General features: G+C 58.5%; 2 protein-coding genes across 4 annotated transcripts in view; one reads left to right on the plus strand and one right to left on the minus strand.

Annotated features, from left to right (window-relative positions):
* Positions 1 to 7,861: 7,861 nt before the first annotated feature.
* Positions 7,862 to 32,274, plus strand: MAP3K8 (mitogen-activated protein kinase kinase kinase 8). Its single transcript, XM_060192522.1, has 8 exons — positions 7,862 to 7,981; positions 11,459 to 11,812; positions 21,828 to 21,995; positions 23,677 to 23,938; positions 24,479 to 24,585; positions 28,882 to 29,034; positions 30,388 to 30,634; positions 31,225 to 32,274. Exons 2-8 carry the CDS (start codon positions 11,477 to 11,479, stop codon positions 31,353 to 31,355), a joined length of 1,404 nt encoding a protein of 467 aa, XP_060048505.1. The 5' UTR covers positions 7,862 to 7,981; positions 11,459 to 11,476; the 3' UTR covers positions 31,356 to 32,274.
* A 31,185-nt stretch (positions 32,275 to 63,459) lies between these two features.
* LOC103125832 (lysozyme-like protein 1) overlaps positions 63,460 to 68,446 on the minus strand; it is a 6,311-nt gene continuing 1,324 nt past the window's right edge. The window contains exons 3-7 of one of the 3 annotated variants that reach the window (XM_060192523.1): positions 68,134 to 68,375; positions 67,433 to 67,590; positions 65,963 to 66,121; positions 63,905 to 63,983; positions 63,460 to 63,650 (exon numbers count right to left, since the gene is read on the minus strand). In XM_060192523.1, the coding sequence (XP_060048506.1) occupies positions 63,581 to 63,650; positions 63,905 to 63,983; positions 65,963 to 66,121; positions 67,433 to 67,590; positions 68,134 to 68,252 (585 nt within the window). In that variant the 5' untranslated portion in view covers positions 68,253 to 68,375 and the 3' untranslated portion in view covers positions 63,460 to 63,580. Of the gene's footprint in view, positions 63,651 to 63,904; positions 63,984 to 65,962; positions 66,122 to 67,432; positions 67,591 to 68,133; positions 68,435 to 68,446 lie in introns of those variants that run through there. The other 2 variants (XM_060192524.1, XM_007536671.2) reach the window with 2 other exon arrangements.

A 68,446-nucleotide genomic window follows, 5' to 3' on the forward strand; every position in this document is an offset into this window, starting at 1 on the left:
TAAAATAAAGATAGTAAAAAAACTTTTTAGAAACTATTAAAATTTCTTTAGAAGAAAGAGGGAAAGGGATCATCCTAGAAATTTAAAAAATAATAACAATCCTTCCCCCCCCCCCTTTCCCCTGGATTTCTCAGGTCTACAACGGCCATGCAAGCAGCCGCTCTAGGTTCCTCCGCCGGGACAGCGATTGTTGGAGGTCTGATCACAGGCTTAATTCTCAAGATGCCTATTTGGGGACAACCACCAGATGAGCAGTGCTATGATGACTCTGTCTACTGGGAGGTCCCTAGATGGAGAGAACATGACAGACATTTCCATGAACCTATTATCCATAAACAACGGGAACCTGAACTCTAAATACCATTCCTGGGCCTTGGCTTCATATCTCATTATCTACAGTCTTCTTCTAGCGTTTGCCCTTCTTCCGTAGCCAGTCAACAGCGTCAGGTTGAGCCTGATGTAAAGTTTCGAGACCTCCTTTGAATCTGGAGAGGTGGCAGTCGTTGACTATGTGGGTCATAGTCTGTCTGTATCTACAGTCTAATTGATGTAAATAAACAGGGAGCCTTCAAAGCAAATAAGGGCCACATTATGTAGATTCTCAGTATACAGATCCCCTGAAAAACGTCTTATCCCAGTGCTGCTTCTTGATATTCAATGATTTCATTGACAAAATGTGACTCACAAAATATAATTAGATGGATTCTACTTGGCACAGTTGATGGGTACAGGGTGGGCACTTTATGTTTATTTCTGTATGTTTTCTGCTTAGAGGTAGTTTATAAGGAAGTCAATAAATTTTAATTCATATCAGTTTCTAAAATGTTGACACTGTATCATAAGTCCAAAATAATTATAAAATGAAAGCTAATTAGCTTACAGTCTATGCAAGGAATCTGTATAAATAAAATGAAAGAAATGTATGTATATAAAATAGCAATATTGTTTTAGTAGTCTACTTTCAAAAGGAGAGACTGTTATAATGTTATACCTTTACTTGAATAATCTTTTATTTCTTTTGCGTGTTTACTACTTTCAGCAAGAGCTCAATCCTATCTGACCAATGTTTGTTTTGTATAAAATGTCAATGAATTAAATATTACTGTAAAATAAAACATTGTTCTTTGAATAAAAAAAAGAGGGAAAGGAAGGGGAAGGAGGGAGGGAGGGAGGGAGAGACTTTCTGAAGAGGCAGGGATGTGAGTCAGCGCCTCTGAATCTCTTCCCTCAGTGCCTCTTCCGTTTTATTTATTCATCTATTGGATAGAGACAGAGTGAAACCGAGGTGGAAGAGATAGATAGGAAAAGAGAGAGAGACCTGAAGTGACCCCCCTGCAGGTGAGGACAGAGGGCTTGAACCCAGGTCCTTATGCACTGTGACACACAAGTTCAGCCGAGTGCCACCACGTAGCCCCTGCCGTCCTGCTTGACCTTCTGTCACCAGGCTCCTTGTCACTCCTTGGACAAGGCGCCAACACCAAGCTGCAGTGGGACTTGTGAGCTGGCCTGCCAGGGGGAGCAGGCACAGGGTGCCAGGGGTGCAGGGTGCCAGGGGAGCAGGCACAGGGTGGGGGCACAGGGTGCAGGTGCCAGGGGTGCAGGGTGCCAGGGGAGTAGGCACAGGATGCAGGTGCCAGGGGAGCAGGCACAGGGTGGGGGCACAGGGTGCAGGTGCCAGGGGAGCAGGCACAGGGTGGGGGCACAGGGTGCAGGTGCCAGGGGAGCAGGCACAGGGTGGCGGCACAGGGTGCAGGTGCCAGGGGAGCAGGCACAGGGTGGGGACACAGGGTGCAGGGGTGCAGGCACAGGGTGGCGGCACAGGGTACAGAGTGCCAGGGGATCAGGCACAGGGTGGGGGCACAGGGGAGCAGGGTGCCAGGGGAGCAGACACAGGGTGGGGGCACAGGGTGCAGGGGTGCAGGCACAGGGTGGGGGCACTGGTGCAGGGCACAGCAGTCCAGTCCTGAGGAGAAGGGGAGGCTGCAGGTGGGGAGCCTCCCCCCCCCCCCCCCCCGCACCCTGGCTCTGTGGCTTCCCTTTGCAAGTGCCCAAGCCTCCCGGCCTTCTGTCGAGCCTCTCGCTGCCCAGACTTTGCATTTACTGCACCACAAGCTGTGTGGTCACTGCCTCATTCGTACCACGTGGACTGGATTATCCCATGGCAAATCTCCCTCAGGCTTCTTGGACAAAAATAATCTTGAAATTGATAAGAAGCAGGTCAATTTTAGAGGAAATCCCCAACTGAGAAGTTACAGTTGATAGAGTTTTGGGGGGAGATTTTCAGATCTCTTTAGAAGAGGCTGGGCGGGGCAGGTAGCTTAGAGGTTAGACAAGAAGATTTGGGGGGGGGGAGATAGCATAATGGTTATGCAAAGAGACTCTCGTGCTTGAGCTCCAATGTCCCAGGTTCAATCCCCCGCACCACCATTAACTACAGCTGAGCAGTACTCAGGCTAAAAGAATTATTTAAAAATTAAAAAGAAAAACCCAGCAATGTCAAGGGACATTTTCTCTAGGGGCATAGAAGAAAAAAGCACTTGCATGGAGATGCCTCTTCGGGGCCATTCCAGGGCCCTCAGGAAACCTGTCCCAAGGGCTCTCACTGGCTCTCTGATTTCACTTCCACACGGATCCTACTTCAGAACCCAACAAAGAAAGAATCTGGAAACCACACACCTGTCACGCGCGTTCTCTTGAAATTCCTTCAAGCGAGACTCACGTCAGACCCTGAGCAGGGAATTCACTCCCCTTCCACCCCTTGCCAGAAGGGACGGTTTGAAGCCTGATTTCTGCTCCAGGAAATGTGTGGAACGGAGATCTCTCAGCATGTGGAAACACTCCCCGTGAGAGCCTCTGAGCCTTCAAGATGGAGCCCCCACCCCACCCAGCCCAAAGGAGCAGCTGGGTCCTGAGAGGGACGGTGGGCTTAGCCCAGACCCTCGTCCCACCAAAGAGAAAGAGACCCTCAACCCTCTTCACCTCTTCACCACAGCTTCCCCCCTGCAGGTGGGAGCCAGGGGCTTGAACCCAGGTCCTCACTGATGGTAATGTGTGTGCTCAGGCAAGTGGCAGCTCCTGCCCCGCCCCGCCCCCATCTGTCTGTCTGTCTGTCTGTCTGTCCGTCTGTCTTTGGCCACCCAGGCCACCCTCTGCTCACCCTTCAGGCCTACACCGGCCCCTGGGATGACTGAGGGACGGGAGGGGCAGGAAGTGAGGGTGGCAGGTGCCCTTCCTGGTGACGGCTGAGCGGCTTCTCTGAGGTGGACACGTGGGCAGCCCAGGCCACAGGTCCCTGGGCGTCCAAGATGCGGGGCCTATCTGGCTGCAGCAGGGGCTGAGCCGGGCGTCTGCTTCCAGCGGGCACAGTGCCGGCCAGAGGGCCCCCAGCAGCTGCCCCTCCCCAGTCCCCTTGCCCTCCGGGAGGAAGTGGGGGCCCGCGGGGAGGGGCTGCAGGCAGGGCATGGCGCCTTGCACACTGGAGCGGAGCGTCCAGAGGCTGGGGCGAGGCCCGACTCCACCTTCCGGGCAAGACCGGGTCCCCCGGGCCTGACAGAGCCCCCATGTGCCCCAGAATGGGGTGGTCCAAAATCAGCCAGCGGCTGGGGTGGGGGCTGGAGCCGGGGAGCAGAGGGGCACGGGGCCGGGAAGGGGGGCCTGGCCGAGGATGGGGGCCAGGGTCTGCACCAGCCCTGAGTGACGCCTCGAGCTGACTGCCCTGAGCGCCCACAGGCCCGAGATCCTCCTCCCGGTGAAAGAGGAACGAAGGGTTACTGCTGTGAACTCAGTCTGGCATGGAGGGGTCTCCGGCAGGTGGGTGCCCCGTACGGGAGGGCCTGCTTCAAACGCTTCACCACACAGGACCCCTCTCTGTCTCTGAGTGAGTGAAACCTTGCACCGGGGAGGGACCCCCGGAACCCCCCCCCCCAGATGCAGGAACCAAAGAGAATCCACTCACAGTAGCGTGAGACTTAATGGATGAAAGGGGAAGAATGACTGGGATCTGTTATTATTTCTGAAAAGGTGAATTAATTTATTGCGTGACATAGAGACCACAGTGCTTTTCCAGCACGTGGGGTTCAGGGGGTCGAACCCTGAGTCTCGTGGAAGTCCTGTGCTCTGCCAGCGTCTTGTTGGTTGCGAGAGATGGAGGTGAGGCCAGAGGCAGCTTGATCCGGGAACGGGGCTCAGGACCTCACACGCGAAAGCCCTGTCTGGGACACACACCCTGCCCAGACCTCCCATGGAAAGGCTTTTTATTTTATTTTATTTTATTTATGAGAGAGAAAGTGAGAGAGAGAGAGAGAGAGAGAAACAGACAGACACCTGCACAGTTCTGCCTGATGGTGGTTCTGGGATGTGAACCTGGGACCTCAGAGCCGCAGGCAGGAGAGTCTTTTGCAGAACCATGATGCTATTTCCTCAGCCCTATTATTATTATTATTATTATTGCTATTTTTATTATCTCCCCAGAGTCCTGCTGAGCTCTGGCTGATGGTGGTGCTGGGGATTGAATCTGGGACCTCAGAGCCTCAGGCAGGAGAGTCTGTTTGCAGAACCACTGTGCTGTGTCCCCAGGCTGCCACAGCAAGACTTTTAACCTAAAACCTGAACTGTTTTAAAAAATAAACACTTGGTTTGTTTGCTGCCAACCACATGGCCTGTCTAGGGAATGTAGGAGAGACTAAGCCTGGGCTCTGCTCTGTGGTGCGAGGTCAGCCCCTGGGCCTCAGCCCCTGAAACCTGAACTCGGGGGACACACTGACACTCGGGGAAACACTTCTTCTAGCATTTGCCCTTCTTCCGTCGCCAGTCAACAGTGTCAGGTTGAGTCTGATGTAAAGTTTCGAGACCTCCTTTGAATCTGGAGAGGTGGCAGTCGTTGACTATGTGGGTCATAGTCTGTCTGTAGCCGCAGGGGCAGTTCGGGTCGTCTCTGGCTCCCCAGCGATGGAACATAGCGGCGCACCGGCCATGGCCTGTTTGATAGCGATTGAGGAGGGCCCAATCATAACGTGCTAGGTCAAAGCCGGGTTGACGCTGTGATGAGGTGTTTGTTCTTTACCTCAGCTGACTGCCAACTCTTTTTCCAAGAGACTGGAACAGAGAAGTTCAGTGTAGGCATAGGGGACCAGATTGGGTGACGAGACGTCAAGTGTTGGACAGGGTGGGCGAAGATATCCGCGTATATTGGCAGGTCCGGTCGAGCGTAGATGTGGGAAATGAACTTAGATGATGCTGCATCCCGACGAATATCTGGCGGGGTGATGTTGCTAAGAACTGGCAGCCATGGAACTGGGGTGGAACGGATGGTTCCAGAAATTATCCTCATGGAGGAATATAATTTGGAATTGACCAAGTGGACATGGGGGCTACGGAACCATACTGGGGCACAGTATTCTGCAGTGGAATAGCATAATGCCAGAGATGATGATCGTAGTGTGGAAGCGCTCGCACCCCAGGAGGAGCTGGCCAGTCTTGCAATGATGTTATTCCTCGCGCCCACCTTTGCTGCAGTTTTTATGAGATGTTCGTGAAATGACAGAGTGCGATCGAGAGTAATGCCAAGATAGACTGGCTGGGCTTTGTGCCGGATTCTCGTATCACCAAGCTGCACATTAAGCTCACGCAAGGCCGAGGCATGGTGTAGATGGAAAACAGATGATACCGTTTTTGCAGTGCTAGGGATTAGTCGCCATTTTTTACAGTAATCAGATATCAGAGACATGTCTTCCGTGAGTGTTTCCTCGAGGATGTCGAACTTGGATGCCTGAGTTGCACAGCAGATGTCATCGGCGTAGATGAACTTCCTTGAAGAAGTTTCTGAGAGGTCATTGATGTAAATATTAAATAGCGTAGGAGCCAGAACAGAGCCCTGGGGGAGGCCACTTGAGACAGGTCTCCATCTGCTAGACTTGTCACCCAGATGCACCCGGAATCTTCTGTTTTGGAGAAGAAACGATATAGTGTTGGCCACCCATGGAGGTAGGCATCTTGAGATGTTGACTAGGAGACCACGGTGCCAGACCGTGTCATAGGCTGCTGTGAGATCAACAAAGACAGCACCCGTCTTTAAATTCTTCTGGAATCCATTTTCAATGTAAGTTGAGAGGACCAGGACTTGTTCGCAGGTAGATCTTCCTGGGCGGAAACCAGCTTGGGCGGGTGATAGGAATTTCTCTGTAAGAGGAGAAATACGTGACAGAAGCAGCCTCTCAAGGAGTTTGTAACACACAGAGAGGAGAGAAATTGGTCTATAGCTGGCGGCCAGTGTTGGGTCTTTCACTGTAACTCGGGGACACACTGACACCCACAAGTCCGTACCGTTCCTCAGCTGAGGGCCATGTTTGAAGATCGCCGGGTGACTGCACAGGTGCAAGGCTGCCTCACGGACCCACAGAGGTGGGTCTGGGACTGTCACCCTCTCGACCGTGAAACGGCGCCTGTGCAGCTAGGGTGCCGGCTTGGGGGGAGGCACAGGGGGGCACGAGGGCAAAGGTGCAGCCATCCCGGAGTTGCTCTGTGGAGTTCCAGGCTGGCCCTTTGCCGGCGTGGTCCCAGAGGCTGACTGCTGGCCTGCCGGAAACTCCCTTCCCTTGGGGCGGCTCTCAGGATTCTGGGGGCAGAGAGAGGTGCGATTAGATGCCCCCAACCACCTGCACACACAGGCACAGGGAGTCTCCCCACAGGTCAGGAGCCCCTTCCCCGTGAGCCTGCCCTGCACACACAGACACAGAGACGTCTGAGACCCCCAGGTCAGGAGCCCCCTGCCCCATGAGCCTGCCCTGCACAGGCAGACACAGAGACATCTGAGACCCCCAGGTCAGGAGCCCCCTGCACCATGAGCCTGCCCCGCACAGGCAGACACAGAGACGTCTGAGATCTCCAGGTCAGGGCCCTCTAGGAAGTGGCCGCTGTGACTTCCCAGAAGCGGGCGTGACTTCAGTGAGGTCATGGGGGGGGGGGGGAATGGCTCCCGGCTTCTATTTTTAACCACTTATAAAGCTCTGCCTTGTGGTTCAGAGACAGCGGCGGGGAGAGACGTCTCTCCCAGGCGGTGTGGCCGCAGCTCCAGGATGGAGGGAGGTTTCAGGCGCTGGGGCGGCTAATCTTTGAGGGGGGCTGGCTCAAGGCAGGGCCTCAGGGTTCCCAGCCCTGCCCTCCCCCCAGACCAGAGCCATGCCCCCAGCTGGGGCCCCTGGGCGGGGCTGTACAGCCGGGTGCTTTTTGCCACCTGCTCTGTCCACGAGAAATGGGGGCCGTCTGCAGTGTCACGTGCTGCTCCCATGGGGGCCGCCAGTCTGGACATCACTGTGGCCCTCCAGACAGAGGTCCCCTCTGAGGACTGGCCTGTGGGGGCTGCAGGCAGGTCTCGACTGCGGGGACCCCCGTCCCTGGCTCTCCCAGTGGGTGCTGGCTCCTGGGGGTGTCCCTGCAGAGACTGTTTCTCTGGAACTTTCTTCCTGCTTCACCTGGACCCTCCCCCACAGTCTGTGTGTGACTCCCCAAACACACACACAGGCGGGGGAGACACTTCGCCCACATGCAGCTCCGGTCCCAAGCCTCCACCCTTCCGAGAACCCCCACCCGGCCCGAGGGGCCCGAGCTGCGGGCAGGTGCCAGGAGGCCAAAGCGCTGGTCCCGCAAGCGCCGCAGGCCCCGCCCCTGCCCGCATAGCCACGCCCACAACGCCTCTCCCCGGCAGGCCCCGCCCATTACCTTCCCGTCCGCGGCCCCGCCCCCTCCCACAGGCCCCGCCCAATCCCGGCCTCTGTCCCCGTCAGGCCCCGCCCCACCTGTCAGGCCCCGCGCCGGCCCCGCCCCAGGGGAGGAATTTCCCAGGCCCGTGCCTCCGCCCCGCGCACCGAGAAAGGGGAAATGGCCTGGGGGGGCGCTGAGTCAGGGTGCTGGGGCTCAGTCAGCCGCGCGGGCGGGCCGCGGGGACGCCAGGGGACAGCCGCTGTGCTCCCAGGGGCGCCTGCTGGTAAGCCGTGCTGGGGCTTGGGGGTGCTGATCGCAGTCCCCCCGGGCTGGGGGGGGTCCTGGAGAATCTGCCTGGCGGTGGAGGGGTTCCTGTGCTCAGTACTCCTGGCTGTAGTGGAGGGGTTCCTGTGCTCAGTACTCCTGGCCGTGGCGGAGGGGTTCCTGTGCTCAGTACTCCTGGCCGTGGCGGAGGGGTTCCTGTGCTCAGTACTCCTGGCCGTGGCGGAGGGGTTCCTGTGCTCAGTACTCCTGGCCGTGGCGGAGGGGTTCCTGTGCTCAGTACTCCTGGCCGTGGCGGAGGGGTTCCTGTGCTCAGTACTCCTGGCCGTGGCGGAGGGGTTCCTGTGCTCAGTACTCCTGGCCGTGGCGGAGGGGTTCCTGTGCTCAGTACTCCTGGCCGTGGCGGAGGGGTTCCTGTGCTCAGTACTCCTGGCCGTGGCGGAGGGGTTCCTGTGCTCAGTACTCCTGGCCGTGGCGGAGGGGTTCCTGTGCTCAGTACTCCCGGCTGTGAGGGAGGGGTTCCTGTGCTCAGTACTCCTGGCTGTGGTGGAGGGGTACCTGGGCTCAGTACTCCCGGCTGTGAGGGAGGGGTTCCTGTGCTCAGTACTCCCGGCTATGGTGGAGGGGTTCCTGTGCTCAGTACTCCTGGCTGTGGTGGAGGGGTCCCTGTGCTCAGTACTCCTGGCTGTGGTGGAGGGGTCCCTGTGCTCAGTACTCCTGGTTGTGGTGGAGGAGTTCCTGGGCTCAGTACTCCCAGCTGTGAGGGAGGGGTACCTGGGCTCAGTACTCCTGGCTGTGGTGGAGGGGTACCTGGGCTCAGTACTCTGGGCAGGGGGGTGCTGGTGGTTCCTGGGCTCAGTATCCCTGTCCTGTGGAGGGTACTGTGCTCAGTACTCCCGGCTGTGGGGTGGCCTCAGTACCTGGGCTGGGCTGGGGGTCCCTGGGCACCGGCACTGGCGGAGGCTTCTGGAAAGCACCTTTCCCAGCCCCTCCCCTCCTCCCGCTGGCGGAGCGGGTGCCCACCCCACCCCGGGGACCCCCCGGCCTCTCCGTGGGGCAGGAGGCGGGGCACACAGGGACAAGGCTGTCCACAGGTGTACCTGGGGGTGCTGTACTCAGTACTCTGCAGGCATTCCCAGGGGTGCTGGACTCAGTACTCTGCAGGCATCTCGGCTGGGGGTTGTCAGAGGGCTGGGGAGGGCAGCACAGAGAGGCCTCAACTGGTGGCCACACCTGGGCCACATCTGGAAGGGCTCCCGTAGGAGGCCCTGCTCTGGCACCCACGGTGGCCCTGCTCTGTGACTCCCACGGTGGCCCTGCTCTGACACCCACGGTGGCCCTGCTCTGTGACTCCCACGGTGGCCCTGCTCTGTGTGACTTCCACGGTGGCCCTGCTCTGTGACACCCACGGTGGCCCTGCTCTGAGTGACACCCACGGTGGCCCTGCTCTGTGACACCCACGGTGGCCCTGAGGCTCCGCAGGAGTGGCTGAGGTGCTGAGGGACATGTGGGCTGGGTGTGGGGGCAGGTCTGTGTCTGCGCTGCAGGCAGCGAGTGACTGCGGGCACTTGCCGGACCGGGCGGCGGCTGTTCACCTGCTGCTCACGTGCCGCCCGGCTCCTGGTGGCTCCTGGTGGCCGCCGTCCGCACTCGCCCGGCCCTCTCGTCACGGCTGTGCCCGGTGAGGAGCTTCCGGGTACGGACCGGGCGGAGGGGCAGCCTGGGGCGGGGGTTTCTGCGGGGCTTTCTGAGGGACCCAGGCGCGCACGGCACAGGCACCCGCCTCTCCCGGCTGAGTCCCCGCGGGACGGGCTGCGCGTCCGGCTCCCTCGCTCAGCACTGTGGTTGCTTCCTGCTCGTTCTCCTCTTTCTCTTTCGGGAGCTTCATCTTCGGTCCAGCCCACCACGTGACCCCTCGGGGCCTGGAAGCTTCTGGCAGCGGGTTGTGCGTTAGGCCCTCTGTCCCAGCCTTGTGCTGTCCGGCGCTAGTGCAGCCAGGTGGCCGGCGAGAGCCCAGTGTCCAGCCGCGGACCTCAGAGGTTCCTCCCAGGCGGCGTCTGAGGGCCCGAATCACGTCTCCTCAGAGCCTGGGGCTTCAGAGAGGGAGCTTCCTTCCTCTGCCTGTGGGCACTGCGGTGTGAGGCTTCCGGGCCACTCACTCATCTCTGCCGTAGATGCCATCTGGCAGACACCGCTGTGAAGAGCCGGAGCTCCAGAGAGAGAGAGAGAGAGAGCGCCACAGACCAGTGCAGATAAGAGGCCGCCTCTCAGCCCGCACAGAGAGAGAGAGAGCCACAGACCAGTGCAGATAAGAGGCCGCCTCTCAGCCCGCACAGAGAGAGAGAGAGAGAGAGCCACAGACCAGTGCAGATAAGAGGTTGCCTCTCAGCCCGCACACACACACACAGAGAGAGAGAGAGAGAGAGAGCGCGAGCCACGGACCAGTGCAGATAAGAGGCCGCCTCTCAGCCCGCATGGGCCCTGAGGTGGGGCTGCGGGGTGAGAGGCTTCAGGGGTGAGAGGCTGAATCGTTGGCTCCCATGGGAGGGAGGAGGCCCCCCGAGTGGCCACAGCTCAGCCAGACCCTCAGGCTGCAGGGAGCTCAGCTGCCCGATGGTCGTGTTTCGCGCCTCTGAAACAGGAACCGGCCTCAGCTCCGCTTGGCTCTCTGGGGGCCTGGGTGAGGCTGTGGCTCTCACACCTGGCTGATGCTTCTGAGGGCCTGAGGCGTCTCTCACAGTGTGCAGGCTACCCCACTGTGCACACCTTCAGTTCCATCCCTCTGTGCCCACACCCCGGGGTGGCGGTGGTGGTGGTGGAGGTGGAGGTGGTGGTGGTGGTGGGGGTCTTTCCCAGTAGCTCACCCAGAGTCCAGGGGCAGCTCACCCAGGGTCCAGGGGCAGCTCACCCAGAGTCCAGGGGCAGCTCACCCAGAGTCCAGGGGCAGCTCACCCAGAGTCCAGGGGCAGCTCACCCAGAGTCCAGGGGCAGCTCACCCAGGGTACAGGGGCAGCTCACCCAGAGTCCAGGGGCAGCTCACCCAGGGTCCAGGGGCAGCTCACCCAGAGTCCAGGGGCAGCTCACCCAGGGTCCAGGGGCAGCTCACCCAGGTCCAGGGGCAGCTCACCCAGATCCAGGGGCAGCTCACCCAGATCCAGGGGCAGCTCACCCAGAGTCCAGGGGCAGCTCACCCAGGGTCCAGGGGCTACCCCCGCCCTGGGAAGTGCTGTGTGCCCACATGGCTGCTGGCTCCCGTCTGCCCGAGTCAGGGCACATGAGCCCCTCTGAGGTGCCGGCTTCGTCCTTTAGCAGGAGGGAGACTCTGGCCTCCTCCGCTGTCTCCCTGGAGAGTCCCCGGCGCGCGCACACACACACACACACACACACACACCTGTCCCCATGGTCAGCGCCCTGTCCCCGGGCCCCAGTGTCCGTGCCCCTCGTTCACTGTGCGAGCTGAAGGCCGCCTTCTCCCCAGGCTGCCGGCGGCCCCAGGATGGAGCGTGCGGGCACGTGCGGTGACCCCAGGGAGGAGCTGGACCTGCTGCTGACACACGTGCACGTGTCCGACGTGCTGGACATCATGGAGAGCCTGTACTGCGGCGAGGAGACGGCGGCGCCGGAGCCCGGCTCCAGGACCTCGCGCCAGGACAGTCACCAGGACCAGGGGCACTCGGACCCCGTCCTGCTCAGCGCTCCGGAGCGGCCCGGGCCGGCCTCGGTCAGGTACGGCACCGTGGACGACCTGCTGGCCTTCGCCAACCACATCTCCAACGCTGCCCAGCGGCTGTATGGGCACCGATGCCAGGAATCTGGGATCCTGCTGAACATGGTACGTTCCCACCTTCCGGGTGAGCTTCCCCTGGGGCTGCGGCTTCAGGGTCTGCACAGTGGTACCTGGGCTTGGTTTAGACCAGCTGCCAGACCTGACTTTTCAGAAAGCTGAGGTCCCTCCCTCCCTCCCTCCTTCCTTCCTCCCTCTCTCCTTCCTCCTTCCTTCCTCCTTCTTTCCTCCTTCCTTCCTCCCTCCCTCCCTCCCTTCCTTCCTCCCTCCTTCCTCTCTCCTTCCTCTCTCCTTCCCTCCTTCCTCCTTCCCTCTTTTCCTTCCTTCCTTTCTTTCTCTTTTCCTTCCTTCCTTTCTTTTCCTGCCTCCAGATTTATTGCTGTGGTTTGGTGCCAGCACTATGAATTCACTGTTCCTGGTGGCCATTTTTTCCATTTTTATTGGGTTGGACAGAGAAATTGAGAGGGAAGGGATGATGGAGAGGGGAGAGACAGAGAGAGAGAGAGAGAGAGAGAGAGAGACACCTGCAGACCTGCTTCACTGCCCATGAAGCAGACCTGCCGCAGGTGGGGAACGGGAGCTTGAACCCAGGTGCTTGTCCTTAGCACTGTGTATGCTTAACCAGGTGCAGCACTGCCTGGCCCTCGGAGGCCAGGTCTCTAAGAATGGCTTTCATGTTAGAGATGCAGAGAGAGGCATTCACGGAAGGCTCCAGTTCAGTGGACGTGGCTCCGTCGTTACTCCACAGACAGGCAGGCGAGGAGGAGTGTGTTGTGACTCGGTGACTCACTGAAAAGCCCCATCACACGAGAGGCTCCGGAGAACCCACCGCGGGCAGCACCTCCTGCCTTCCCCGACGGCCACGTCCGGGCACGGCACAGCGGACCGGCTGCATCCTGGTTCGCAGGGGTGTAGTTTGCGGACTCACTCTTGAGCTGGCAGGGTCTGAGTGACAAGCGAGAGGTTCTTAGTCACCCCAAGTATGCGACCGGCCTCTGCAAAGCATCTGACACTGTTGTCACAGCGGGGGCCGGTGGCACACCTAGGCGTGCCTCTCTGGGCCGAAGGTGAGCGTGGGCGCTGGCTGGAGATGACCCTGTTTTTAAAAAGAGCGAGCAGGCGGTGAGCTGCAGAGCCTGTTTACGGAGGAGCACCACGGGCTCTGATTTGGTGGATCCGACGGGGGCCGCAGGGAGGTGAGCGCTGGGTGAGGAAGGTTTGCACCAGCCTGGGCTGAGGGCGGCGTTTTCTCAGCGGCCGCATTCCTGCAGCTGAAGGCGTCACGGTGATGCGGGTCAGCTGTGCCTGAATGGCCGGTGTGTCCAGCCGTTGTCTGATGCTCGGAGCAGGATCCACTCCATGTAGTCGCGCCACTAGCCGCCCTCCGCTGTTTGCCGCTTAAGGGCCTTGCTTTACTTTGGGGACAATTCTTCTGCATGGGAGAATCAGGAGACTCTGATTTTCTTTCTTAATTTTCTTTTCAACTTTTTTTTTTTCCCTCCAGGGTTATTGCTGGGCTGGGTGCCTGCACCATGAATCCACCGCTCCTGGAGGCCATTGTTTTCCCCCTTTTGTTGCCCTTGTTGTAGCCTCGTTGTGGCTATTATTATTGCCATTGTTGATGTCATTGTTGTTGGCTAGGACAGAGAGAAATGGAGAGAGGAGGGGAAGACAGAGAGGGGGAGAGAAAGACAGACACCTGCAGACCTGCTTCACCACCTGTGAAGCGACTCCCCTGCAGTTGGGGAGCTGGGGGCTCGAACCGGGATCCTTACGCTGGTCCTTGCACTTTGCGCCACCTGCGCTTAACCCGCTGCGCTACCACCCGACTCCCTCTTTTCAACTTTTTAAAAACTTTATTTATTATTGGATAGAGACAGAGAGAAATTGAGAGGGGTGGGTGGAGATGGAGAGACAGAGACACACCTACAGCCCTGCTTCCCCCCTGCGGGTGGGGGTTGGGGGCTTGAACCTGGGTCCTTGTGCGCTGTGACATGTGCGCTCAGTCAGGTGCGCCACCATCTGGCCCCCGGAGATAATCTGACCTTCCTCCAGAGACTCAAAGTAGAGGAATGTGGCTCCAAGTAGCACACATGCCTGTCACCAGAAACTCCTACTTGGGTGTTTTTACTCTCTAATCAATTCTTGTGTTTCCTTAATTGGGCATTTCATTTGTTCATTGATTTATTTTTGCCTGCAGTCACTGGGCCTCAGTACCAGCACTATGGATCTACCGCACCCCCACTTCCATTTTATTGGACAAGACAGAGAGAAATTGAGAGAGGAGGGGGAGGTAGAGAAGGAGAGAGACAGAGAGACACCTGCAGCCCTGTTTCCCCACTCGTGCAGCTTTCCCCCTGTAGGTGGGGACCGGGAGCTTGAACCCAAGTCCTTGTGCTTAGTACTACGAGTGCTTAACTGGGTGCCCCATTGCCCAGACCCTTAATTGGGTATTTTGAAGAAAAACAGGAAGAGTCAGCAAGCACCATGCAGCTGCGTTGGAGTTCCCGCCCTGTGCGACGGGCCGGGGAGCTGAGAGAATTCCCTGGGGCTGCACAGGAGGGTTGGGAACCTTAGGGAATGCAAGGAGATGACTTCCCAGATGTTTTCTGGGAAAGAAAAAACCTGATGAGAATAACGCAGAGAAACTAAGATTAAAAGGAAGTGAAAGTGATGAGGTTGACATGGGATCTGCCCGGAGCCTGAGACCGTGCTGTGCACAGAGCATCTGGGAGTCACACACTTTAACAGGGCGCTGCTCTTTATTCCTTTCTGGCTTATTTATCGAATAGAGAGCCAGACACCGAGAGAAAGGGGGAGACAGAAAGGGAAAGAGAAACAGAGAGACACCTGCAGCCCTGCCTCACCACTCGTGAAGCTTTCCCCCTGCAGGTGGAGACCCGGGCCTCGAACCTGGGTCCTTGGGCATGGTGATCTGTGGACTCAACCAAGCATGCCCCCACCCAGTCCTGACAACTGTGCTCTGTCTCCATTTTCCTTTTTTTTTTTTTGCCTCCAGGTTGTCACTGGGGCTCAGTGTTGGTACTAGGCATCCAGCACTCCCAGCAGCCACTTTTCTTTTTTTGGACAGAGAGAAGTTGAGAGGGGAGGGGGAGATAGAGAAGGGGAGAGACAGAGAGACACCTGCAGCCCTGCTTCACCCCTCGCAAAGGTTGCCTTGAACCCGGGTCCATTTGCACTGTAACAGGGTGCTCAGCCAGGTGCGCCCCCACCTGGTCCCCACTTGTTGGTTTTTAAATGACCAAGAAGCATGAGACGCCTGTCAGTGAGAGTCAAAGCAGAGAGGGCAGCAGCCTTAGCACCACAGTGTCAGCCGAGTCTCTGGGGTGAGGCGACTGCAGCCAGGCGGGGCTGCTCTGAGGGCCGGTCTCCTTGTGCACTGAGGCCACAGGGCTGGCCGGGGCCCTGCGTGCCAGATGTGTTTGCTGGGGGCTAGGGAGGGAGCCTGGACGGCGCCATCCTGCCACGTGCTGCCTGCTGTGTGCAGACAGGAGTAACAGGGTGCAGGGGCTAGTGCAGCCCGGCCGGTGCAGCTAGACAGGATCTCATAGGCTGGGAGGGTGGCGGGGAAGGGAGATGGTATTCTGGGCTTGTAACCGGGAGCCAGCAGAGATGCAGATGCAGGGACCAGTGCGTGCTCAGGGCTGGACACGGAGGCTGAGAGCTCAGGGCTGGACACGGAGGCTGAGAGCTCAGGGCTGCACACGGAGGCTGAGAGTTCATGGCTGGACACGGAGGCTGAGAGTTCAGGGCTGGACACGGAGGCTGAGAGCTCAGGGCTGGACACGGAGGCTGAGAGCTCAGGGCTGGACACGGAGCCTGAGAGTTCAGGGCTGGACACAGAGGCTGAGAGTTCAGGGCTGGACATGGAGGCTGAGAGTTCAGGGCTGGACACGGAGGCTGAGAGTTCAGGGCTGGACAACGGAGGCTGAGAGCTCAGGGCTGCACACGGAAGCTGAGAGCTCAGGGCTGGACACGGAGGCTGAGAGCTCATGGCTGGACAACGGAGGCTGAGAGCTCAGGCTACACACGGAGGCTGAGAGCTCAGTGCTGCACACAGAGGCTGAGAGTTCAGGGCTGGACACAGAGGCTGAGAGTCCATGGCTGAACACGGAGGCTGAGAGTTCAGGCTACACACGGAGGCTGAGAGTTCAGGCTACACACGGAGGCTGAGAGTTCAGGGCTACACATGGAGGCTGAGAGTTCAGGCTACACACGGAGGCTGAGAGTTCAGGGCTGGACACGGAGCCTGAGAGTTCAGGGCTGGACACGGAGGCTGAGAGCTCAGGGCTGGACACAGAGGCTGAGAGTTCAGGGCTGGACATGGAGGCTGAGAGCTCAGTGCTGCACACGGAAGCTGAGAGCTCAGGGCTGGACACGGAGGCTGAGAGCTCAGGGCTGGACACAGAGGCTGAGAGTTCAGGGCTGGACATGGAGGCTGAGAGCTCAGGGCTGCACACGGATGTTGGGTGGTTGCCGTCTCCCCCTGGCTTCTTCTTATCCATGTGCCTATGTGGGGATTTGCTGATCCAAGAGAGCACCGGCTCGGGAAGAAGTACCCTCAGGCTATCCCGGCACATGGAGGCTGAGAGCTCAGGGCTGGACACGGAGGCTGAGAGTTCAGGGCTGGACACGGAGGCTGAGAGTTCAGGGCTGGACACGGAGGCTGAGAGTTCAGGGCTGGACACGGAGGCTGAGAGTTCAAGCTACAGACGGAGGCTGAGAGTTCAGGCTACACATGGAGGCTGAGAGTTGAGGCTACACACGGAGGCTGAGAGTTCAGGGCTACACATGGAGGCTGAGAGTTCAGGCTACACACGGAGGCTGAGAGTTCAGGCTACACATGGAGGCTGAGAGTTGAGGCTACACACGGAGGCTGAGAGTTCAGGGCTACACATGGAGGCTGAGAGTTGCGGCTACACACGGAGGCTGAGAGTTCATGGCTGGACACGGAGCCTGAGAGTTCATGGCTGGACACGGAGGCTGAGAGTTCAGGGCTGGACACGGAGGCTGAGAGCTCAGGGCTGGACACGGAGGCTGAGAGCTCAGGGCTGGACATGGAGCCTGAGAGTTCAGGGCTGGACACAGAGGCTGAGAGTTCAGGGCTGGACATGGAGGCTGAGAGTTCAGGGCTGGACACGGAGGCTGAGAGTTCAGGGCTGGACAACGGAGGCTGAGAGCTCAGGGCTGCACACGGAAGCTGAGAGCTCAGGGCTGGACACGGAGGCTGAGAGCTCATGGCTGGACACGGAGGCTGAGAGTTCAGGCTACACACGGAGGCTGAGAGCTCAGTGCTGCACACAGAGGCTGAGAGTTCAGGGCTGGACACAGAGGCTGAAAGTTCATGGCTGAACACGGAGGCTGAGAGTTCAGGCTACACACGGAGGCTGAGAGTTCAGGCTACACACGGAGGCTGAGAGTTCAGGGCTACACATGGAGGCTGAGAGTTCAGGCTACACACGGAGGCTGAGAGTTCAGGGCTGGACACGGAGCCTGAGAGTTCAGGGCTGGACACGGAGGCTGAGAGCTCAGGGCTGGACACAGAGGCTGAGAGTTCAGGGCTGGACATGGAGGCTGAGAGCTCAGTGCTGCACACGGAAGCTGAGAGCTCAGGGCTGGACACAGAGGCTGAGAGCTCAGGGCTGGACACGGAGGCTGAGAGTTCAGGGCTGGACATGGAGGCTGAGAGCTCAGGGCTGCACACGGAGGCTGAGAGTTCAGGGCTGGACACGGAGGCTGAGAGCTCAGGGCTGGACACGGAGGCTGAGAGTTCAGGGCTGGACACGGAGGCTGAGAGTTCAGGGCTGGACACGGAGGCTGAGAGTTCAAGCTACAGACGGAGGCTGAGAGTTCAGGCTACACATGGAGGCTGAGAGTTGAGGCTACACACGGAGGCTGAGAGTTCAGGGCTACACATGGAGGCTGAGAGTTCAGGCTACACACGGAGGCTGAGAGTTCAGGCTACACATGGAGGCTGAGAGTTGAGGCTACACACGGAGGCTGAGAGTTCAGGGCTACACATGGAGGCTGAGAGTTCAGGCTACACACGGAGGCTGAGAGTTCAGGGCTGGACACGGAGCCTGAGAGTTCAGGGCTGGACACGGAGGCTGAGAGTTCAGGGCTGGACACGGAGGCTTGAGTTCAGGGCTGGACACGGAGGCTGAGAGTTCAGGGCTGGACACGGAGGCTGAGAGCTCAGGGCTGCACACGGAGGCTGAGAGCTCAGGGCTGGACACGGAGGCTGAGAGTTCAGGGCTGGACACGGAGGCTGAGAGTTCAGGGCTGGACACGGAGGCTGAGAGTTCAAGCTACAGATGGAGGCTGAGAGTTCAGGTTACACATGGAGGCTGAGAGTTGAGGCTACACACGGAGGCTGAGAGTTCAAGCTACAGACGGAGGCTGAGAGTTCAGGTTACACATGGAGGCTGAGAGTTGAGGCTACACACGGAGGCTGAGAGTTCAGGGCTACACATGGAGGCTGAGAGTTCAGGCTACACACGGAGGCTGAGAGTTCAGGCTACACATGGAGGCTGAGAGTTGAGGCTACACACGGAGACTGAGAGTTCAGGGCTACACATGGAGGCTGAGAGTTCAGGCTACATACGGAGGCTGAGAGTTCAGGGCTGGACACGGAGCCTGAGAGTTCAGGGCTGGACACGGAGGCTGAGAGTTCAGGGCTGGACACGGAGGCTTGAGTTCAGGGCTGGACACGGAGCCTGAGAGTTCAGGGCTGGACACGGAGGCTGAGAGCTCAGGGCTGCACACGGAGGCTGAGAGTTCAGGGCTGGACACGGAGCCTGAGAGTTCAGGGCTACACACGGAGGCTGAGAGTTCAGGGCTACACACGGAGGCTGAGAGTTCAGGCTACACACGGAGGCTGAGAGTTCATGCTGGACACGGAGCCTGAGAGTTCAGGGCTGGACACGGAGGCTGAGAGCTCAGGGCTGGACACAGAGGCTGAGAGTTCAGGGCTGGACATGGAGGCTGAGAGCTCAGTGCTGCACACGGAAGCTGAGAGCTCAGGGCTGGACACAGAGGCTGAGAGCTCAGGGCTGGACACGGAGGCTGAGAGTTCAGGGCTGGACATGGAGGCTGAGAGCTCAGGGCTGCACACGGAGGCTGAGAGTTCAGGGCTGGACACGGAGGCTGAGAGTTCAGGGCTGGACACGGAGGCTTGAGTTCAGGGCTGGACACGGAGGCTGAGAGTTCAGGGCTGGACACGGAGGCTGAGAGCTCAGGGCTGGACACAGAGGCTGAGAGTTCAGGGCTGGACACGGAGCCTGAGAGTTCAGGGCTACACACGGAGGCTGAGAGTTCAGGGCTACACACGGAGGCTGAGAGTTCAGGCTACACACGGAGGCTGAGAGTTCATGCTGGACACGGAGCCTGAGAGTTCAGGGCTGGACACGGAGGCTGAGAGTTCAGGTCTGGACACGGAGGCTGAGAGTTCAGGTCTGGACACGGAGGCTGAGAGCTCAGGGCTGGACACGGAGGCTGAGAGTTCAGGGCTGGACACGGAGGCTGAGAGTTCAGGGCTGGACACGGAGCCTGAGAGTTCAGGGCTGCACACGGAGGCTGAGAGCTCAGGGCTGGACACGGAGGCTGAGAGCTCAGGGCTGGACACGGAGGCTGGGAGTTCATGGCTGCACACGGAGGCTGAGAGTTCAGGGCTGAAGCAAACACACTACAATGGGCCACGCTGAACCTCCTGAACATTGCTGGTTACCTGTGATAATTGTTGGAGTTTTCGTTCCTGCTGACGACGGGGGTGTGAATCACAGACCCCCTTGTGTATTCAGCCCTGCATTGAGTGGTTCGCTCCTCCGCACCTCTGCCAGCCCCTCTGCAGAGCGGGGACATGAGCACTGAGTCCTTGGACTGCTGTGTGGACATGAGCCATGTGGCCCGCTTACACGCGGTGGCTGGTGCATGCCTCTGGTGCCCCTTCCTGCGATGCCACCACATCTCACAGGTGGCACCATGCCACTCCTCTCCTCAGGGCCCGTCCCTCCTGTGTGAGGCCATGCTGGTGGCAGTGTGGGCCCCTGGCCACACCCCAGGACTCGCTGGTGCCAGCCCTCACCGGGAGCTGGACCCTGCCGCACATGCACGCGCTGTGTGACTGGCAGGAGGGTTGGAGACCGCGCCTGGGGAGCCTGGGGAGCTGCCCCGCCGCTGCATCTGCTCACCCCGCATCTGCTCGCCCCGCACAGACAAACGCCACCACTCCCAGGCGCCATGTCCTCTCTCTCAGTACCGAGCCTTCCCTCCAGTAGCTGTGGTGTTCTGGGGAGTCGAGGCTCAGGGGCCAGATGGCAGGGGGCAGCAAGGTCATAGAGGCCCCGAGCTGCTTGCTGGGCTTCTAGAAAGGAGAGGAAGGTAGGGGAGGAGGAGGGGAAAGGAAGATGGAGGGGAAGGGAGGAAAGAAGAGGAGGAGAGGAGGAGGTGGAAGAGGGGAGAGGAGAGGGGGAGGAGAGGAGAGGAGAGGAGAAGGGGAGGGGAGGAGAGGAGAGGGGGAGGGGAGGAGAGGAAGAGGAGGAAGAGGAGGAGGAGTGGAGGAGGGGAGAGGAGAGGGGGAGATGAGAAGAGGAGAGGAGGAGGAGGAGTGGAGGAGGGCAGAGGAGAGGGGGAGGGGAGAGAAGAGGAGGAGGAGGAGAGGAGAAGAGGAGGAAGAGGAGGAAGAGGAGGGCCTCCCATCCCACCTGTACCTAGGGCCGCCCCTCATGGCCAGCCACTAGCTCTGCATTGAGCTCGCCCTCACAGACCCTCCCGCTCCTAGCTGCCCTCCCCCGGCACCGGGAACAGTGACAGGCGACACACGTGAGTAGGTGACTAGTAGGACCAGAACTGGCCGCCTCGTCAGAGTTTCCCAGAGTCTCCGCGCTCAGCGGACTCCTGCTCTGAGTAGCAGCTGTGCCAGCTGACGGGCCTCCGGTCGGAATCTGCGAGGAATCCGGTCGGCGCAGCGGCTGGGCTGGTACGACCTGCTTTGCAGCCTTAGTCACAGCTCTTGCAGAAGGGACTTTTTTCTATTGTTGTTGTTGTTATTATTATTACCTCCAGGATTATCACTGGGGTTTGGTGCCTGCACTACAAATCCACTGTTCCCAGCAACCATCTTTTCCCCATTTTTTCCCCCTTTCTACTTTTATTTGACAGGACAGAGAGAAACTGAGAAGGGGACGGGGAGATAAGAGAGGGAGAGAGATACCTGAGGTCCTGCTTCACCACTCATGGAGTACCCCTTGCAGGTGGAGCAGGGGCTCGAACCCAGGTCCTTACACATGGTGATATGTATGCTTAAGCAGATGCGCCACCGACCGACCGCCCCCCCGAAGCGATTTTAGGTTTGGTTTGTCCATGAATCATTCACAGCTGGGTGGGCATTCCCACTGGCAACGAGCTTTGTTGTAATTTAACTTAAAAAGGGCTTTTGGTTGGGCGCTGCTGCGGTGTGTGAAAGGATTCACAGTGTGGAGCCGGGAACAGGCTTAAACAACACGAGGTGTGTTAGGGTGAAACAGGTAAAAGGCAAAAATAAGCAGCTGTCATCAGGGGTTAAGAGTTCGCCAGGCCCATAAAGTCTGAGTGTAGCTGTCAGAAGTTTAGTCCCATCAGATGAACAGTTATCAGCTGAGGTAAAGGTTGCTCATGGCTGCAGAAGGTCTGAAAGGTCACCGGCCACCGAGTCTCACATGTTCGGTTCCCAGGAGAGGCAGCCATGGTGGGTACCTGGGGCGTCTCCGCCGAGATGCTTCTGACCAGGAGAAGCTGCAGCAGCCGAAAGGGGCGGCCTGCTCCCAGCCCCGCTGTTCACCTTCCCTTCTCTGTGTCCCGCCGGGGCTGCCGCCACTCCTGTGCTGACAGCCCCAAACTCCTGTGGGGTCTCACAGAGCTCCTCTCCCCTCTCCTGTGGAGGCTCTGGGACAGTCCCTGCACACGGTCACCCAGAGGGGCCGGCCCGCCAGAGGAGTGCAGGCTGGAGCAGCGGCCTCCACCGGGGTCCTGGCCGCACGCTCACCCCCGGCGTGCTCTGTCCTAGGTGATCGCCCCCCAGAACGGACGTTACCAGATCGACTCAGACGTGCTCCTGGTGCCCTGGAAGCTCACCTACCGGAGCATCGGCTCTGACTTCATCCCCCGTGGTGCCTTCGGCAAGGTGTACCTGGCGCAGGACATGAAGACGAAGAAGCGGATGGCGTGCAAGCTGGTGTGTGCTCTGCGTGTACATGTGTGTGAGTGTGTGAGTGTGTGTGAGTGTGTGTAAGTGTGTGTGAGTGCATGAGTGTGTGTGTGCTCTGCGTGTACATGTGTGTGAGTGTGTGAGTGTGTGACTGCGTGAGTGTGTGCTCTGCGTGTACATGTGTGTGAGTGTGTGTGCTCTGCGTGTACATGTGTGTGACTGTGTGTATGTGTGAGAGTGAGTGTGAGTGTGTGTGTGTGTGTGAGTGTGTGTGTGTGATTGTGTGAGTCTGTGTGAGTGTGTCTCTGCTCCAGGGTTATCACTGGGGCTTGGTGCCTGCACTACAAATCCACTGCTCCTGGAGGCCATTTTCCCCATTTTGTTGCCCTTGTTGAAGTTGTTATTGTTGTTATTGATGTTGTTGTTGTATAGGACAGAGAGAAATGGAGAGAGGAGGGGAAGACAGACAGGGGGAGAGAAAGACAGACACTTGCAGACCTGCTTCACTGCCTGTGAAGCGACTCCACTGCAGGTGGGGAGCCGGGGGCTCGAACCAGAATCCTTATGCCAAACCTTGCGCTTTGCGCCATGTGTGCTTAACCTGATGCACTGTTATCCAGCTCCCCTACTCATGCATTTTACATAGCCTTCCAGAAAGTTTCTAGAATTGCTTTTCCCCCCCTCTGTGCTGTGCCGTGGCCTGTGTCTCTGCATGTGGCCTGTGTCTCTGCACCGTGGCCTGTGTCTCTGCATGTGGCCTGTGTCTCTGCATGTGGCCTGTGTCTCTGCACCATGGCCTGTGTCTCTGCCCTGTGGCCTGTGTCTGCACTGTGGCCTGTGTCTCTGCATGTGGCCTGTGTCTCTGCACCGTGGCCTGTGTCTCTGCATGTGGCCTGTGTCTCTGCACCGTGGCCTGTGTCTCTGCATGTGGCCTGTGTCTCTGCCCTGTGGCCTGTGTCTCTATACCATGGCCTGTGTCTCTGAACTGTGGCCCATGTCTCTGCATGTGGCCTGTGTCTCTGCACCATGGCCTGTGTCTCTGCATGTGGCCTGTGTCTCTGCCCTGTGGCCTGTGTCTCTATACCATGGCCTGTGTCTCTGCACTGTGGCCCATGTCTCTGCATGTGGCCTGTGTCTCTGCATGTGGCCTGTGTCTCTGCACCGTGGCCTGTGTCTCTGCCCTGTGGCTTGTGTCTGCACTGTGGCCTGTGTCTCTGCCCTGTGGCTTGTGTCTGCACTGTGGCCTGTGGCTCTGCACCGTGGCCTGTGTCTCTGCATGTGGCCTGTGTCTCTGCACCGTGGCCTGTGTCTCTGCCCTGTGGCTTGTGTCTGCACTGTGGCCTGTGTCTCTGCACCGTGGCCTGTGTCTCTGCATGTGGCCTGTGTCTCTGCACCGTGGCCTGTGTCTCTGCCCTGTGGCTTGTGTCTGCACTGTGGCCTGTGTCTCTGCACCGTGGCCTGTGTCTCTGCATGTGGCCTGTGTCTCTGCACCGTGGCCTGTGTCTCTGCCCTGTGGCTTGTGTCTGCACTGTGGCCTGTGTCTCTGCACCGTGGCCTGTTTCTCTGCATGTGGCCTGTGTCTCTGCACCGTGGCCTGAGTCTCTGCTCTGTGGCCTGTGTCTGCACCATGGCCTCTGTCTCTGCCCAGTGGGGTGGGTGCGGCATGCAGGCTTCCCGTGGGCAGCTGAGTATCTTCTCTGTGTCTCAGATCCCGGTGGAGCAGTTCAAGCCCTCGGACGTGGAGATCCAGGCCCGCTTCCAGCACGAGAACATCGCCGAGCTGTACGGGGTGGTGCTGTGGGGCGAGACGGTGCACCTGTTCATGGAGGCGGGCGAGGGGGGCTCCGTGCTGGAGAAGCTGGAGAGCTGTGGGCCCCTGCGTGAGTTCGAGATCATCTGGGTGACCAAGCACGTGCTCAAAGGACTGGATTTCCTGCACTCCAAGGGGGTGATCCACCATGACATCAAGCGTGAGTGGCCCCCGACCTCACGTGTGAGGGTCTGTCCCCCTGACATCAGGCGTGAGTGGTCTTCCCTCCAACATCAGGCGTGAGTGGCCATGACTGACCCTCCCCTGACATCAGGCGTGAGTGGCCATGAGTGACCCCCAACATCAGGCGTGAGTGGCCATGACTGACCCTCCCCTGACATCAGGCATGAGTGGCTTTCCCTGCCAAGAGGCGTCTGCGGGGGCCCTTCAATCTGTTCTAATTTGGAATCATTGTTCTAAATAACTTAAAAACAAATTTATGACCTGATTAAGTGCACACTGCACAGTTTGCATGGACCTGGGTTCGAGCCTCCGCTCCCCACTTGCAGGGGGATCTTCACGAGTGGTGACGCAGGGCTGTGGGTGTCTCTCTGTCTCTCCCTCTCTCTCTCCTCCCCTGTGGATGTCTCTGTCCTGGCCAATCAAATCAATGAAGTTACAAGAAGCAGCTGTGGGTAACGAGCGTGCCCGCCCACCCGCCCTGGACAGGGCTTCACGGGGACCTCGCGTTCCTTTGCAGCCAGCAACATTGTCTTTACGCCCACAAAGGCCGTGCTGGTGGACTTTGGCCTGAGTGTTCAGATGACAGAAGACATCTATTTCCCTAAGGACCTTCGAGGAACAGAGGCAAGTGTATCCTCACAGGATGGCCAACGTCGTGTTCAAGGAAAAAGAATGTTTGGGCCTGGGAGAGCAGATGCTCCTGCCTGACGCTCCGAGGGCCCGGGTTCTGTCCCCAGCACCGCCATCAGCCAGAGCTGAGCAGGGCTTTGGGGAAATAATAATAAAGGCAGGGGAGGCAGCATTATGGTTCTGCAAACAGACTCTCCTACCTGAGGCTCTGAGGTCCCAGGTTCAATCCCCAGCACCACCAGCAGCCAGTGCTAAGCAGGGCTCTGGGCTCTCTCATTCTCTCTCTCTCCTTCCTTCCTTCCTTCCTCTTATCTAATCACCCACCTCTCATCTGTCTTTCTCATTAAGTGAATAATTGATATATTACAATGAAACAGACTCTCCTGCCTGAGGCTCTGATGTCCCAGGTTCAGTCCCCAGCACTGTCAGCCAGAGCTGAGCAGAGCTCTCAGGAAAAACATAAAAGAAACATAAAATCTGTGAAGTTGTTGGGGAAAAGACAAAGGGGTGAGACTAGGTTGTGGGGGACAGAGACTAGGCTGTGGGGGACAGAGACTAGGCTGTGGGGGACAGAGACTAGGATGTGGAGGACAGAGACTAGGATGTGAGGGACAGAGACTAGGATGTGGGGGGACAGAGACTAGGATGTGGGGGACAGAGACTAGGATGTGGGGGACAGAGACTAGGATGTGGGGGACAGAGACTAGGATGTGGGGGATAGAGACTAGGATGTGGGGACAGAGACTAGGATGTGGGGGACAGAGACTAGGATGTGGGGGACAGAGACTAAGATGTGGGGGACAGAGACTAGGATGTGGGGAACAGAGACTAGGATGTGGGGGGACAGAGACTAGGATGCGGGGGACAGAGACTAGGATGTGGGGGACAGAGACTAGGATGTGGGGGACAGAGACTAGGATGTGGGGGATAGAGACTAGGATGTGGGGACAGAGACTAGGATGTGGGGGACAGAGACTAAGATGTGGGGGACAGAGACTAGGATGTGGGGGACAGAGACTAGGATGTGGGGGACAGAGACTAGGATGTGGGGGACAGAGACTAGGATGTGGGGGACAGAGACTAGGATGTGGGGGACAGAGACTAGGCTGTGGGGGACAGAGACTAGGCTGTGGGGGACAGAGACTAGGATGTGGGGGACAGAGACTAGGATGTGGGGGACAGAGACTAGGATGTGGGGGACAGAGACTAGGATGTGGGGGACAGAGACTAGGATGTGGGGGACAGAGACTAGGCCGTGGGGGACAGAGACTAGGCTGTGGGGGGAACACAGACTTGGCCTGAGGCAGTGTGGAAGCTGCCCCCTGACCATCTGCCCAGGGCCTCCTGGCCCAGGCCCTTCCCTCCATGGGGAACGTCCCTCAGGAACAGCTTCAGGCCGCACCTTGGCCAGGCCAGTCATGGGAGGCAGTCAGCGGCAGCCCTCGGTGGAGCTGGTGGGTGGGTTGCACAAAGGGTGACTGCAGTCCCCAAGTCATTTCAGAGCAGGAATCTGTCGGCCTCCTCCTCGCTTCCTCAAAGCAGACACTTCCCGCAGCGGAGGGACCTTCCCTGGTGTCACTGGTGACCACAAACTGCTGCAGGGGTCTTGACAGACCTCCCGGGACGGAATCGCACGGCTGCAGTCTGTTGTTACAAAGACCGTGTTTAGTCGGTGGACGGCATGAATGTCTGTCACAGAAGCACAGCGGTGACTAGGCCGCAGTCTTGTCCACGGCTTTATTACTCGTTCTGAGAGCTGTTGTGGCATGTCTGGCTGAGTCAGAAGTTCACATATCTGACATTCTCCCGTTTCCTGGAGCCGTTTGAGACAGAGACTCTGGCCTCAAAGATGGAAACACCACTGTCTTCCCAGCAAGTGAGCAGCTGGACAGATGTGTGCTCTCTGTAGATGTCTAGAAGGAAAAGCATGTGAGCGAGATAAGAGAGGATGAGTTGTGTAACTGCATGGAATGTCCGGGCCGAGCTATTCGCAGCACGTAGATGCTCTGCTTTTTGTTTTGTTCATGGCAGGCCCGAGACTGAGCCCAGGGCCTTGTGCAGGGGAGGCGTGCACTCTGCCAGCTGAGCCAGCTCCCCACCCACCCCCCACCCCCCACGCCGGCAGACGCCTTTTTAGGAAGCTCTGGACTCGCTCTGGTGTTCACAGAGGTTCCTGTGTCCAGCCAGCACTTGCTGGGGGCCCGCTGCTCACTCATGAGCTGACGTTCGCAAGCGGCCAAGGAACGTGGAGCCGGGTGGCGCAGCACCCCTGGCCTCCAGGGAGAAGCCGTGTCCAAACCCGGCAGCTCCGGCGCTGCTTCAGGGAAAGTCTGGGAGCAGCAGCTCAGTTTCGCCTGAAGATTGTGTTTCTCAGGAAGATTGTGAGCCAGCTGGCCGGAAGTGAGCAGCAGGGTCAGGACAGGGCGGCGGGCCGCTGCGCCAGCTTTGCAGCCACGTCTTTTCCTGGTTACTCTTGGAGATTCCCAGGCACGCTGGGCCCTTCTCCACACTCCAGTGACAGAGACACCCGGGAGTGCCAAGTGGGCTCAGAAGCCATCTGCTGCACCTGTGCCTGTGTACCCAGGCGAGAGTTTACACACGGGGCAGGGGCAGAGGGGTCACATGAGTTCTTATGTCAGAACAGAAACTGGAACTCTTGGGGACAGATCCTGACAGCACTGCGGTTTTAGGCTTAGGACTTCAGAAACCAAAGGTCACAGATGCACTGACATGTCACTTGACTCCTGGGCTGCTGGGTGGGTACAGGCAGAAGTGAACAGCTGTTTCCAGAGCCAACTCTTCTTCTTATTATTATCTTTACTGGACAGAGAGAAATTGAGAAGGGAGGGAGACAGAGAGACCCCTGCATCCCTGCTTCATCACTCACAAAGCTTTCCTCTGCAGGTGGGGGTCAGGGGCTTGAACCCGGGTCCTTGCACACTGTAATGAGTGAGCTCACCAGGTGCACTCCACCTGACCCCAGAAGTGACTCGTTAGGGTTCCTTTTTAAAGAATATTTATTTGGGTAGAGACAGAGAAATTGTCAGCGGGTTAAGCACACATGGCGCAAAGCGCAAGAACCAGCATTAGGATCCTGGTTCGAGCCCCCGGCTCCCACCTGCAGGAGAGTCGCTTCACAGGTGGTGAGGCAGGTCTGCAGGTATCTGTCTTTCTCTCCCCCTCTCTGTCTTCCCCTCCTCTCTCCATTTCTCTTGGTCCTATCCAACAACAACAACGTCAATAATAATTACAACAATAAAACAACAAGGGCAACACAAGGGAATAACTAAATATTAAAAAAAAACTAAAAAAAAAAAAAGAAATTGAGAGAGGAGGGTAGATGGAGAGGGATCACCACTCGTGAAGCTTTGCCCCTGCTGGTGGGGACCAGGGGCTTGAACCTGGAACCTTGTGCACTGTGATGAGAGCGCTTAACCAGGTGCCCCCACCAGCCCCTCAAAGTCTCTCTGGCAACTTTATATATATATTTAATATTTATTTATTTCCTTTCGTTGTCCTTGTATTATTGTTGTAATTATTAATGTTATTGGTGTCATCGTTGTTGGGTAGGACAGAGAAAAATGGAGAGAGGAGGGGAGACAGAGAGGAAGGAGAAAGACACCTGCAGACCTGCTTCACCGCCTGTGAAGCGACTCCCCTGCAGGTGGGGAGCCGGGGGCTCGAACCGGGATCCTTACGCCGGTCCTTGTGCTTTGCACCACCTGCGCTTAACCCGCTGCGCTACCGCCCGACTCGTGGCAACTTTATATTTTAAGTCTTTGTCTCCCAAGAGAGTTACCGCCCTCAGGTCTCTCCCACCTTCAACACTGCAGGTGATCAGGGCTTTGCCAGCGTGTCTTTCTTTCTCCGTTCCTCCCCTCCTTTCTTCTTCCCAAAGCAATGCTCAGCTCTGGCTGTTGGTGATGCCGGGCTGAACCCGGGAACTGTGCCCCGCCTCTCCGCTGGCCTTCCTACCCAGGTGTTGGTATTTGAGTAGAAGAACAGCTCCTTGCCTGGTGCTGTGCAATGCCCGTGACGGGAGCCTGGGTGCTTGCTGGTGCCGGCCCCTGTGGTCCGGCCTGTCGCCTGCCACGTGGCGTGTGCAGAAGGCCTTTGGAAGCATGTCCCCAGCAGCAGGGACATCTGGGCCAGCCCCCCAAGACTGCACACTGTCCCCCCTCAGGGCACGGCGGGCGGGCGGGTGGTGGGCATTCCCCAGGGCTGCGGGGAGCAGGTGCGGTGGGGGTGGAGGGGCTGCTGCCCTGGGGTGACGGCCGCTGTGTCGCCCAGATCTACATGAGCCCGGAGGTGATCCTGTGCCGTGGCCACTGCACCAAGGCCGACATCTACAGCCTGGGCGCCACCCTGATCCACATGCAGACGGGCACCCCCCCCTGGGTGAAGCGCTACCCCCGCTCGGCCTACCCCTCCTACCTCTACATCGTGAGTGGGGCGGGGAAGGAGGGCACGTGGGCAGTTCCCACCTGGGGAACCTCCTTCTCTGTAGGGACACCTTGTAGCAGCCGGGGTTCTGGGGTCCTGAGGGGGAGCCTGGGGTCCTGAGGGGGAAGCCTGGGGTCCTGGGGGTCCTGAGGGGGAGTCTGGGGTCCTGAATGTCCTGAGGGGGAGCCTGGGGGCCTGGGGGTCCTGAGGGGGAGTCTGGGGTCCTGAATGTCCTGAGGGGGAGCCTGGAGGCCTGGGGGTCCTGGGGGAGCCTAGGAGGAGTCTGGGGGGTCTGGTGGGGTCCCAGGGGAGCCTGGAGGGTCTGGGGGTCTAGGGGAGCTTGGGGAGCCCACTACAGTGTGAGGGAGCAGGGCCTCCAGCATCAGTTACTTATTTATAGACAGAGGCAGAAGAGGGGGGAGAGAGACCACACGGCAGAGAAGCTTCCTTCAATGTGCTGGGGGCCGGGCTCGAACCCAGGTCACACATAGCAAAGTGCTGCTGTCCTCTGAGCTACCCCCGCCCCGTAGTGGGAATCCGACTGAGGGGCCTGTGCCTCAGCACCCAGCTTCCCCGTGCCTGGGGCTCCTGACAGCAGGCCTCACCCGTCTGGGCAGAACTTCCAGAGAGAGAGAGAGGGAGAGAGAGAGAGTGAGAGGGAGAGAGCGAGAGGGAGAGAGAGAGAGCGAGAGAGAGAGAGAGAGAGAGAGAGAGAACGCGAGAGAGAGAGTGAGAGAGAGAGGGAGAGAGCGAGAGAGAGGGAGAGAGCGAGAGAGAGCGAGAGAGAGAGAGCGAGAGAGAGTGAGAGAGAGAGAGATGGAGAGAGCGAGAGAGAGGGAGAGAGCGAGAGAGAGAGAGAGGGAGAGAGAGAGAGCGCAAGAGAGAGAGCGAGAGAGCCAGAGCGAGAGGGAGAGAGAGAGAGAGAGAGAGAGAGAGGGAGGCGGACGGACCTGAGGCTTCCTCCAGTTTGGTGGGCACCACACTCAAACCCGAGTCATGCCAGGATAAAGCTGTGCACCACCTCAGGGAGCTCTCCCCCTGGCCACAGTCTGTGCAGAGGAAGTCATATGTCTCTGAGCACTTTCCATGGACAAAAACAATAAAATAAAATGACTCCGGGTGGGGGGTGCCCTGGAGAAGCTGGGATATGTCTGCCGTGGGGGAGGCAGGGTGGTCGGGGTCCCTTCCTCTGGGGTGTCCTCCCTGGGGTGCCCGGCCTGTGCTGAGGGGGGTGTCCTCCCTGGGGTGCCCGGCCTGTGCTGAGGGGGGTGTCCTCCCTGGGGTGCCCGGCCTGAGCTGACGGGGGTGTCTTCCCTGGGGTGCCCGGCCTGAGCTGACGGGGGTGTGTCTCAGATCCACAAGCAGGCCCCCCCACTGGAGGACATTGCGGGGGACTGCAGCCCCGGCCTGCGTGGCCTGATGGAGGCCGCCCTGGAGAGGAACCCCAACCTGCGGCCGCCGGCTGCCGACCTGCTGAGGCACGGTGCCCTACACCCGCCCCGGGAGGACCAGCCGCGCTGCCAGAGCCTGGACTCGGCCCTCCTGGAACGGCAAAGGCTGCACGGCCGCCAGGAGCCGGCACTGCCAGAGAATACCGCGGGTAGGCTGCTCAGACCCCCCAACCTGGCGCTGGGGCAGCCCGTGCGAGCCCCCCGGTGGCCGTGGGCTCTGACTGGCCGCTGGCACTCGGACCCGCGTGTCCCAGTGTGTGGCCTGGCCCAGCGCGTTCAGAGACCAGACGAGGCCGGGCTGAGGGGCTTCTCCAGGCTGCTGGCCCCTGCCTCCTGCCTGTCTTCCTTCCTCCCTCTTTCCCTCCGTACCTTCCTCCTTTCTCCTTCCTTCCTTCCTTCCTTCCTTCCTTCCTTCCTTCCTTCCTTCCTTCCTTCCTCTGTTCCTTCCTCCTTTCTTCCTTTCCTCCCTCTTTCTCCTCCCTTCCTCCTTCCTTTCCTCCTTCCTTCCTCTGTTCCTTCCCCTCCTTCCTTTCCCCCCTTTCTCCTTCCTTCCTTCCTTCCTTCCTTCCTTCCTCCTTCTTCTTTCTTCCTTTCCTCCTCCCTTCCTCTGTTCCTTCCTTCCTCCTTCCCCCCCCCCCCCCTTTCCTCCCTCCCTATTCCTCCTCCTTTCCTTTCTGTGTGCTCATTGCAGATGTGTCCCCCTGGCCACTGGCTTCAGTCTCCAACGTTCCCTTTTCAGATTCCTCCTGCACTGGAATCACGGAGGAGTCAGAGGTGCTGCGGAGGCAACGCTCTCTCTACATAGACCTGGGGGCGCTGGCCGGCTACTTGAGCCTGGTGCGGGGGCCCCCGACGCTGGAGTACGGCTGAGTGAGGCCGGTGAGGCTGGTGAGGCTGGTGAGGCCGGTGAGGCTGGTGAGGCCGGTGAGGCTGGTGAGGCCTCCACCCCCAGCCCCTCTGTGGCGGCTCAGGGCTCTGCCATGTCAACTGCCACGTTCTCCCCGACTGGTGAATGTTCACCCCTCCAGCGTGTGGGGAGCTGCCCGGGGCCGACACATCTCACCGTCCTCGCTTCCATCTCCGGTGGCTCCGAACGTCCGGGAGGCTGTGAGTTCCCAGAAGAGCCATTTCCGGGCTGGTTCCGCTCACTGTGCAGTCTGCCCAGATCCTAAAAACAACCCGAGACGATCTGGTGGCCTGTGATGGTCCTGTTGGCTTTGGTTCCAGCCTGGGGTCTCCGTTTAACTCAGGAGCCACTTTGTGTGCGCCGCTGTCTGTAGGGCCTCATCTAAAGTCTCTCACAGCGGTCAACAAGACTGGACAGCTAGCTGGACAGCGTCCTCACGGTGGTGGCTGCTGAGTGGGCCGCCCCCGCAGACCCTGGTGGCAGGCGCTGTCATGTTCCTATGGAAACGGTTGTGGAGTACGTGCTATGCCTCAGACATTTGAAACGTCATGTTTTGAATGTGAATAAAACTGTGTGAACCACATAATTTCTGTACATCCCAAAGGATGACACTGTGACCTCTAAAGAAAATAACACACGTGTAAATTCTTAACAGAGCTGCTTTAATCCTTCAAGCCACCTCCTCTGAGCACCATCTGTGGAAACGCCATACCGTGTATGTCTTCCGCTGGATGCCTGCCTGACTCTCCCTCACACCTATTTTTAACACGATGTGTCAGGATACTCCTACTTAAAGCGGGTTTTGAAATCATGCAAATGAAACCAACACTTGCCCAATATCGTTGGCCAGATCAACTGAATAAATGTAGTATTTTTGCCTTACTTGCCGTGAGGAACGTTATTCTCCGTTTGCTCTGGGGATGGTGGGGCTAAAAGGAGTCAGGACCTAACAGGCCAGAGGAGAAGGTGTGTCCCAGGAGGAAAACACTGTTTTCTTGTTCTCAGCCTCTGTCATGTTGCTGTCGCCCTTGGGTGGCCTGGATGGCGCCTGGTCCCTGGGCGCTGAGGTGCTCTCTGCGTGGGAGGAGCGGCCTCTGTGAGCCGCTGGCTCAGACTGGCTGCGGTCCCCTTTAGTCTCTCCTTTGCTCTGGCTTTGGTTCCTCGCGCTCAGCTCAGTCGGGGCTCCTCTCTGGAATCTCACTTCACACTCACAGGAGAGGTGTCCGCTTAGAGCCACCACACGTGAGGGTCAGACCTGTGCTTTATTCTCAGGGCTGGAACGCAGCTCACCAGAAACCGGGGGCAGGGTGGCTGGAGCTGCCGGCCTGACTTCCCAGACAAGGGGGCTGGTCTGCTAATTCTGGGGACCATGTGGAAGTCAGCCAGGAGTAAAATCAGAGCCGCTGCAGCGAGAGTCAGGTGTGCTCTTGTCAGCCCGTGAGCAGGTGGCCTGAGCCCTGCAGTGTGCCCCACACCGCCAGGACCTGGGGGCCTCCGCTCGCCGGCTGTCGCCAGCCTTGACTTGACTGCTGCGTCATGCTGGGGAGACTGCTGTCTGCTCTGTCTTTCCCGCACGAACACAGGATTTCAGAGAGAGAGAGAGAGAGAGAGAATCTTGTGCTTTGTGGGAACACCCCCCCGAGACTGCACACACAGAACTGGGTCACCGTGCTGCCAGACCTGTGAGAGGTGAGGGTATTTCCAGCTAAAAGAAGGTCTGTGGGCACCCTGGAGGCTTGGCCCTGACTCCAGCTCAGCCTTGCTTGTTCCAGAACACAGTGGCCAGCATGGGGACGCCCAGCCTGAGAGCCCCTGCAGGGGCCGAGACAGGTGAGAGGCCTGCCGGGACTGTGTGGCAGGAAGTGACCCCCCCACACCCTTTCTTCTTGGAGGTTGCTTCTAATGGGAAATTCAGGTCTTGCCTTACTCCCCACGGGGATGAGGGCCCAGGCTGCTCCCCACACCGCACGCCCTCCCTGGGGGGCTGACCCTTGAGGCCTCACCTGCAGAGACAGCAAAGGCACCCCAGCTGTCTCTGCGTACAGAGTCACACAGGAGAGACCGAGAGCAAGGCCACATCTTCCAGCTCAATTCCAGCTCAAACTCCCAATTCCTTTTTTAAAAATATTTTTACTTATTATTGGACAGAGGCAGAGAGAAATTGAAAGGAGGAGGGAGATAGAGAGGGAAAGAGAGAGACACCTGCAGACCTGCTGTGACACTCGTGGAGCTCCCCCCCCCAGGTGGAGATCAGGGGCTTGAACCTGGGTTCTTGGGCGCTGTGATGTGTGTGCTTAACCAGGAGCGCCACCATCCGGCCTCCCCAACGTCCCTCTATCAGGGGGCACTTTGCTGACCAGCAGACAAGCAAACGGATCTGACAAGGGCCACCTCGCACTCTCCTCCATCCTCTCGCTCTCCCCGCATGCCCCGCCCAGGTGCCCACTGCCTGCTGCCAGAGCCCTGCCATGTGTGAGTGTGCTGGCCCAGCACCCCGTCATCACCGAGCGGTGTTTGTGCCACACACACAGTTTCTCATTTCCTTGAGAGATCTCCCACTCTGGAATCACGGAAGGAGACATTGTTTTGATGCTGTCAGCGGTTGGGCTTCACCGGCTTGGGGAGACTTTCCCACCGTTTCTGCCACCTTCTGCTCTCTCTCTTCCTCTCCAAGGTGAGGGGCGCAGAGCAGACTTCTCATCGTGCTTCCAGCCACCCAAACTTCCATGGCTACAAGCTAGGAAATGGAATGGCATGACTCTGCCAGAGGTCCACATGTCACTGACCACACTGCAGGGTGGACCCCAGGCCTTACCCTCTGGGCCCAGCCCTGCCAGCAGATCCTGCTGCTGTCTGCCACTTCCTGCCCTTCCTGGGGAGGGGAGCCCCAGAACAGAAAGCCACAGCTGTCCACCCTATACCAGCTTGGAGTGATGACCAGCTAGGACTGTCTTTTCTTTCTCTCTCTCTCTCTCTCTCTCTCTCTTTCTTTTTTTTTTTTTTTAGAACAGATCTTTTTTTTTTAAATAATTATTTATTTCCTTTTTGTTGCCCTCGTTTTTATTGTAGTTGTAGTTATTGTTGTTGAAATCGTCATTGTTGAATAGGACAGAGAGAAATGGAGAGAGGAGGGGCAGACAGAGAGGGGGAGAGAAAGACAGACACCTGTAGACCTGCTTCACCACCTGTGAAGCGACCCCCCTGCAGGTGGGGAGCCAGGGGCTTGAACCGGGATCCTTGTGCTTTGAGCCACCTGCGCTTAACCCACTGCGCTACCGCCCAACTCCCAGGACTGTCCTTTCTGTTGCTACCAAGAGTCTGGGGACTGATTGCCTAGATGTAGCCTCTGCCAGGCGAGGCCCTTGGTGTCAGGTGACAGTGACTCTGAGAGGAGTGGGGTGCCGGCCTTCATTGGAAGTGAGGGGGCCACTGACAGAGAGGTGACCGGCCGCCTGGGGCCTGGTGCTCCGAAGGCTGGACAAAGAGCGTGAGAACACACAGCAGCAGCACAGCAGACTCCAGACTTGAACCCAGGGCTGTCTGTCTTCAACTCTCATGCCCTTCTTTCTGACTCTAACTTTGCTTGATTCCACTGGTGGGAAACAGGAGAAATTTCCTCCCAGACTTTGTGGTGGGTGGAGCCCATATCTAGGATATCTGTTATCTCTGCCTCTGAAGTGAGACCGCAGAGATAGTTGGGTGGCTCTTTCTCGACAGTCGGGCAGAGCTGGGCTTAGCTCCTGCAGGTAGGAGTGGGGGCTCGAACCTGGGGCCCTTGAGCTTAGTACTATGTGCACTTAACTGGGTTTACCACCACTCGGCCCCCTCTGATTTCTGTATAAGAAGAAATTCTTTAGTGTGTGTGTGTGTGTGTGAATTTTTTGAAAATACTTGGAAGGCAGTTGGAACTTTTGCAGTGTGAGGACTTTCAAGCCACGGGTTCAGTTCTTAAGAGATGACAGCACACTCAGTACTGGCATTTCTGGAGTGAGGTCTACATTCATCTGTCCAGAGCGTCCCTGTTTCCTAACTGTCCAGTGACTGTCTCTTATGAAAGAAATTCTTTGAAATTAAAATGGATCAAGATTGGTCTTCCAGCCACTCTGAGTGGAGAGACGGACAATTGGACCAGACTGTGCCGGGGCCTGGGAAGACATGTTTCAACCTCTCACTGACAGATCTGTGACAGTGAAATCGAAATCATGTCAGTTCTGCAATCAGCACAAGGAGTCTCCCTCCTTTTTCAAAAATGTGCTGGAGCAATTAAAATATTCTTTAGTTTTCTTTTTTGAACTGTAACATTTGTTATTATTATTATTTTTACCAACAAGTTTACATAGTGGAGGTCTGGAATTTTCTAATTTCTTTTGATTCTTTTCTGCTCATAGCTATTATTTATTTCACTTCATGGTGATGACTGGAATTTTCTCTTTTTTTTTTTTTTAGTTCAAATGGTAATAAGCATGAGATGGTTTATTGGCTTAAAATTTCTGGAAAATATAGAAGCTTTGCTGTGGGTTTTAATATCTTGGTTGTACACATCCTAGTTAGCAAGAAATTGTGAACCGTGAAAACAGGGTGCGTCCTGAATGTATGAAGCCTGAGAGGAAGTAAAAGGCGTCATCGTTGGCAGCGGCTAGGCCAGCACCCCTGCTGGGCCTCATGGCCCTCATGCCACTGCTGTTTCTTTAAAAAAGAAAAATCGAATAGGGCACCAAAGTAAAAACCCTGGGTGGAGGGTGATGGTGGATGTTGAGCTTCATGGGGTGGGGGGGGGGACTCAGTCTTTTGGTGGTGGGAATGGTGTTTATGTACACGCCTATTAATTTGTAGTCATATATGTCACTGTTTAAGTAACATGAGGGGGAAAACTGATTGTATGTCTCAAACTTTTTAAAGCACAGACTGAGTCTTTTAAATACGTAGGCTTTGATATGTTGACTCTCTTAAAAACTTAGTCCAGGGAGAACAGAAGCAACCGGTGGCACAGCTATATACAAATAATGTCAAAGGGCATAAAATATGGTGAGGGTGTGTATGATACAGCAAATCCTAACAAAGGGATTTTTCAGAGTTAGCCAATTGCCAAACAGTGTGATTATTGAAATAACTATTGTCTTCTTAAACCTTAAGACAACAGGAATCTCCTGTTTCCTCTATAGAGCCTATGTTTCTCCCAATCCTGGAACCTCTGAGGTGGGGCTCACTTCCCTGCAAGCTTCTCTCAAGTCAGGCCAAATAATATTGCATCCACAGATCCCAGCCTAATCAATACAAGGAGTGCCACCTCAGCATGCTTCACCTCAGACTGTGTATAGAGACGTCAGGCATGGAATGTCAACCCTTCACCCTCATCACTCGGGTGAGACCTTTCCTTTCATAGTATTCTCTAATTCCATTCTAGGTGGTTCACTTCCTAACAAAGTCCCAAAACCTAGATATAGACCAGGTCCTGTGAGATAGAGCATATGTTCACATGTATCCATAAACCAGGGCAAAATATATACCTGAGAGCAAAAGTACACTATAGTCTGCAGTGAGTCAGTATCAAGTTCCTAATGAAATAGTGTCCACTTAGACTTAGATACCCTCCTCACCTACTTCCTATTCCAGTTCTCTCACTCACTCGCAAGCTAACCTCAGCAAAGCAAGGGCTGCAAAAGCTGAATAAGGGCAAGGGACTGGCAGACTTTAACAATAACTTTTAGTCACTATCAGGCCACCCCATCAGCTGGGGTCCTAGTCGGGGAATCCTGAGATTCCCAAACAGACATGATGAGCCTAGACCTTGAATAAATCCCTCTCTCCATTGTTACCGATCATCTCTGTCAGGAACAACACAATAGACCCCTCTGTGGGCCCCCATAGGACATTGCCCTCAACTTGGATCAACAATGGTAGAGAATGTTCCATCCTCTGAAGGGAGGCTGGACAACATACTCTGCTCCACCTGAGGAAGATGGGTCCTGCCCCACTAGGGAAAGAGAGAGGCAGGCTGGGAGTATGGATCCACCTCTCAGCACCCATGTTCAGCGGGGAAGCAACTACAGAAGCCAGACCTTCCACCTTCTGCATCCCACAATGACCTGGGTCCATACTCCCAGAGGGATAAAGAATAGGAAAGCTGTCAGGGGAGGGGAGGGGATACAGAGATTGGGTGGTGGAAATTGTGCAAAGTTGTACCCCTCTTATCCTATGGTTTTGTCAGTGTTTCCTTCTATAAATAAAAAATTAAAAAAATAAACAAAATAAAAAGGAAAAATAGGAAGTCGGGCGGTAGTGCAGTGGGTTAAACGCACATGACGCAAAGTGCAAGGACTAGCACAAGGATCCCAGTTCGAGCCCCCGGCTCCCCACCTGCAGGGGAGTTGCTTCACAAGCGGTGAAGCAGGTCTGCAGGTGTCTGTCTTTCTCTCCCCCTCTCTGTCTTCCCCTCCTCTCTCCATTTCTCTCTGTCCTATCCAACAATGAACAACATCAATAATAACTGCAACAAGGCTACAACAACAAGGGAAACAGAAGGGGGAAAATGGCCTCCAGGAGTAGTGGATTTATGGTGCAGGCACTGAGCCCCAGCAATAACCCTGGAGGAAAAAAAAATCATTATCTTCATTTATTGGATAGAGACAGAGAAACTGAGAGGAAGAGGGAGATGGAGAGGGAGAGAGACAGAAAGACACCAGCAGTCCTACTTCAATATTTCCTAAGCTTTCCCCCTGCAGTTGGGGACCAGGGGCTTGAACCCAGGTCCTTGTGCACTGTAATCTGTGCACTTAACCAGGTGTACCACCACCTGGTTCCCTCTGCTGTCCCTTTTTAAGCGGCCCTGGAAAAACTGGCAGACCAGGTTGAAGCCAGGGTTGGAAGCATGAAATATGAACTAGAAGACAGGGCCACCGCTCCCAGAAGGGGGCACCAGTGTCCAGAGGGGCTGGCTTGTGCAGTGGGGTCAGAGTGGCTCATGGCTGCGTGTGTCATCAGGGAGATGAGGAGTGAGCTTGCGGCCCAAGACGTGAGGCGGTCATGATGACCGTTTCTGCACAGGGGTCAGTGTGGGACCGCTTCCTGGAACCCATCACCTCTTTATTTTATTTTATTATTTTATTTTATTTTTGTGGGCTTTTCTCAGGTTTTTCAAATTTTTTTTTTATTATTGGGGAACCCATCACCTCTGACCTGCTGGTTGGGCAAGCCTCTCCAGGAAGTCTCCTGAGCTCTCATGAAGACACAGGCTCCATCACCCGGGAGACGAGGTCCACTGGCTCCAGGGGACACGGAGACCCCGGGAGACGAGGTCCACTGGCTCCAGGGAACACGGAGACCCCGGGAGACGAGGTCCACTGGCTCCAGGGGACACGGAGACCCTGGGAGACAAGGTCCACTGGCTTTAGGGGACATGGAGACCCCGGGATACAAGGTCCACTGGCTCCAGAGACACGGAGACCCCAGGAGACGAGGTCCACTAGCCAAGACCACACATACTGCCCTCACTGTGCCATTGTCTGCAATCAAATCATTGTCTGCAATCTATATCAAGGCTAATTGTGTGGTGCAGGCACAGAACTTCCCCACTTGGGTGAAGGGTTTCTGTCTTGAGGAAACCGTGTTATGATCCCACACCCTCTTCAACAGCAGAACAAGGGCAGGAGAGAGCTCACCTGGTGGGCTGTCAGCTCAACCCTGGGCTGAGCAGCACCCAGAGTTCCCTGGATAATGGGGCAGCCCAAGGGTCTCTGCTCTCTGCCTTTTCCACTCCCTCTCCTCTTCTCTTTATCTGAATTTTATTTTTTTAAAAGTTTTAAAATATTTACTTATTTTTTATTTGATGGCAAAGGGAGAAATTGGGAGTGAGAAAGACAGACATATTCAGCAATGCTCCACTGCTCATGAAGCCTCTCCTTACAGGTGGAGGTCGGGACTTGAACCCCCGTCCTTGTGCACAGTGGTGTGTGCATTTAAGAGGTGGGCCACCACAAGGCCCCTGAATTTCTTTTTAAATAAGGGAGAAATTGACCTGGAGTGGTAGAAATATGCTCAAGGCCCTGGCACCAAATCAAAACCAGACCAGCTAACTGTGACCACACATGGGGTGGGGTGCCGGGCAGCTAGTGATAATCTCCTAACTGCTCTGTTCCACTTCTGTTAAAACGTTTTTGCAGTTCTTAAGAATCACTTTGCTGTTTTAAAAATGTGTCTAAGGGGAAGTTACCTGGTTTCAAGGGTGTGGTGGGGAGAAGCTTGTTACGCCCAGTCCCTGTAGCCGTGTTTTGAATGCAAGGTGGGGTGGATGTAGTGGGGTGGGTGTGGGGACTCTCTTTGGGGTCATATGTGTGAACTAGACAATGAAGGGAGCCCAGGTGGACCCTGAAATGTGGGATCTAGAAGACAGACAGGTGGGGCTGCCCCAGGAAAGAAGTGGACAGAGGCTGCAAGTGAGCCTCTGGGGTGGGTGGTGGGGTAGGCAGAGGGCAGGTGGGCCAGTGGGTTCTGAGAAAGTGCAGGGGCAGCTGGGAAGAGCAGCCAGGGGCTGAGAATCCCCATGGAGAACAGGAGGCTGCAGGGTGGGTTAGGTCCATGGGGGAGGGGCTGCAAAGGGACTTGAGTGAAGACAGTGGTGATGGTGATGATGATGATGATGGTGATGGTGATGGTGATGGTGGTGGTGATAGTGATGGTGGTGATGGTGGTGGTGATGGTGATGGTGGTGATGGTGATGGTGGTGATGGTGATGGTGGTGATGGTGGTGATGGTGATGATGGTGGTGGTAATTGTGATGATGGTGATGGTGGTGGTGATAGTGATGATGGTGATGATGATGGTGATGGTGGTGATGGTGGTGATGGTGATGATGGTGATGATGATGGTGATGGTGATAGTGATGATGGTGATGATGATAGTGATGGTGATGGTGATGATGATAGTGATGGTGATGGTGATGATGATGATGATGGTGATGGTGGTGATGGTGATGATGGTGATGATTGTGGTGGAGGTGATGGCAATTGAGTTGATTGTGGTGGAGGCGATGATTGTGGTGGAGGTGATGGTGATGGAGGTGATGATTGTGGTGAAGGTGATGGTGATGGAGGTGATGATTGTGGTGAAGGTGATGATGATGGAGGTGATGGTGGTGGAGGTCATGATGGTGATGGTGGAGGTGATGGTGGTGTGGCAGGGTCTGCAGAGCCTGGGGGTGTGGGAGGCTGAAGATCCAGGTCACAGACATGAAAGTCCTGGAGAAAAGACTCAGGAAGAACCCAAAGGCCTAGCGTCTCAGGTTCTCATGAAAAGGCCTCTGTGCCCCTGGGGACAGGCATGCAGCGTCCAGCTGAGGCAGTGACATGTAGCCTGGTGGCACTCGCTGGAGCCTCCCTGACTGACCGCCAGGCAGGGCTAGCCCAGGGAGGGGCGGCAGGCAGGGAGGGCCAGAGCTGTTTGTTGTGTGGGGGAGCTGGGCACTGCAACAGTGTCTGGTGGCACCTGGGCTGGTGGCGACGCGTGACGGCGTGAGGGCCGCCCTGCAGCACACTTGCTGCAGCTGGTGACAGGCACTCAGCCAGCAGGCAGGGCCTGGGCGGTGCGGGGGCGGGGGCTAGGTGGGCTGTGGGCAGTGTGTGGGGGCCGGGCAGTCCTCAGGCCGGGGGCACGGGGGCACCCTCTGTATGCCCGCCCTCAGGTCCTCAGCTTTGCCAGGGCAGCTGGCGCTGCCCACTCTGTGTCCGTGGGCTGGAGGGGCCTTTCCTGGCACTGGTGGGGTCACCAGGTGTGGCGCCCGCTACCCTGGGGCTGCCTGAGGACACTTCCGACACGGCTCAGTGGACGGCAGTGCCAACCTGTGTCGGGCCCCACCGCTGGGGGCTGCTCAAAGTCCCTGAGGACGACACTTGGGTTGTTTCAGGACTCGTGACTAGAGCCGCTGTGAGCACGGCGTGTGCGGCCCCTCAGATCAGTGCCGGCTACGCACTGCAGTCACGGCTGGAGCCGAGGCCTCCCGGCCAGGAGGAGCCTCAGGGCAGAGCTCAGGGGAAGCCTCACTCAGTGCACATGGCAGCACGGGGGTGGTTTTGTTGGCGACATTTCTTGTTTTCAATGTAGTCTCTCCCACTTTCTCTCAGAGCAAACTTCTACTTTTCAGCTATTTTCACTGTGGAGGGCAATACCAGAATGTGGAAAGCCCTCTGCTGTGAGGGCATTCGTGTAGTTTCCATGCCAGCCCGACGGCTTCCTCTTTGCAGCTTTGAAGACATCCCTTAATTGGGAAAGGAGCAACAGCACCACATTTCTTCATCTGCAGCCCGCACAGAAAGGACCTTTAGTCATGGCCTCTGCCCCTGCCTGGAGAGGGCACCCGTGTCCGCACGGCCTTGGCTCCTGTGCGGCAGGAACCGCCGGGAGGAAACAGCCACCAGGCTCGCCCAGAGTCCCCACGACCAGCCGCTCCTGAGAGAGTGCTCCCACCGAAAAGCCGGTCCTCCTTCCTTCCCTCCTTCCTTCATTTCTTTCTTTCTCTCTCCTCTGCTTTCTTTCTTTCTTTATTCCTTTCTTTCTACCTTTCTTCCTTCCTTTCTTCCTTTTAAAAAATTATCTTTATTTATTGGATAGAGACAGCCAGAGATTGAGAGGAAAGGGAGGATGGAGAGGTAGAGAGACACCTGCAGCCCTGCTTCATTGCTCATGAAGTTTTCCCCTGCAGGTGGGGGCTGGGGGCTTGAACCCGGGTCCTTGTGCACTGCAAGGCGTGCACTCACTGCCCGGCTCCAAAGCCGGCCTTTCTATCTGGCTTCAGCAGCACTCAACAGTCACTGTCTGCCATGAAACGCCCACCAAGAGTCCGGCAGACTCGTGGGTGTCCCCGAAGCTGCAGAGACAATGGAGACAGAGAGGCGGCAGCAGCTCCCCCACCAAGCGAGGGGCACAGACACAGGCACCGCGGGCTCTGGAGTCAGTAGCTAAGTCGGCCTGTGTGAGCAAAGAAGGGCAGGGGAGGGCGGGGAGACAGCATAATGGCTATGCAAGGAGACCCTCATGCCTGAGGCTCTAAGGTCTCAGATTCAATCCCCTGCACCACCATAAGCAGGAGCTGAGCAGAGCTCTGGGAAGAGAGGGAGAGGAAGAGGGAGAGGAAGAGGGAGAGGGAGAGGGAGAGGGAGAGGGAGAGGGAGAGGGAGAGGGAGAGAGGGAGAGAGGGAGAGGGAAGAGGGAAGAGGGAGAGAGGGAGAGAGGGAGAGGGAGAGAGGGAGAGGGAGACAGGGAGAGGAAGAGGGAGAGGGAGAGAGGGAGAGGGAAGAGGGAGAGGGAGAGAGGGAGAGAGGGAGAGGAAGAGAGGGAGAGTGAGAGTGAGAGGGAGAGGCCAGTGCCTGCAGCTAAGTGGGGCATGTGGGCAGAGACCAGGGGAGGGAGGGAGGAGCTTCATGGTGGGCAGCCCCCAGAAAGGGCCCGGAGGCCTGGAGTGAGGCTGGGAGGGGCAGAGGTGCTTCTCCGGCCCCCGCTGAGCTCAGACCTTTCCTGGTGGGCTCCCTCCAGGGCCCCAAGCAGCTGCAGGGGATGCCCCTGCGCCCGGCCTCTCAGGGCCCAGGTCTTCAGGAAGAGGCCTTGGTTTGGGAGAAGCTGTTTTCATTCAACAGAGGCAGGAAGCTCCTTCCTGGAGGTTTAGGACCCTGCTGCCTGTCCCCCAAAGGGCTGACACAAAGGTCCTCTCGGCCAGTCCTGCTGCAGGGACCAGAACCCCGCTAGACACCAAGAGAAATAAAATAGGGGCTTTCAAGTAGTCATCAGGCAGGAGGACATCTGGGTGCCCCTCAGCCTCTGGGAGATGGCGGCCTGTCTGGGCTGGGGCCACATGTATGGCTTTCCTGGGCACCCGTCTTTGCATGAAGAACCATGAAGAAGGACGTTGGGCCGAGGGCCGGGCGGTGGCACCCCTGGTCAAGTGTGGGTGTCGTCAAGCACAAGAACCCGGGTTCGAGCCCCCGCTCCGGACATGCAGGGGAGAGCTTCACAAGCAGTGAAGCAGGGCTGCAGTTGTCTCCCTCTCCTCCTCTCCCTCCCTCCTTCTTCCTCTCCACTTCTCTCTGTTCTATCAAGTGAAATAAATAAAGTTGCAAGAACAGTGAAGGGGGTTGCTGCTTCGTACATGCTGGTTCGGTGTGGACGTGGAGGTGGGCTCAGGCCCAGCCACAGGCTCCTGAAGTGTCAGAAGCAGTTTACACAGAGAGAGGGGACACAGACCCAGAGGCCACTGTGAGGCGAGTCTGTGTCCACTCCCAGCGGAAGGGCATTAGCTCCAGGCTGGTGTTTTTGTTGGATCTGTTCTTGTTGACTATGACCAGGAAAGGGTGTAAACTGTGACTGTACATCTTGTGAATTTTCAGAAATTAAAAGCTCAATTTGACTGACTTGTGAGTCCAGAAACACCATGTTCCTGGCACAGCAGAGCCCCTCCCCACTCCTGTCTCTCTCCCAGGAGTAATGAACAGTCTGATGGGCAGATGGAGATAGGGGAGAGAGGAGAGAGAGAGAGAGAGAGAGAGAGAGAGAGAGAGAGAGAGAGAGGACACAGCACCAAAGCTTCCTCCACCGCGGTGAGGCCAGGCTTAAGCCTGGGCAGTGCACACAGAGCAGTGCCCTGACCAAGTGAGCTGGCTCCCAGCTGCTGACCAGCTGCTATGCACAGGATGAACCTGCCAGCAGGTCACTTCCCCCCATCTCCTGCTGCCCACCTGCAAACACTTGGGCCTGCAGCCCAGGAAGGCTGCCCCTAGAGTGCCAGCATGGCCCACCACAGGCCAGGATGGCCACCATGTAGTGTCAGCATGGCCAACCACAGGACAAAATGGCCGTCATATAGAGTGTCAGCATGGCCTACCACAGGACAAGATGGCCGCCATGTAGAGTGCCAGCATGGCTCACCACAGGACAGGATGGTTGCCATGTAGAGTGTCAGCATGGCCCACCACAGGACAAGATGGCCACCATGTAGAGTGTCAGCATGGCCCACCACAGGACAGGATGGTTGCCATGTAGAGTGCCAGCATGGCTCACCACAGGACAGGATGGTTGCCATGTAGAGTGTCAGCATGGCTCACCACAGGACAGGATGGTTGCCATGTAGAGTGCCAGTATCGCTCACCACAGGAAAAGATGGCTGCCATGTAGAGTGTCAGCATGGCCCACCACAGGACAAGATGGCCGCCATGTAGAGTGTCAGCATGGCTCACCACAGGACAAGATGGTTGCCATGTAGAGTGTCAGCATGGCCTACCACAGGACAAGATGGCCACCATGTAGAGTGGCAGCATGGTTCACCACAGGACAGGATGGTTGCCATGTAGAGTGTCAGCATGGCCCACCACAGGACAGGATGGTTGCCATGTAGAGTGTCAGTATGGCCCACCACAGGACAAGATGGCCGCCATGTAGAGTGCCAGCATGGCTCACCACAGGACAAGATGGCCACCATGTAGAGTGCCAGCATGGTTCACCACAGGACAGGATGGCCACCACACCTTGAAGCAACAGTGGTTAGGACATGCTGGAGGCCCCACTGGGGAGCAGGCGCCTCAGTCCCCACAGCATCTAGGCCACATGACTGGACTGTGCCCCTGCCACCACCTCTTATGGGACTGGGGACCTTGAAGCCCCTCACACCCCTGCCGGCCTCTTGGCACCGCAGTCTGAGCCCAGGGGCAGATACAGGCCACGGCTTGTAGTATGTGCATGCCCCACAGGGTGTCTGAACCCTGGGCCCAGAATATGTTTAGTGAGGTGAGCATTAGGCCCAGAGGCCCGGGCTCAAGGGGAGACTGGAGCACTCTAGAGGGGGCGCTGAGGGGCCTGACACGCAGCTGGCATGAAGGGGCTTGCTGAGGGCCACAGCACCCAGGAAGGCCGTTGTCACCTCCACCCTCACCCCAAATCCTCATCCTGGACATGGGAACTCAGCTCAGACGTGGGAAACAGCCCCAGGCAGGAGGGTCTGCCCAGGGCTGGGGAGGGGTCTAGGGGAAGACGCTGAGCTCGGGGACGGAGGCCAAGCCCTAGGCAGAGCCTGTGATCCCGGTGATGGTGATGCTGTGCAGAGTGGCCTGGAGCCGCTGAAGGGGCGGGTGAAGGGGCAGGTGAAGGGGCGGGTGAAGGGGCGGGTGAAGGGGTGGGTGAAGGGGCAGGTGAAAAGGCAGGTGAAGCAGCAGGTGAAGCGGCAGGTGAAGCGGCAGGTGAAGCGGCAGGTGAAGAGGCGGGTGAAGAGGCAGGCCAGGACCAGAGACAACTGCCAGGTGGTTTCCCAGATGAGACCATAAATAGCCAATGCAAATGAGGAGCAAACATGCTACACAGCCTCTCAGACTTGAAGTGTGGGTGTGGGGTGTGGGTGCAGGGTGTGGGGTGTGGGTGCAGGGTGTGGGGTGGGGGTGGAGGGTGACCGGCCTTGTCCTCTGCTGTGAGCAGAGACCCCCATGTCTCAGCCGTGGAAGGTGACCGGCCTTGTCCTCTGCTGTGAGCAGAGACGCCCATATCTCAGCAGTGGAGGGTGACCGGCCTTGTCCTCTGCTGTGAGCAGAGACGCCCACGTCTCAGCAGTGGAGGGTGGCAGTATGTCTTAAGGCTGCCTGCTGGGGCTCCAAGGCTGTGTCCCCCTCACCACCAGCTCCTCCATGAACCCCACACAAGGGCTCCACTCCACTCTGCAACTCTTCTCAGCGCAGGACGGTGCCCCGAGGGCTCTGGAGGTGACGCTGACCAGTCCCCGGCCTCACACCAGGCTCTGGGCGTTTGCTTCCTTGTCCCTTGGGTCTGGTGACTCCGGCTCTGGCCGCCTTTCTCCAGGGTGCCGGCCTGGCTAGAAGAGCTGCACGTCCTGCTCCCACCGGCAGGTGGCAGTGTCTGCCAGCTGTGCAGGCCCCTGGCCCAGCACCCAGGTGCCCAGGTGTGGGGCCAGGACCCCTGGAACGCTGGGGAGGGGCTGCCTGCTGGTTTGGCGTCCCGTGACTTGCTAAAGAGCAGATGCAGGGCTCTTAGCTGGTGACCCTCTTCACACAGACCAGAAAACCCCGTAGAGAGACCTTGAAATCACCTGCAGTAAATTTTATTATGTTCTTAATATTTTTCATTTTTTTAAATTAATAGTATGTTACAAGATTGTAGTAATACAATGCATAGTTCCACACCACACCGGAGTTCTCACAAGGCTTAAAAAGCAGATTTCTTGCTTTTGTTTTGTATGGATTTTTTTTTTTTTTTTTGGAAAGTTCATGTCACTCAGAGGTCTAGATTCTACACAGAAGCGAAGCCAGCTGCCAGTCGCCTTTGATCTCTTATTTCATTAATATCATCACTTCCAGCGCCACCCAATTTGTCCTAAAGGACACAATCTTATCTGTGTTGGTGGCAGAGTAGTATTCCATGAAGCCTTTAGCTTCTGTGGCCAGTCATCTGTCCATGGGCACTCAGGCTGCTTCCACTGTTTGGTGTTGTGAATAAGCTGCCGCCAATTCTTGGAGGGAACTTCTGGGCTGCCTCTTCACTGTAATTACCTGACAATTACTGGGGATAACCAAGCCCGGCCCCAGTTTATTTCAGTGTTATGTGTGAGGGGAACACCATCTCTCTTTATGGTGCCTCATGTTTGAATGGCGTTGCGGGGACCCAGGCACACGGCCCCCGGCACATGGCCCCCGGCACACGGCCCCCGGCACACGGCCCCTGGCACACGGCCCCTGGCACACGGCCCCCGGCACATGGCTCCTGGCCCGTTCCCGTCCCAGAGGTGCCTCTGAGGTTCTCTGCTTACTGAGCTGAAGAAAATAATGTTTATTCATGGGCAGGACAAAAAACTGGAACTTCCTTTTGAAATTTATGTTTAATTTCCTCCTGAAAGAGAACACCAGGGAGAGTCCAGTTCATGTGGGTAAATGAACACTGGCCATGTTTAATAACCGCGCAAAAGAAGGAATGAGGAAGGGCCATCCAGTAAAGAGCATTCCCAGTTGGCCAGGACTGTGCTGACTTCTGGGAAAAAGCAGTGAGGGAAGCAGCCTTGTCCTCAGGGAATTCGACATCTGAGGCCTGTCCCTCACAGCAAACCCTGCAGGCCCTGGGAGTCCAGCTGCCCACTGCCCCCAACACCTGCTGACCACTGGGGTGTCCAGTCCCATCCCCCACTGCCCCCAACACCTGATGACCACCTGGGGTGTCCAGTCCCATCCCCCCACTGCCCCCAACACCTGCTGACCACCTGGGGTGTCCAGTCCCAACCCCCACTGCCCCCAACACCTGATGACCACCTGGGGTGTCCAGTCCCATCCCCCACTGCCCCCAACACCTGTTGACCAACTGGGGCGTCCAGTCCCATCCCCCACTGCCCCCAACACCTGATGACCACCTGGGGTGTCCAGTCCCAACCACCACTGCCCCCAACACCTGCTGACCACCTGGGGTGTTCAGTCCCATCCCCCACTGCCCCCAACACCTGATGACCACCTGGGGTGTCCAGTCCCATCCCCCACATTGCCCCCAACACCTGCTGACCACCTGGGGTGTCCAGTCCCATCCCCCACTGCCCCCAACACCTGCTGACCACTAGGGTGTCCAGTCCCATCCCCCACTGCCCCCAACACCTGATGACCACCTGGGGTGTCCAGTCCCAACCACCACTGCCCCCAACACCTGCTGACCACCTGGGGTGTCCAGTCCCATCCCCCACATTGCCCCCAACACCTGATGACCACCTGGGGTGTCCAGTCCCATCCCCCCACTGGCCCCAACACCTGCTGACCACCTGGGCGTCCGTCCACACCCTGTGCACCCTGCAGGATGTCACTGTGGGTGAGACCATGTTGCAGGGCAGGACCATCCCGGGCAGGTGACAGTCACCATGGAGCAGTACTGACACAGGCCAGAAACTGGGGTTTGGCTGCAGAGAGGTCTGCAGGCCTCTCCTGAGGAGGGGGTTCAGGGGCCTGGGGCCTGGGGGCTCAGGGGACAGGGAGGGCAGCCCTGGCCACAGAGCCTGGATGCGGCTAAGCCCCCTGGCCGGAGCCCCCGCCCCGTGACTGTGGTGAGGGGTCTGCATCCTGAGGGGCTTTCTTTAAACACCTGGCCTGTGCCATGTGCAGGACCCGAGCCCACCTGTGTGCCTCTGCTGCTGTCTGGTGGACCCTCCAGGAGACCCGGCTGGGGTCTGGCTCAGGGCAGTCAGCCTGCCCACGGCTGCCCCCTGGAGGCGGAGAGGGGGGCACCTCTAAATGGGCCATGAGTGGTTGGCAGAGTGGACTGAAGGCAGAGGGCAGAGAGGGTGGAAGACAAAGGGCAGAGGGCAGAGTGGTCAGAGGGCAGAGGGCAGAGTGGTCAGAAGGCAGAGTGGACTGAGGGCAGAGGGCAGAGAGGGTGGAAGGCAAAGGGCAGAGGGCAGAGGGGGCGGAGGGCAGAGGGCAGAGTGGGTGGAAGGCAAAGGGCAGAGGGCAGAGTGGTCAGAGGGCAGAGGGCAGAGTGGTCAGAGGGCAGAGTAGGCGGAGGGCAGAGGGCAGAGGGGGCAGAGGGCAGAGGGCAGAGTGGTCAGAAGGCAGAGTGGTCAGAGGGCAGAGTAGGCGGAGGGCTGAGGGCAGAGTGGGCAGAGGGCAGAGGGCAGAGTGGTCAGAAGGCAGAGTGGTCAGAGGGCAGAGTGGTCAGAAGGCAGAGTGGTCAGAGGGCAGAGTAGGCGGAGGGCAGAGGGCAGAGGGGGCAGAGGGCAGAGGGCAGAGTGGTCAGAAGGCAGAGTGGTCAGAGGGCAGAGTAGGCGGAGGGCAGAGGGCAGAGTGGGCAGAGGGCAGAGGGCAGAGTGGGCAGAGGGCAGAGGGCAGAGTGGTCAGAAGGCAGAGTGGTCAGAGGGCAGAGTAGGCGGAGGGCAGAGGGCAGAGTGGGCAGAGGGCAGAGTGGGCAGAGGGCAGAGGGCAGAGTGGTCAGAAGGCAGAGTGGTCAGAGGGCAGAGTAGGCGGAGGGCAGAGTGGGCAGAGGGCAGAGTGGGCAGAGGGCAGAGTGGGCAGAGGGCAGAGTGGGCAGAGGGCAGAGGGCAGAGTGGTCAGAAGGCAGAGTGGTCAGAAGGCAGAATGGTCAGAGGGCAGAGTAGGCGGAGGGCAGAGGGCAGAGTGGGCAGAGGGCAGAGGGCAGAGTGGTCAGAAGGCAGAGTGGTCAGAGGGCAGAGTAGGCGGAGGGCAGAGGGCAGAGTGGGCAGAGGGCAGAGTGGGCAGAGGGCAGAGGGCAGAGTGGTCAGAGGGCAGAGTAGGTGGAGGGCAGAGTGGGCAGAGGGCAGAGTGGGCAGAGGGCAGAGTGGGCAGAGGGCAGAGGGGGTAGAGGGCAGAGGGCAGAGTGGGTGGAAGGCAAAGGGCAGAGGGCAGAGTGGTCAGAAGGCAGAGTGGGCAGAGGGCAGAGTAGGCAGAGGGCAGAGGGCAGAGTGGGTGGAAGGCAGAGGGCAGAGGGCAAAGTGGGCAGAAGGCAGAGGGCAGAGTGGGCAGAGGGCAGTGTGTGGCAGGCAGAGTGGACTGTGCGCTATGCCCACCTCCAGCGTCAGAGCTGAGGGGCCCACCCGAGGATGCCAGGAGCAGAGGGTGCAGCCCACTCAGCTGGGAGGGAGGCTGTGCCCTACATGGGACCTGGGTATGAAGGTCAGTGGGAGGAGGGGCTGCTGTCCACTAATTTAGCCAAGAAATTCATGGAGGGAGGGTGGCTCACTAGGAGAGCATCGGATTCTCCTGCCCGAGGTTCTCGGTTCAGTTCCTGGCCCTGCAGGTGTGGGGCCTGCTGGGCAGTCTGCTGGCTGCCCAGCGTCCCCTCTCAGCCATCTGTGGACAGAGTGCAGTCCCTACCTCAGCCCCCCACCTAGCGGTCTCCCCTGGCCCAGGCTTCTGTGCTGCCTGCACCTGGCACACCTCCCCTTAGCTTCTGTCCTGGGTGGTGACAGGGCTGAGTGGCTGCCCCCGTCTTGCTACTGTCCCCACGCGGGGCCCTGCCGCCTCCGTCCAGTGACGTCTCTCCCGTGAGCGAAGACCTGCCCTGCTGTGGGGGGCATTGAGGCTGTAGCCTGGAGCAGCTCACCTGGCTGAAGACAGAGAGAGGGAGAGACAGGACAGCACTGCTGCTTCCCAGACCCGGGTTTGAGCCCCCGGTCCCCATTTGTTGGGGAATCTTCAAGCAGGGCTGCTGGTATCTGCAGGTGGGGCTGGGAGCTTGAACCCAGGTCCTTACACATAGTAACATGTGCACTTAACTGGGTGTACCTCTTGGTTACATCAGCGTGTTGATTTGTTCCATTTTATTTAATTAGTTTTAACTTTGATGCACAAAACTGTAAGCCAGCAGGGGTATAATTCCACAGCCTTCCCACCACCAGAGATCTCTGTCCTCCTTTCCATTGGGAACTGCAGTAGTAACAGGCTCATCCCATGTCTATCTCTGTATGTATTTCTTTCTTGCTCATTTTTTCAGTGGCCCTGCCTTCACTTCCTTTCTAGTTCACCCCCTACACCTGTGACTCCTTCTAAGTGTCTTTCCTTTTTCCCTTTTCCCTCTCAGATAAGCAAAACTGTGCCCGGCTTCCTCTGGTGTTTACCACATTCGCTTCCCTCTCAGTGATGGAATAAAAATAAGATTCCTGGTGACAGATGGGTCCTGATGGCCCTCTGATTCATTTTCCCTATGGCTTACCCCTCTGGGAGCATGGACCAAAAGTCTTTTTGAGATATAGAAGGTGGGAGTTCTGGCTTCTGTCATTGCTTCTCTGCTGGACATGGGTGTTGGCAGGTGGACCCACACCCCCAGCCTGTGTCTGTCTGTCTGTCCCTAGTGGGGCAGGGCTCTGGGAGGGGAGGCTCCAGGACACATGGGTGAGGGCGTCAGCCCAGGGAGGTCAGTAGCTGAACTCGCTGTGGACGGTTCCTCTCACAGGACAGTGAGTCTTCAGAGCAGCCTGTGGACACCGGGTACCCAGCCCTGCAGCCCTTCATGGTGGGGGTACAGTGGTCCCTCATGGTGGGGGTACAGTGGCCCCCACGTCCAGGCTCTGTCCACTGCCCACGCCCGGCCACCCGTCACCCATCCAGCCCTTGTCCAGCTCCCACTCGCTCTCACATGTGGGGTTTCTGCCTGTTTTGTCTTCCAAGCAGGAGTGAGCTTGGGTGGGGTCTGTCTTTGTCCTGCTCCAGCACTTAGTACAAGCATAGCACTGCCCCCACCCCCATGGGCCAGTGTCCCAGGGGTGCCTCTGGCTTCGGGCCAGGCTGGCAGTGTCCCCAGTGGTCAGGGGTGCCTCTGGCTTTGGGCCAGGCCGGCAGTGTCCCCAGTGTCCCAGGGGTGCCTCTGGCTTTGGGCCAGGCCGGCAGTGTCCCCAGTGTCCCAGACCCAGGGCTGTGGAGGGGGCTCAGTCTCTGAAACTCCCCCTGCAGCCACGAGGGGGTGCCCCTGTCTTGCCGCCAGGAAACCCTGTTTGAAAGAGGCATCAGGTTGTGTGGATGGAGCCCTGCAGAGTCTCGCCCTGTGGGAGAAGTGTCTGCACAGAGCCGCCTCGTGTGTGGGTCCCTGTGGAAGGAAGGAAGGAAGGAAGGAAGGTGCTACATGGTGACCCCAGCAGGGCTCTGGACCCAGCTATGGGAGGGCAGGGGAAAGGAGGGGAGGACAGGACAGGGGCTGGGCAAGGGAGGGGATGGCAGGGGAGAGGATGGCAGGGGAGAGGATGGCAGGGGAGATGATGGCAGGGGAGAGGATGGCAGGGGAGGGGAGGGCAAGAGAGGGGAGGAAGGCAGGGGCTGGAGGGGGGGTGCAGTTGGGTAGGGTAGGGGTGGGAGGTGAGTGGAGAGGAGGGGAGGGGAGTGGTGGGGAGAGAAGGCGAGGGGAAGAGTAGGGGCAGAGCATGACTTCTGGGTTAGGTCTCAGGTCAGAGCCCCCAGGAAGTCAGAGTCCCCCAGGAAGTCAGAGTCCCCAGGAAGTCAGAGTCCCCCAGGAAGTCAGAGCCCCCAGGAAGTCAGAGCCCCCAGGAAGTCAGAGTCCCCCAGGAAGTCAGAGTCCCCCAGGAAGTCAGTGCTCCCCCAGGAAGTCAGAGCCCCCAGGAAGTCAGTGCTCCCCCAGGAAGTCAGTGCTCCCCAGGAAGTCAGTGCTCCCCCAGGAAGTCAGTGCTCCCCCAGGAAATCAGTGCTCCCCCAGGAAGTCAGTGCTCCCCAGGAAGTTAGTGCTCCCAGGAAGTCATTGCTCCCAGGAAGTCAGAGCCCCCAGGAAGTCATTGCTCCCAGGAAGTCAGAGCCCCCAGGAAATCAGAGCCCCCAGGAAGTCAGAGCCCCCAGGAAGTCAGAGCCCCCAGGAAGTCAGTGCTCCCAGGAAGTCAGAGCCCCCAGGAAGTCAGAGCCCCCAGGAAGTCAGTGTTCCCCAGGAAGTCAGTGTTCCCCAGGAAGTCAGAGCCCCCAGGAAGTGCTCCCCCAGGAAGTCAGAGCCCCCAGGAATTCAGTGCTCCCCCAGGAAGTCAGAGCCCCCAGGAAGTCAGAGCCCCCAGGAAGTCAGAGTCCCAGGAAGTCAGAGCCCCCAGGAAGTCAGTGCTCCCACAGGAAGTCAGTGCTCCCAGGAAGTCAGAGCCCCCAGGAATTCAGTGCTCCCCCAGGAAGTCAGTGCTCCCCCAGGAAGTTAGAGCCCCCAGGAAGTCAGTGCTCCCCCAGGAAATCAGAGCCCCCAGGAAGTCGGTGCTCCCCAGGAAGTCAGTGCTCCCAGGAAGTCAGAGTCCCCCAGGAAGTCAGAGCCCCCAGGAAGTCAGTGCTCCCCCAGGAATTCAGTGCTCCCCCAGGAAGTCAGAGCCCCCAGGAAGTCAGAGTCACCCAGGAAGTCAGTGCTCCCCCAGGAACTCAGAACCCCCAGGAAGTTAGAGCTCCCCCAGGAAGTCAGAGCCCCCAGGAAGTCAGAGCCACCAGGAAGTCAGTGCTCCCCCAGGAAGTCAATGCTCCCAGGAAGTCAGAGCCCCCAGGAAGTCAGAGCCCCCAGGAAGTCAGTGCTCCCCCAGGAAGTCAGTGCTCCCCCAGGAAGTCAGTGCTCCCCAGAAATTCAGTGCTCCCAGGAAGTCAGAGCCCCCAGGAAGTGAGTGATCCCAGGAATTCAGTGCTCCCCCAGGAAGTCAGTGCTCCTCCAGGAAGTCAGAGCCCCCAGGAAGTCAGAGTCCCCCAGGAAGTCAGTGCTCCCCCAGGAAGTCAGTGCTCCCCCAGGAAGTCAGTGCTCCCCCAGGAAGTCAGAGCCCCCAGGAATTCAGTGCTCCCCCAGGAAGTCAGTGCTCCCCCAGGAAGTCAGTGCTCCCCCAGGAAGTCAGGGTCCTTTCCTCCCCCAGAAGTCCTCTTGCTCTGGTCTCATCTGAGAAGTCCCCCGCAGGTTACACACACAGTTCAGGTCTTGCCAGTCTGCCGCCATAAAGTTTCAGAAAAGACAAGATGATCATGTGATGGGGAGTGAATGTGGCCCTGCCCCGTGGTCTGAGGCCTCGTGCTGACCGCGGGCTCACCGGAGGTGATCGTTGGAGGCGACCTGTGCCAAGTCACAGGTGGGCAGCGGGCACCTGGCGTGCAGCGTCAGAATCCTCTGTCAGTTCTTGGGAGCTCTCATCTCCCCCACCGTGGTTATGGCTTTGCTGTGTGTTACTGAGAGATTTTGTCTCAGTGATTTTATCTACAGGTGATTAATCTTAACCACCTGTCTGCCTAATAACTAAACATTCGCAGTTAGGTGATAAAAACTGGGCGGGGGCAATGGCAGACCTGGCTAAGCACCCACTTTGCAGTGCACTGGGACCCAGGCCGAGCCCCCGGTCCCCACCTGCAGGGGGGAAGCTTCACAAGCGGTGACGCAGGGCTGCGGGTGTCTCTCTTCCTCTCTACCACACCCTCCCCCCTTAATTTCTCTCTAGCCAATAATAAATAAATAGATATATCTTTTTTTTTTTCTCCAGGGTTATTGCTGGGCTCGGTGCCTGCACCATGAATCCACCACTCCTGGAGGCCATTTTTCCCCCTTTTCGTTGCCCTAGTTGTTGCAGCCTCGTTGCCGTCATTATTGCCATTGTTGACATTGCTTTGTTGTTGGATAGGACAGAGAGAAATGGAGAGAGGAGGGGAAGACAGAGAGAGAGGGGGAGAGAAAGATAGACACCTGAAGACCTGCTTCACCACCCGTGAAGTGACTCCCCTGTAGGTGGGGAGCCGGGGGCTCGAACCGGGATCCTTACTCCGGTCCCTGCGCTTTGCGCCACGTGCGCTTAACCCACTGCGCCACCGCCCGACCCCCATAAATAGATATATCTTAAAAAGTCGGTCATGCCGTCTGTCTAAGCTGGAGCTGAGGCCACATTGAGTCACCCCTGGCAGGGGTAGAAGGCCTCAGCTTCACTCTGCCTGTCTGTCCATCTGTGTGGATTCTCCCCTGGGCAAGTGCAATCAGTTGGAACACCCCCAGCCTGGCAACTGGAAGTCCACACAGACCCTCAGCTCTGTGTCCACCTGGCTCACTGGTCCTGGACCGGCCACTCTAGATGCCCTTGCACGTGAGGCTGCCAAGCCCCCAGCACAGGCTGAGACCCCTCGACTCCCAAACGTTTGGGGAAGGAACTGGCTAAACCTTGGGTTTGTTCTCCAAGGTGAGCGGGGGCTCCCGGACCCCCGCGCCAGGTGTGCATACTCAGCTGAGGTGCTGGGTGTGGTGACAGGAGGACAGGCTTGCGGGGGGTGGGCCGGGGTCTCGGCATGCCACGCTGTGAGCTGCAGGGACTCCCGGAGCCCTGGAGCCGGGTCTGAGCCCAGAGTCTTGAGGAGTCTGCCCAGGGCTGGTGGAGACAGGTTCACACCTCCCTCCTGGCTTCTGGTTTCCTGGCCACTCTTGGCACTGTTCACAGCAGCTCTGCTCCCATGCTGTTCTGACTGTGTGTGCCTGTGTGTGTGTGAGTGTGTATGTGTGTGTGAGTGTGTGTGCCTATGTGTGTGTGACCATATGTGCCTATGTATGTGTGTGCATGTGTGAGTGTGCGCATGAGTGTGTGTAAGCACATGTGTGTGCACATGTGTGTGTGAATGTATGTGAGTGTGTGTGTCAGTGTGTGTGAGAAAGTGTGTGTGTCAGAGTGTGAGTGTGTGAGAGTGAGAGTGTGTGAGAGTGTGTGTGCGTGTGTGCGTGTATGCATGTACGTATGCATGTGCGAATGTATGTGCCTGTGTGTGACTGTATGTGCCTATGTGTGTATATATGTACTTGTGTGTGTCTGCAAGTGTGTGTCTGAGTGTGAGTGTGTGAGACTGTGTGAGAGTGTGTGTGCGAGTGTGAGTGTGTGTCTGCAAATGTGAGTGTGAGAGTGTGTGTCAGAGTGTGTGAGAGTGTGTGTCTGAGTGTGAGTGTGAGAGTGAGTGCAAGTGTGTGTGTGTCAGAGTGTGAGTGTGTGTGTCAGAGTGTGTGTGTCTGCAAGTGTGTGTGTGAGTGTGTGTGTGTGAATGCGAGTGCATGTGTTTGAGTGTGTCTGTGTGAGTGTCAGTGTGTGTGTGTCTGTGCATGTCAGAGTGTGTGTGAGTGTGTCTGTGTATGTGAGTGTGTGTGAGTGTGTATGTCTGTGTGTGTCAGAGTGTGTGTGTGTGTGCGTCTGTGTGAGTGTGTCAGAGTGTGTGTGAGTGTGAGTGTGGGTGCACTCCCCCCTTTTCTCTGAGGACACCAGTTGTGTCTGTCCAGTCAGTGAGGATGATAATAACAAGTGAAGTCAGGGGCGCGACCTCATGGAAGGCCACTCGGCAGTCCCAGGAGGATGAGACAGTGTCCCGGCAGCAGAGTGGGTGAGCCGGAGGTGGCTGTGCTGGCGAGTCACAGAAGGCGGCAGAGACGACTACCAGATGGCGTGGAGCGCGGAGAATCCCCGTGCGTGAACTGGAAAGAGGGGACAGCGGGATTGTCTGAGACGTCGTGAGAAGCGGGTGGTTGTCTGAGGGCGGAACTTTGGTGGTGGCTCAGGGCTGCCCCCGTGACCCTGCAGGCTGTAGGCTGCTATGGAGCCACACGCCCAGAGGGTGAAAGGATCTGGGGTGGGGGCCTCAGCCACAGCCTCCGGGGGTCTGCAGGAGGGACAGTGGCGGGGGTCTGCCTCTCCCCACCCCGTGGTGGCCTGGAGCTGCCCTTCCCCTTAAAGCCCCGGGTCCTCAGCCGCGGGCGGCTTGTTGGAGGGTGAGCTTGGTTCTCCGTTTGTAGATGATTCACGTCCGAGTGGGTGGCCTCAGGCCTCCGCAGAGACCTGCCTGTGGGGGCCCAGCAGCGGTTGCAGGGCTGGGGGGCTGCCAGGACCCCACGAGCCCTGCACTCAAGCTGGCTCCCAGAGCAGGGGAGGTGCTCCTGCACAAGCAGACCTTCCCATGGCCTTCCGGAAGGCTCTGTGGTCACCGGAGCCAAAGTGGTGGAAGGAGTGGCCAGTGGGTGGCGGGCAGGCCCCCTCACAGCTGGCCTCTGGACGCTGCTGCCTCCCTGCCTGCGGCCGGGAAGGTCACTGAGAGCTCTCTGGGGTGGGCCCACCTACACGGCCGGAGGCTCTGCCCCGCCTGCAGGCCCCAGGAGACTGGGCAGTGGGGTGTGGACACCAGACTTCCTGCCTCCAGGCTGACCTGAGGGGCCAGAGCACAGGGACAGCATGGCTGCAGGGAGCCTGCAAACTGAGGAGCCGAATCCGGAACTGAGGGCTGGACCCCAGGTCTGAGGGCTGAACCCCAGGTCTGAAGGCTGAACCCCCAGGTCTGAGGACTGAACCCCAGGTCTGAAGCTGAATCCCCAGGTCTGAGGCTGAACCCCAGGTCTGAGGGCTGAACCCCAGGTCTGAGGGCTGAACCCCAGGTCTGAGGCTGAACCCCAGGTCTGAGGCTGAACCCCCAGGTCTGAGGGCTGAACCCCAGGTCTGAGGGCTGAACCCCAGGTCTGAGGGCTGAACCCCAGGTCTGAGGGCTGAAACCCAATTCTGAGGGCTGAACCCCAGGTCTGAGGCTGAACCCCCAGGTCTGAGGCTGTACCCCAGGTCTGAGGCTGAAACCCAGGTCTGAGGACTGAACCCCAAGTCTGAGGGCTGAACTCCAATTCTGAGGGCTGAACCACCAGGTCTGAGGCTGAACCCCAGGAATGAGGGCTGAACCCCAGGTCTGAGGGCTGATCCCCAGGTCTGAGGCTGAACCCCAGGAATGAGGGCTGAACCCCAGGTCTGAGGGCAGAACCCCAGGTCTGAGGGCTGAAACCCAATTCTGAGGGCTGAACCACAGGTCTGAGGGCTGAACCCGCAGGTCTGAGGGCTGAACCCCAGGTCTGAGGCTGAACCCCAGGAATGAGGGCTGAACTCCAGGTTTAAGGGCTGATCCCCAGGTCTGAGGCTGAACCCCAGGTCTGAGGGCTGAACCCCCAGGTCTGAGGCTGAACCCCAGGTCTGAGGCTGAACCCCAGGTCTGAGGGCTGAACCCCAGGTCTGAGGGCTGAACCCCCAGGTATGAGGCTGAACCCCAGGTCTGAGGGCTGAACCCCAGGTCTGAGGCTGAACCCCAGGTCTGAGGACTGAACCCCAGGTCTGAGGCTGAACATCCAGGTCTGAGGCTGAACCCCAGGTCTGAGGACTGAACCCCAGGTCTGAGGGCTGAACCCCAGGTTTGAGGCTGAACCCCAAGTCTGAGGCTGAACCCCAAGTCTGAGGCTGTACCCCAGGTCTGAGGCTGAACCCTGGCTCCCACGTCTGTCTCTCTGCACTCACACCCTTCTGTAAGTCCTGTAAGGACTTCTGTAAGTCCTGGCCCTGGTTTGGATTTCTGTTTGAAGAGCAGCATCATGGACCCTCCGTAGCTGTTTGATTCTGGGAGAGAATGCAGCTGCATAGCTCAGCACATGAGATAAACACACCCGGGAGTCATCTTATTTTATTATTGTTTTTCCAGTAACCGGGAGCGGGAAGGAAATAGCCTCTTGAAAGAGGCTGGGTGTGAGAGCTGAGAAGCCCAAGGTGGCCCCACCTTGGCTGGTGGAGGGGAACCCCCACCCTTCACAGACCCCCCAGCCCAGAGGGGGCTCCTCAAGGGGTCAGCCCTGAGCCAGCCAGCCACTGCCCATGGAGAGCGGAGCCTCTGGGAGCAGAGTACCTCATCCCTGGGCCGCTGTGCCAGCCCGTGCCCAGAGCCCCAGCGCAGAGGAGAGCTGGGGAGGAGGACGGCCTGGGACCCAGCGGCCATGGGCGGGACCCTCAGCCGGGAGGGCCTGCCGTGCTCAGAACTGGTTCCGGTACTCCACAGAGCACCATGCCGTGGTGTCTCCCGTGTTTTCTCTGAAAGGGCAAAGTCTGGCCAACGGCAGTAGACTGCAGCTACTGGAGGTCCCTTGTAGCACAGAAAACAAAGATTTAAGGCATTCTCTTAAAGCAGAAATTAAAAGTAAGGGGCCACACCGTGGCGCACCTGACTGAGCACACACACAGCAGTGCGTAAGGACCCAGGTTTGAGCTCCTGGTCCCCACCTGCAGGGGAAAGCAGGGCTGCAGGGGTCTCTATGGCTCTCTCCCTCTCTATCTCCCCATCCCCTCTCAGTTTCTCTCTGTCTCTACCCAATAATAGTCAATTAAAATAAAAGGTGTGAAAAATGAAATTAAATGTGTGTGTGTGTGTGCGAGAGAGAGAGAGAGAGAGAGAGGGATGGGGGGGCTTTAATCCTCTCCTAGCCCCACCTTTGGAGGGAACAGCTCATGTCTACCAACACTGGCGAACATGTCCCCACCTTTACCACAGTAAAAACAACATAACTGAGGAGCGTGCAGTAGAGTGACTGCGGCTGTGTCTTAGGACGGCCTCTGTGTTCACCTGTCACCCAGATACCCGTCTTTCTTGTCCAGTTCTTGTGCTAATTAAACCTCAGAACACACACACCATTTCCGCTTCTGAGCAAAGCCAGAGTCAAGGCTTGAAATGAACCAAGTAAAGCACAGGTGCACTGACTGCCTCCTAGCTGGACGGGGCCCCGTCCACAGCTCCAGACGTCCCGCAAGAGTCTGGGACTGACGTTCGTGCCCTCTGCTCAGAGCTGTCTGTCCCTCACTGACTGTCCACACTGTGGAGAGCTCGGCCTCATCCTCTCGGACACCTCATCCTCTCGGGAGGAGAGAGGCACCTCCCTGGCCCTCCTTGTTCTGGACTTTGCCACCTTTTGGGGGTCTGGAGTCTGAGGCTCTGGGTGAGAGTGTTTGGGACCCAGTACCCAGGATACGCCATGTAGCTGGAATGGGGCTGAGTGCCCAGAAGACCCCAAGTAACTATGCCAGCTTGCATGAAGGTGGGTGAGTTCCTTAACCTCTGTCAGCTTTGACTTTTGTCAGGTGAGAATCATATTAATCCCAGAGGCTCTGTAGTGACCCTCAGCTGGCCCATGCCCAGCAGTCACAGGCTGCTGGACCAGCTGACAGCATTTCCTGTGCCTGTCTGATGCATCCAGCTGCCCAGGGGATGAGGGGACCCAGACCATGTGTGTCTGCCCCGTCCAGCTGCCCAGGGGGATGAGGGGACTCAGACCATGTGTGTCTGCCCCGTCCAGCTGCCCAGGGGACGAGGGGACTCAGACCATGTGTGTTTGCCCCGTCCAGCTGCCCAGGGGGATGAGGGGACCCAGACCATGTGTGTCTGCCCCGTCCAGCTGCCCGGGGGGATGAGGGGACCCAGACCATGTGTGTCTGCCCCGTCCAGCTGCCCAGGGGGACGAGGGGACCCAGATCATGTGTGTCTGCCCCGTCCAGCTGCCCAGGGGACGAGGGGACCCAGACCATGTGTGTCTGCCCCGTCCAGCTGCCCAGGAGGATGAGGGGACCCAGACCATGTGTGTCTGCCCCGTCCAGCTGCCCAGGGGACGAGGGGACCCAGACCATGTGTGTCTGCCCCATCCAGCTGCCCAGGGGGATGAGGGGACCCAGATGCCATGTGTGTCTGCCCCGTCCAGCTGCCCAGGGGGACGAGGGGACCCAGACCATGTGTATCTGCCCCGTCCAGCTGCCGGGGGGACGAGGGGACCCAGACCATGTGTGTCTGCCCCATCCAGCTGCCCAGGAGGATGAGGGGACCTAGACCATGTGTGTCTGCCCCGTCCAGCTGCCCAGGGGATGAAGGGACCCAGACCATGTGTGTCTGCCCCATCCAGCTGCCCAGGGGACGAGGGGACCCAGATCATGTGTGTCTGCCCCGTCCAGCTGCCCAGGAGGATGAGGGGACCCAGACCATGTGTGTCTGCCCCATCCAGCTGCCCAGGGGGACGAGGGGACCCAGATGCCATGTGTGTCTGCCCCGTCCAGCTGCCCAGGGGGACGAGGGGACCCAGACCATGTGTATCTGCCCCGTCCAGCTGCCGGGGGGACGAGGGGACCCAGACCATGTGTGTCTGCCCCATCCAGCTGCCCAGGAGGATGAGGGGACCTAGACCATGTGTGTCTGCCCCGTCCAGCTGCCCAGGGGATGAAGGGACCCAGACCATGTGTGTCTGCCCCATCCAGCTGCCCAGGGGACGAGGGGACCCAGATCATGTGTGTCTGCCCCGTCCAGCTGCCCAGGAGGATGAGGGGACCCAGACCATGTGTGTCTGCCCCATCCAGCTGCCCAGGGGACGAGGGGACCCAGATCATGTGTGTCTGCCCCGTCCAGCTGCCCAGGAGGATGAGGGGACCCAGACCATGTGTGTCTGCCCCATCCAGCTGCCCAGGGGATGAGGGGACCCAGACCATGTGTGTCTGCCCCGTCCAGCTGCCCAGGAGGATGAGGGGACCCAGACCATGTGTGTCTGCCCCGTCCAGCTGCCCGGGGGGATGAGGGGACCCAGACCATGTGTGTCTGCCCCGTCCAGCTGCCCAGGGGGATGAGGGGACCCAGATCATGTGTGTCTGCCCCGTCCAGCTGCCCAGGGGGGACAAGGGACCCAGATGCCATGTGTGTCTGCCCCGTCCAGCTGCCCAGGGGACGAGGGGACCCAGACCATGTGTGTCTGCCACATCCAGCTGCCCAGGGGGGACAAGGGACCCAGATGCCATGTGTGTCTGCCCCATCCAGCTGCCCAGGGGGACGAGGGGACCCAGACCATGTGTGTCTGCCCCATCCAGCTGCCCAGGGGACGAGGGGACCCAGACCATGTGTGTCTGCCCCGTCCAGCTGCCCAGGGGATGAGGGGACCCAGACCATGTGTGTCTGCCCCGTCCAGCTGCCCAGGGGACGAGGGGACCCAGACCATGTGTGTCTGCCCCATCCAGCTGCCCGGGGGGATGAGAGGACCCAGACCATGTGTGTCTGCCCCGTCCAGCTGCCCAGGGGGGACAAAGGACCCAGAAGCCATGTGTGTCTGCCCTGTCCAGCTGCCCCGGACATGTCTGAGCTGAGCTGTGTGTGGCTGAGCACTGTGGATGTTCTCTCTGCTCCGTGCCGCCCGCGGGCTGATTGATGGCCCTTCCACGCCTCAGGCCACTCAGACAGCAGAGCCACACTGCCGGGGACCGGGCTCCAGGGCCAGTGGCTGCTCCCTTTTGGCCATCAGAGTCCCGGGCCCCAAGCTTCCTGCCCACCAACATCCAGGGTCTGGGGGCTCAGTGACTGCCCCTTCCCAGTTTCTCCTCCCCCCTCTCTCCCTTCCTTTCCCTTTCCCCCAGTCTTCCCCTTCCCCCTTCCTCTCCCTCCTCCTTCTCCCCCACTTCCCCACCCCACTTCTTCTAGAGCTGGGGTCTTGTGCATGGTCAGCTCACCCAGCATCATAGCGGTTACAGATGCTGCCCGGGCCCTTCTAGAATATTCTCAGATGCTGTCTGGAAAGGTCCCTGCAAGTACTGAGGGCCAGGGACCCCAGGCAGGGCTTGCGGTTACAAGGCCAGTGACCAGGAACAGTCACTAGGGTCAGTGACCAGGGACAATGACCAGGGACAGTCACCAGGATCACCAGGGACAGTGAGCAGGGCCTGTCACCAGAGACAATGACCACAACAATGACCAGGGCCAGTGACCAGAGACAATGGCCAGGGCCAGTGACCAGAGATAATGGCCAGGGACCGTCACCAGAGACAATGGCCAGGGACCGTTACCAGAGACAATGGCCAGGGCCAGTGACCAGAGACAATGGCCAGGGATCGTCACCAGAGACAATGGTCAGGGACCGTTACCAGAGACAATGGCCAGGGCCAGTCACCAGAGATAATGGCCAGGGACCGTCACCAGAGACAATGGCCAGGGACCGTTACCAGAGACAATGGCCAGGGCCAGTCACCAGGGCCAATGACCAGAGACAATGGCCAGGGACAGTCACTAGAGATGATGACCACAACAATGACCAGGGGCAGTCACCAGAGACAATGGCCAGGGACAATGACCAGAGACAATGACCACAACAATGACCAGGGCCAGTGACCAGAGACAATGGCTAGGGCCAGTCACCAGAGACAATGGCTAGGGACTGTCACCAGAGACAATGGCCAAGGACAGTCACCAGGGACAGTCACCAGAGACAATGGCCAGGGACAATCACTAGAGATGATGACCACAACAATGACCATGGGCAGTCACCAGAGATAATGGCCAGGGCCAGTGACCAGAGACAATGGCCAGGGCCAGTGACCAGAGACAATGGCCAGGGACCGTCACCAGAGACAATGGCCAGGGACAGTCAACAGGGCCAATGACCAGAGATAATGGCCAGGGACAGTCACTAGAGATGATGACCACAACAATGACCAGGGGCAGTCACTAGGGACAATGGCCAGAGACAATGGCCAGGGACAATGACCAGAGACAATGGCCAGGGACAGTGACCAGGGACAGTGACCAGGGACAATCACTAGGATCACCAAGGACAGTGACTAGAGTGACCGCGGACAGTGACCAGGATCAGTCACCAGAGATTTTGAGCAGGGGCAGTGGCCAGGGACAATGGACAGGGACAGTGACCAGGAACAGTGACCAGGACCAGTGACCAGGGCCAGGCACCAGGGCCAGGCCAGCAGGAGCCTTGCTGTGACCATCAACTTCTCCCTGGTGTGTCCTGAGTTTGAACTCCCCTTAGGACAGCACTGAGACAGTCAGGGTGACATTAAAGTGGAGACATTTATTCCCCAAAATACATTTGTCTGTCCCCTCCTGTGCTGGGGTGCGGGTCAGAGAAGAGGGGGGTCAGGTGTGGGGAGGCTGCAGGCTGGGCCAGCGTCCACTCAGGAGACCTCGCAGCCCTTCTTCCACTCGCTGAGGTCCTTGCCCTCACAGTGGCTCTTCCAGCCCTGCCTGCGGACGAGTAGGCAGGGTATGGGGATTCCCGGCCATGAGGAATTCCAGAAGCTCCCTGCACCATGATGCCACCTGTGCCCCGGCCCCGGCCCTCCTCTGCCTTCCAGTGGTGACGCCTGGCCATTGGGCCCAGCCTGGTGGCCGGGTCACTCCAGACGCCGGCTGCTGCCACCTCGGTGCTGGGGAGCAGGGCTCACGTTCTCTGGGCCACCCCCACCCTGGAGTGCCCCCAGGTGGGGCAGGGTGCTCACCAGTAGTTCATCCCTTCTGTCTCCTTGATAATCTTCTTGGCGCAAATGATGGCGTCCGTGAGGTCGTCCGTGAGCAGGGCTGGAAAGGGGGGATGGGCTTGTGAGGGGCAGAGCACTCCTCCCCCTGTCCTGTGGGGACAGCCCATGTGCCTGTCATTGGCAGGAGGACCAGTGACAACCGCCACGCCAGGATTCTGACCCGACACGGACAGACAGAGGCAGGTGGACAGGGGCCTGACAGGGCAGCCACCAGGCCCGGGACATGGTTTCCCCCGGGTCCTTAAGAAGGGGTGGTCTGTAAGTGACTGCCAGGCCTTTGATTAGTGCCACTCTGAAGCAGGGATGCTCCAGGCTGGGCTCTTCATATGGAAAGGGAGAGTCAGAGACAGAGACAGAGGAAGGGAGAGACACAGAGAGGAGAGACCACAGCTCTGAAGGGCCCTGAGGTGCTTCTGGGGAGCCAGTGGATAGTGTGTGGCCAAGGATACCATCTGTGCAGCTGAACTCCTGCTCTAACTGGGTGGACATGCTTGTTAGAGACGAGACAGAGAGGAAGAAAGAGACAGGAGAAAAACAAAGGAGAAAGACAGAGAGGAGACAGACAGAATGGGGAAAGAGACGGAGAAGGAGAGAAAGACAGGAGAAAAACAGATGAGAGAGACAGAGAGGAGAGAGACAGAATGGGGAGACAGAGAGGGAGAGAAAGACAGGAGAAAAACAGATGAGAGAGACAGAGAGGAGAGAGACAGAATGGGGAAAGAGACAGAGGGAGAGAAAGACAGGAGAAAAACAGAAGAGACACAGAGAGGAGGAGACAGAGTGGAAGAGAGAGGCCACAGCACCTGTTGAACAGGTTCAGGGCTGGACCCTGGGTCCTGTGCTCCTTGTCCCCCACGCTGACTAGCCTGAGGTCTACCTGGGCAGAACACCTGACATTCAGGGGGCTACCTGAGTAGGACACCTGACAGTCAGGGGGCTACCTGAGCAGGACACCTGACAGTCAGGGAGCTACCTGGGCAGGACACCTGACAGTCAGGGAGCTACCTGAGCAGGACACCTGACAGTCAGGGTGCTACCTGAACAGGACACCTCACAGTCAGGACGCTACCTGGGCAGGACACTTGACAGTCATGGGACTACCTGGACAGGATACCTGGCAGTCAGGACGCTACCTGGGCAGGACACCTGACAGTCAGGGCGCTACCTGAGCAGGACACCTGACAGTCAGGGGGCTACCTGGGCAGGACACCTGACAGTCAGGGGGCTACCTGAGCAAGACACCTGACAGTCAGGGGGGCTACCTGGACAGGACACCGGACAGTCAGGGGGCTACCTGGGCAGGACACCTGACAGACAGGGCACTACCTGAGCAGGACACCTGACAGTCACGACGCTACCTGAGCAGGAAACCTGACAGTCAGAGGGCTACCTGAACAGGACACCTGACAGTCAGGACACTACCTGAACAGGACACCTGACAGGACGCTACCTGGACAGGACACCTGACAAGTCAGGGGGCTACCTGAATAGGACACCTGACAGTCAGGACGCTACCTGGACAGGACACCTGACAGTCAGGGTGTTACCTGAGCAGGACACCTGACAGTCAGGGCGCTACCTGAACAGGACACCTGACAGTCAGGGGGCTACCTGAACAGGACACCTGACAGTCAGGGTGCTACCTGAGCAGGACACCTGACAGGGTGCTACCTGAGCAGGACACCTGACAGTCAGGGCGCTACCTGAACAGGACACCTGACAGTCAGGGGGCTACCTGAACAGGACACCTGACAGTCAGGACGCTACCTGGACAGGACACCTGACAGTCAGGGTGCTACCTGAGCAGGACACCTGACAGTCAGGGCACTACCTGAACAGGACACCTGACAGTCAGGGGGCTACCTGAACAGGACACCTGACAGTCAGGACGCTACCTGGACAGGACACCTGACAGTCAGGGGGCTACCTGAACAGGACACCTGACAGTCAGGGTGCTACCTGGACAGGACACTTGACAGTCAGGGTGCTACCTGAGCAGGACACCTGACAGGGCCCTACCTGAACAGGCCACGTGGCAGCGGTTTTGCTCCTGCAGCTTCTCACGGCGGCACCAGGTAAAGCTGTTGATCTGGAAGATTCCGTAGTCGGTGCTGCCGTCCTTCAGCTGCTTCTGTGCCGTCGTGTTGTATCGGCTCTCGTAGTATGCCAGGCAGATCCCTGGGGATCAGGAAAATCCCTGGGGGTCAGGAAAATCCCTGGGGCCAGGCAGATCCCTGGGGGCCAGGCAGATACCTGGGGGTCAGGCAGATCCCTGGGGGTCAGGAAAATCCCTGGGGGTCAGGTAGATCCCTGGGGGTGGGATGGGGGTTTAGGCAGATCCCTGGGGGTGGGATGGGGTTTAGGCAGATCCCTGGAGGGGGGGATGGGGGTCAGGCAGATCCCTGGAGGGGGGGAGGGGGGTCAGGCAGATCCCTGGAGGGGGGGAGGGGGGTCAGGCAGATCCCTGGAGGGGGGGAGGGGGGTCAGGCAGATCCCTGGAGGGGGGGAGGGGGGTCAGGCAGATCCCTGGAGGGGGGGAGGGGGGTCAGGCAGATCCCTGGAGGGGGGGAGGGGGGTCAGGCAGATCCCTGGAGGGGGGGAGGGGGGTCAGGCAGATCCCTGGAGGGGGGGAGAGGGGTCAGGCAGATCCCTGGAGGGGGGGAGGGGGGTCAGGCAGGTCCCTGGAGGGGGGGAGGGGGGTCAGGCAGATCCCTGGAGGGGGGGAGGGGGGTCAGGCAGATCCCTGGAGGGGGGGAGGGGGGTCAGGCAGATCCCTGGAGGGGGGAGGGGGGTCAGGCAGATCCCTGGAGGGGGGGAGGGGGGTCAGGCAGATCCCTGGAGGGGGGGAGGGGGGCCAGGCAGATCCCTGGAGGGGGGAGGGGGGCCAGGCAGATCCCTGGAGGGGGGGAGGGGGGCCAGGCAGATCCCTGGAGGGGGGGAGGGGGGCCAGGCAGATCCCTGGAGGGGGGGAGGGGGGCCAGGCAGATCCCTGGAGGGGGGGAGGGGGACCAGGCAGATCCCTGGAGGGGGGGAGGGGGACCAGGCAGATCCCTGGAGGGCGGGATGGGGGTCAGACAGATCCCTGGAGGGCGGGATGGGGGTCAGACAGATCCCTGGAGGGCGGGATGGGGGTCAGGCAGATCCCTGGAGGGTGGGATGGGGGTCAGGCAGATCCCTGGAGGGTGGGGGGCCAGCAGGTCTCTTGGAGGGGGGCGGCCAGGCCAGGTGCTTTCCAGCCCTGCTCCAGACAGCCTGGCACCTGTAGGTGCTCTGCCCCGAGCCCTTGCCAGTGTAGACTGGGCTGACAGTGTCCCACCTCCACCCCCAGCAGCAGCCAGGCAGGTGGATGGTTCTGCTGGCCCACTGACCCTTGCAGGTCTCCAGGATGGGGTGGGGGGCCGGTTTCTGGGCCCTGGGCCAGGCTGAGGGAGGTGTATGGGGCCCTGGTGCCTGACTCCAGGGAGGGGTGTGGGGGCAGGGCAGCCTCACAGTTGCCAAGGCTGAAGCCCTGGAAGTTGTCCAGGCCGGCCCTGGAGAAGATCTTGGCCAGTTTGCAGCGGGTGTAGACCTTGGGCTGGGCAGACAGCAGGCAGCCCAGCAGGACCAGGACGCTGGCCGCCTTCATCCCCGGGCCAGAGGAGCAGGGCCTGTGTGGGTGGGGGGCAGATGCCTTCACCCCGAGTCCTGAGGCCACCACATGGAGCACAGCCTGGAGGAGGGGTCCCCGGCTATCACGCTCAGCAGCAGCGGGGAGTCAGCCGAGGTGAAGGCTGTGAGGTGCAAGGCTGGACTCTGGGCCCTGTGCTCCTTGTCCCCATGCTGATGGCCTAGGAGCTACCTGGGCAGGACACCTGATGGCCTGGGGGCTACCTGGGCAGGACACCTGACGGCCTGGGGGCTACCTGGGCAGGACACCTGACAGACTGGGGGCTACCTGAGCAGGACACCTGACGGCCTGGGGGCTACCTGGGCAGGACACCTGACGGCCTGGGGGCTACCTGGGCAGGACACCTGATGGGCTAGGGGCTACCTGGGCAGGACACCTGATGGCCTGGGGGCTACCTGGGCAGGACACCTGACAGCCTGGGGGCTACCTGGGCAGGATTCCTGACGGCCTGGGGGCTACCTGAGCAGGACACCTGACAGCCTGGGGGCTACCTGGGCAGGATACCTGACAGCCTGGGGGCTACGTGGACAGGACACAGGGACTCAGCCCAGGCCTCCTCGGACAGACTCCTGAGACCTGCTGGGTCTGAGTGTCCATGGGCAGATGGTGGTCCCTGCACAGGGAGACCGATGCCAGGGGCATGTGGTGCTGTGTGCAGGTTCTCCGTGATGCCCTGCGGGCCTGGTGGGCACATGCTGGCACCCGCTCTCCCTCCCTCTGTGTCCCGGCATTTGTGGGGGGAGGTCCTTCCTCCGTCTTGGTGTTCTTTTTGGGGGGAGGTAGCTTCAGTCACTGGGCAGGGCTCCCCTGAGCTCCCCACCCCTGCGCCAGGGGCT

The sequence above is a fragment of the Erinaceus europaeus genome, chromosome 6 (genome assembly GCF_950295315.1).
Source record: "Erinaceus europaeus chromosome 6, mEriEur2.1, whole genome shotgun sequence".
Classification (NCBI taxonomy): Eukaryota; Metazoa; Chordata; class Mammalia; order Eulipotyphla; family Erinaceidae; genus Erinaceus; species Erinaceus europaeus.

What these genes read in the sequence shown, in the direction of transcription:
- MAP3K8 (XM_060192522.1), top strand. Translation starts at nt 11,477, where the DNA reads ATGGAGCGTGCGGGCACGTGCGGTGACCCCAGGGAGGAGCTGGACCTG. An exon ending in AGCGGATGGCGTGCAAGCTG is followed by an intron (nt 21,996 to 23,676) that starts GTGTGTGCTCTG and finishes TCTGTGTCTCAG; the next exon opens with ATCCCGGTGGAGCAGTTCAA. An exon ending in AGGACCTTCGAGGAACAGAG is followed by an intron (nt 24,586 to 28,881) that starts GCAAGTGTATCC and finishes TGTGTCGCCCAG; the next exon opens with ATCTACATGAGCCCGGAGGT.